Source organism: Camelus dromedarius, chromosome 25 (assembly GCF_036321535.1).
Source record: "Camelus dromedarius isolate mCamDro1 chromosome 25, mCamDro1.pat, whole genome shotgun sequence".
Lineage (NCBI taxonomy): Eukaryota > Metazoa > Chordata > Mammalia > Artiodactyla > Camelidae > Camelus > Camelus dromedarius.
This window is the reverse complement of record NC_087460.1, coordinates 24,056,563-24,128,651: the sequence shown is the minus strand read 5'-3', so window position 1 is coordinate 24,128,651 and position 72,089 is coordinate 24,056,563.

Genomic DNA, 72,089 nt, shown 5'->3' with positions numbered 1-72,089 from the left:
AACAAAGTTTCTTTTCAGTTGCAAACTACCCTCCATAAATTTATATGGGGAGGTACTAGCTCCAACTCGGTTTTACAGTGAAAACTGCAGGAACATCAAACCGGCCCTTGGAAACAGACTGAGAAACCACTGTAAAAGTTTCTCCTGAATCCCGTTCCATTTGTGCTAGCTGAACGAACGTCTCTCCACATGCTCAGTTCTGAGAGAAAAGTGTGTGTCAAAGCCGTCCTTCACCTAGCTTGTTGGGAACACAAAGTTTCTTTTCAATTGCAAACTACACTCCATAGATATATATATGGAGGTACTAGCTCCAACTCGGTTTCACAGTGAAAACTGCAGGAACTTCAAACCGGCACTAGGAAACACACTGAGAAACCAGAGTAAAAGTTTCTCCTGCAAACCGTTCCTTTTGCGCTAGCTGAACGAACGTCTCTCCACATGCTCAGTTCTGAGAGATAAATGAGTATGAAAGCCGTACTTCACCTAGCTTGTTTGGAAAACAAAGTTTCTTTTAAGTTGCAAACTGCACTCCATACATTTATATGGGGAGGTACTAGCTCCAACTCGGTTTTACTGTGAAAACTGCAGGAACTTCAAACCGGCAATAGGAAACAGACTGAGAAACCAGAGTAAAAATTTCTCCTGAATCCCGTTCCCTTTGTGCTAGCTGAACTAACGTCTCTCCACATGCTCATTTCTGAGAGATAAGTGTGTGTGAAAGCCGTCCTTCACCTAGCTTGTTGGGAAAACAAAGTTTCTTTTAAGTTGCAAACTGCACTCCATACATATATATAAGGAGGTACTAGCTCCAACCCCGTTTCACATAGAAAACTGCAGGTAATTCTAAACGGCACTAGGAAACACACTGAGAAACCAGAGTAAAAGTTTCTCCTGCAACCTGTTCTTTTGTGCTAGCTGAACGAACGTCTCTCCACATGCTCAGTTCAGAGAGATAAGTGTGTGTGAAAGCCGTCCTTCACCTAGCTTGTTGGGAACAGAAAGTTTCTTTTCAGGTGCAAACTGCACTCCATACATATATATGGGGTGGTACTAGTTCCAACTCGGTTTTACAGTGAAAAATGCAGAAATTTCAAACCGGCACTAAGAAACAGACTGAGAAACCAGTGTAAAAGTTTCTCCTGCATCCCGTTCCATTTGTGCCAGCTGAAAGAACGTCTCTCCACATGCTCAGTTCTGAGAGATAAGTGAGTGTGAAAGCCGTCCTTCACCTAGCTTGTTGGGAAAACAAAGTTTCTTTGCAGTTGCAAATTACACTCCATACATTTATATGGGAAGGTACAAGCTCCAACTCGGTTTTACAGTGAAAACTGCAGGAAGTTCAAACCGGCACTAGGAAACACACTGAGAAACCAGAGTAAAAGTTTCTCCTGCAACCCGTTCCTTTTGTGCTAGCTGAACGAACGTCTCTCCACATGCTCAGTTCTGAGAGATAAGTGTGTGTCAAAGCCGTCCTTCACCTAGCTTGTTGGGAACAGAAAGTTACTTTTCAGTTGCAAACTGCACTTCATACATATATATGGGGAGGTACTAGTTCCAACTCGGTTTTACAGTGAAAACTGCAGAAACTTCAAACCGGCACTAAGAAACAGACTGAGAAACCAGTGTAAAATTTTCTCCTGCAACCCGTTCCCTTTCTGCCAGCTGAAAGAAGGTCTCTCCACATGCTCAGTTCTGAGAAATAAGTGAGTGTGAAAGCCATTCTTCACCTAGCTTGTTGGGAGAACAAAGTTTCTTTTCAGTTGCAAACTACCCTCCATAAATTTATATGGGGAGGTACTAGCTCCAACTCGGTTTTACAGTGAAAACTGCAGGTATATCAAACCGGCCCTTGGAAACAGACTGAGAAACCACTGTAAAAGTTTCTCCTGAATCCCGTTCCATTTGTGCTAGCTGAACGAACGTCTCTCCACATGCTCAGTTCTGAGAGAAAAGTGTGTGTCAAAGCCGTCCTTCACCTAGCTTGTTGGGAACACAAAGTTTCTTTTCAATTGCAAACTACACTCCATAGATATATATATGGAGGTACTAGCTCCAACTCGGTTTCACAGTGAAAACTGCAGGAACTTCAAACCGGCACTAGGAAACACACTGAGAAACCAGAGTAAAAGTTTCTCCTGCAAACCGTTCCTTTTGCGGTAGCTGAACGAACGTCTTTCCACATGCTCAGTTCTGAGAGATAAATGAGTGTGAAAGCCGTACTTCACCTAGCTTGTTTGGAAAACAAACTTTCTTTTAAGTTGCAAACTGCACTCCATACATTTATATGGGGAGGTACTAGCTCCAACTCGGTTTTATTGTGAAAACTGCAGGAACTTCAAACCGGCAATAGGAAACAGACTGAGAAACCAGAGTAAAAATTTCTCCTGAATCCCGTTCCCTTTGTGCTAGCTGAACTAACGTCTCTCCACATGCTCATTTCTGAGAGATAAGTGTGTGTGAAAGCCGTCCTTCACCTAGCTTGTTGGGAAAACAAAGTTTCTTTTAAGTTGCAAACTGCACTCCATACATATATATAAGGAGGTACTAGCTCCAACCCCGTTTCACATAGAAAACTGCAGGTTATTCTAAACGGCACTAGGAAACACACTGAGAAACCAGAGTAAAAGTTTCTCCTGCAACCTGTTCTTTTGTGCTAGCTGAACGAACGTCTCTCCACATGCTCAGTTCAGAGAGATAAGTGTGTGTGAAAGCCGTCCTTCACCTAGCTTGTTGGGAACAGAAAGTTTCTTTTCAGGTGCAAACTGCACTCCATACATATATATGGGGAGGTACTAGTTCCAACTCGGTTTTACAGTGAAAAATGCAGAAATTTCAAACCGGCACTAAGAAACAGACTGAGAAACCAGTGTAAAAGTTTCTCCTGCATCCCGTTCCATTTGTGCCAGCTGAAAGAACGTCTCTCCACATGCTCAGTTCTGAGAGATAAGTGAGTGTGAAAGCCGTCCTTCACCTAGCTTGTTGGGAAAACAAAGTTTCTTTGCAGTTGCAAATTACACTCCATACATTTATATGGGAAGGTACAAGCTCCAACTCGGTTTTACAGTGAAAACTGCAGGAACTTCAAAACGGCCCTTGGAAACAGACTGAGAAACCACAGTAAAAGTTTCTCCTGAAACCCGTTCCCTTTGTGCTAGCTGAACGAACGTCTCTCCACATGCTCAGTTCTGAGAGATAAGTGTGTGTGAAAACCGTCCTTCACCTAGCTTGTTGGGAACACAAAGTTTCTTTTCAATGGCAAACTACACTCCATACATATATATATGGAGGTACAAACTCCAACTCCGTTTCACAGTGAAAACTGCAGGAACTTCAAACCGGCACTAGGAAACACACTGAGAAACCAGAGTAAAAGTTTCTCCTGCAACCCGTTCCTTTTATGCTAGCTGAACGAACGTCTCTCCACATACTCAGTTCTGAGAAATAAGTGTGTGTGAAAGCCGTCCTTCACCTAGCTTGTTGGGAACAGAAAGTTTCTTTTCAGTTGCAAACTGCACTTCATACATATATATGGGGAGGTACTAGTTCCAACTCGGTTTTACACTGAAAACTGCAGAAACTTCAAACCGGCACTAAGAAACAGACTGAGAAACCAGTGTAAAAATTTCTCCTGCAACCCGTTCCCTTTCTGCCAGCTGAAACAACGTCTCTCCACATGCTCAGTTTTGAGAGAAAAGTGAGTGTGAAAGCCGTCCTTCACCTAGCTTGTTGGGAACACAAAATTTCTTTTCAGTTGCAAACTACACTCCATACATATATATGGGGATGTAGTAGCACCAACTAGGTTTTACAGTGAAAACTGCAGGAACTTCAAACCGGCACTAGGAAACACACTGAGAAACCAGAGTAAAAGTTTCTCCTGCAACCCGTTCCTTTTGTGCTAGCTGAACGAACGTCTCTCCACATGCTCAGTTCTGAGAGATAAGTGTGTGTCAAAGCCGTCCTTCACCTAGCTTGTTGGGAACAGAAAGTTTCTTTTCAGTTGCAAACTGCACTCCATACATATATATGGGGAGGTACTAGCTCCAACTCGGTTTTACAGTGAAAACTGCAGTAACTTCAAACCGGCACTAAGAAACAGACTGAAAACCAGTGTAAAAGTTTCTCCTGCAACCCGTTCCCTTTCTGCCAGGTGAAAGAAGGTCTCTCCACATGCTCAGTTCTGAGAAATAAGTGAGTGTGAAAGCCATCCTTCACCTAGCTTGTTGGGAAAACAAAGTTTCTTTTCAGTTGCAAACTACACTCCATACATTTATATGGGGAGGTACTAGCTCCAACTCGGTTTTACAGTGAAAACTGCAGGAACATCAAACCGGCCCTTGGAAACAGACTGAGAAACCACTGTAAAAGTTTCTCCTGGATCCCGTTCAATTTGTGCTAGCTGATCGAACGTCTCTCCACATGCTCAGTTCTGAGAGAAAAGTGTGTGTCAAAGCCGTCCTTCACCTAGCTTGTTGGGAACACAAAGTTTCTTTTCAATTGCAAACTACACTCCATAGATATATATATGGAGGTACTAGCTCCAACTCGGTTTCACAGTGAAAACTGCAGGAACTTCAAACCGGCACTAGGAAACACACTGAGAAACCAGAGTAAAAGTTTCTCCTGCAAAACGTTCCTTTTGCGCTAGCTGAACGAACGTCTCTCCACATGCTCAGTTCTGAGAGATAAATGAGTGTGAAAGCCGTACTTCACCTAGCTTGTTTGGAAAACAAAGTTTCTTTTCAGTTGCAAACTACACTCCATACATTTATATGGGGAGGTATGAGCTCCAACTCGGTTTTACAGTGAAAACTGCAGGAACTACAAACCGGCCCTTGGAAACAGACTGAGAAACCACAGTAAAAGTTTCTCCTGGATCCCGTTCCCTTTGTGCTATCTGAACGAACGTCTCTCCACATGCTCATTTCTGAGAGATAAGTGTGTGTGAAAGCCGTCCTTCACCTAGCTTGTTGCGAACACAAAGTTTCTTTTCAATTGCAAAATACAATCCATACATATATATATGGAGGAACTAGCTCCAACTCCGTTTTACAGTGAAAACTGCAGGAACTTCAAACCGGCACTAGGAAACACACTGAGAAACCAGAGTAAAAGTTTCTCCTGCAACCCTTTCCTTTTTTGCTAGCTGAACGAACGTCTCTCCACATGCTCATTTCTGAGATAAGTGTGTGTGAAAGCCGTCCTTCACCTAGCTTGTTGGGAACACAAAGTTTCTTTTCAGTTGCAAACTACACTCCATACATATATATGGGGATGTACTAGCTCCAACTAGGATTTACAGTGAAAACTGCAGGAACTTCAAACCGGTACTAGGAAACACACTGAGAAACCAGAGTAAAAGTTTCTCCTGCAACCCGTTCCTTTTGTGCTAGCTGAACGAACGTCTCTCCACATGCTCAGTTCTGAGAGATAAGTGTGTGTCAAAGCCGTCCTTCACCTAGCTTGTTGGGAACAGAAAGTTTCTTTTCAGTTGCAAACTACACTCCATACATATATATGGGGATGTACTAGCTCCAACTAGGTTTTACAGTGAAAACTGCAGGAACTTCAAACCGGTACTAGGAAACACACTGAGAAACCAGAGTAAAAGTTTCTCCTGCAACCCGTTCCTTTTGTGCTAGCTGAACGAACGTCTCTCCACATGCTCAGTTCTGAGAGATAAGTGTGTGTCAAAGCCGTCCTTCACCTAGCTTGTTGGGAACAGAAAGTTTCTTTTCAGTTGCAAACTGCACTCCATACATATATATGGGGAGGTACTAGCTCCAACTCGGTTTTACAGTGAAAACTGCAGTAACTTCAAACCGGCACTAAGAAACAGACTGAAAACCAGTGTAAAAGTTTCTCCTGCAACCCGTTCTCTTTCTGCCAGCTGAAAGAAGGTCTCTCCACATGCTCAGTTCTGAGAAATAAGTGAGTGTGAAAGCCATCCTTCACCTAGCTTGTTGGAAAAACAAAGTTTCTTTTCAGTTGCAAACTACACTCCATACACTTATATGGGGAGGTACTAGCTCCAACTCGGTTTTACAGTGAAAACTGCAGGAACATCAAACCGGCCCTTGGAAACAGACTGAGAAACCACTGTAAAAGTTTCTCCTGAATCCCGTTCCATTTGTGCTAGCTGAACGAACGTCTCTCCACATGCTCAGTTCTGAGGTAAAAGAGTGTGTCAAAGCCGTCCTTCAACTAGCTTGTTGGGAACACAAAGTTTCTTTTCAATTGCAAACTACACTCCATAGATATATATATGGAGGTACTAGCTCCAACTCGGTATCACAGTGAAAACTGCAGGAACTTCAAACCGGCACTAGGAAACACACTGAGAAACCAGAGTAAAACTTTCTCCTGCAAACCGTTCTTTTGCGCTAGCTGAACGAACGTCTCTCCACATGCTCAGTTCTGAGAGATAAGTGTGTGTGAAAGCCGTCCTTCACATAGCTTGTTGGGAACAGAAAGTTTCTTTTCAGTTGCAAACTGCACTCCATACATATATATGGGGAGGTACTAGTTCCAACTCAGTTTTACAGTGAAAACTGCAGAAACTTCAAACCGGCACTAAGAAACAGACTGAGAAACCAGTGTAAAAGTTTCTCCTGCACCCCGTTCCCTTTTTGCCAGCTGAAAGAACGTCTCTCCACATGCTCAGTTCTGAGAGATAAGTGAGTGTGAAAGCCGACCTTCACCTAGCTTGTTGGGAAAACAAAGTTTCTTTTCAGTTGCAAACTACACTCCATACATTTATATGGGGATGTACGAGGTCCAACTCGGTTTTACAGTGAAAACTGCAGGAACTTCAAACCGGCACTAGGAAACACACTGAGAAACCAGAGTAAAAGTTTCTCCTGCAACCCGTTCCTTTTGTGCTAGCTGAACGAACGTCTCTCCACACGCTCAGTTCTGAGAGATAAGTGTGTGAAAGCCGTCCTTCACCTAGCTTGTTGGGAACAGAAAGTTTCTTTTCAGTTGCAAACTGCACTCCATATATATATATGGGGAGGTAATAGCTCCAAATCTGTTTTACAGTGAAAACTGCAGTAACTTCAAACCGGCACTAAGAAACAGACTGAAAACCAGTGTAAAAGTTTCTCCTGCAACCCGTTCCATTTGTGCCAGCTGAAAGAACGTCTCTCCACATGCTCAGTTCTGAGAGATAAGTGTGTGTCAAAGCCGTCCTTCACCTAGCTTGTTGGGAACAGAAAGTTTCTTTTCAGTTGCAAACTGCACTCCATACATATATATGGGGAGGTACTAGCTCCAACTCGGTTATACAGTGAAAACTGCAGTAACTTCAAACCGGCACTAAGAAACAGACTGAAAACCAGTGTAAAATTTCTCCTGCAACCAGTTCCCTTTCTGCCAGCTGAAAGAACGTCTCTCCACATGCTCAGTTGTGAGAAATAAGTGAGTGTGAAAGCCATCCTTCACCTAGCTTGTTGGGAAAACAAAGTTTCTTTTCAGTTGCAAACGACACTCCTTACATTTATATGGGTAGGTACTAGCTCCAAGTCGGTTTTACAGTGAAAACTGCAGGAACTTCAAACCGGCCCTTGGAAACAGACTGAGAAACCAAAGTAAATGTTTCTCCTGAATCCAATTCCCTTTGTGCTACCTGAACGAAGGTCTCTCCACATGCTCAGTTCAGAGAGATAATTGTGTGTCAAAGCCGTCCTTCACCTAGCTTGTTGGGAACACAAAGTTTCTTTTAAATTGCAAACTACACTCCATAGATATATATATGGAGGTACTAGCTCCAACACGTTTTCACAGTGAAAACTGCAGGAACTTCAAACCGGCACTAGGAAACACACTGAGAAATCAGAGTAAAAGTTTCTCCTGCAAACCGTTCTTTTTGCGCTAGCTGAACGAACGTCTCTCCACATGCTCAGTTCTGAGAGATAAATGAGTGTGAAAGCCGACCTTCACCTAGCTTGTTGGGAAAACAAAGTTTCTTTTCAGTTGCAAACTGCACTCCGTACTTATATATGGGGATGTACTAGCTCCAACTAGGTTTTACAGTGAAAACTGCAGGAACTTCAAACCGGTACTAGGAAACACACTGAGAAACCAGAGTAAAAGTTTCTCCTGCAACCCGTTCCTTTTGTGCTAGCTGAACGAACGTCTCTCCACATGCTCAGTTCTGAGAGATAAGTGTGTGTCAAAGCCGTCCTTCACCTAGCTTGTTGGGAACAGAAAGTTTCTTTTCAGTTGCAAACTGCACTCCATACATATATATGGGGAGGTATAGCTCCAAATCGGTTTTACAGTGAAAACTGCAGTAACTTCAAACCGGCACTAAGAAACAGACTGAAAACCAGTGTAAAAGTTTCTCCTGCAACCAGTTCCCTTTCTGCGAGCTGAAAGAACGTCTCTCCACATGCTCAGTTGTGAGAAATAAGTGAGTGTGAAAGCCATCCTTCACCTAGCTTGTTGGGAAAACAAAGTTTCTTTTCAGTTGCAAACTACACTCCATACATTTATATGGGGAGGTACTAGCTGCAACTCGGTTTTACAGTGAAAACTGCAGGAACATCAAAAAGGCCCTTGGAAACAGACTGAGAAACCACTGTAAAAGTTTCTCCTGAATCCCGTTCCATTTGTGCCAGCTGAACGAACGTCTCTCCACATGCTCAGTTCTGAGATAAAAGTGTGTGTCAAAGCCGTCCTTCACCTAGCTTGTTGGGAACACAAAGTTTCTTTTCAATTGCAAACTACACTCCATAGATATATATATGGAGGTACTAGCTCCAACACGTTTTCACAGTGAAAACTGCAGGAACTTCAAACCGGCACTAGGAAACACACTGAGAAACCAGAGTAAAAGTTTCACCTGCAACCTGTTCCCTTTGTACCAGCTGAAACAACGTCTCTCCACATGCTCAGTTGTGAGAGATAAATGAGTGTGAAAGCCGTCCTTCACCTAGCTTGTTTGGAAAACAAAGTTTCTTTTCAGTTGCAAACTACACTCCATACATTTATATGGGAAGGTATGACCTCCAACTCGGTTTTACAGTGAAAACTGCAGGAACTACAAACCGGCCCTTGGAAACAGACTGAGAAACCACAGTAAAAGTTTCTTCTGGATCCCGTTCCCTTTGTGCTAGCTGAACGAACGTCTCTCCACATGCTCAGTTCTGAGGTAAAAGTGTGTGTCAAAGCCGTCCTTCAACTAGCTTGTTGGGAACACAAAGTTTCTTTTCAATTGCATACTACACTCCATAGATATATATATGGAGGTACTAGCTCCAACTCGGTATCACAGTGAAAACTGCAGGAACTTCAAACCGGCACTAGGAAACACACTGAGAAACCAGAGTAAAAGTTTCTCCTGCAAATCGTTCTTTTGCGCTAGCTGAACGAACGTCTCTCCACATGCTCAGTTCTGAGAGATAAGTGTGTGTGAAAGCCGTCCTTCACATAGCTTGTTGGGAACAGAAAGTTTCTTTTCAGTTGCAAACTGCACTCCATACATATATATGGGGAGGTACTAGTTCCAACTCAGTTTTACAGTGAAAACTGCAGAAACTTCAAACCGGCACTAAGAAACAGACTGAGAAACCAGTGTAAAAGTTTCTCCTGCAACCCGTTCCCTTTTTGCCAGCTGAAAGAACGTCTCTCCACATGCTCAGTTCTGAGAGATAAGTGAGTGTGAAAGCCGACCTTCACCTAGCTTGTTGGAAAAACAAAGTTTCTTTTCAGTTGCAAACTACACTCCATACATTTATATGGGGATGTACGAGCTCCAACTCGGTTTTACAGTGAAAACTGCAGGAACTTCAAACCGGCACTAGGAAACACACTGAGAAACCCGAGTAAAAGTTTCTCCTGCAACCCGTTCCTTTTGTGCTAGCTGAACGAACGTCTCTCCACATGCTCAGTTCTGAGAGATAAGTGTGTGAAAGCCGTCCTTCACCTAGCTTGTTGGGAACAGAAAGATTCTTTTCAGTTGCAAACTGCACACCATACATATATATGGGGAGGTAATAGCTCCAAATCTGTTTTACAGTGAAAACTGCAGGAACTTCAAACCGGCACTAAGAAACAGACTGAAAACCAGTGTAAAAGTTTCTCCCGCAACCCGTTCCATTTGTGCCAGCTGAAAGAACGTCTCTCCACATGCTCAGTTCTGAGAGATAAGTGTGTGTCAAAGCCGTCCTTCACCTAGCTTGTTGGGAACAGAAAGTTTCTTTTCAGTTGCAAACTGCACTCCATACATATATATGGGGAGGTACTAGCTCCAACTCGGTTTTACAGTGAAAACTGCAGTAACTTCAAACCGGCACTAAGAAACAGACTGAAAACCAGTGTAAAAGTTTCTCCTGCAAACCGTTCCCTTTCTGCCAGCTGAAAGAACGTCTCTCCACATGCTCAGTTCTGAGAAATAAGTGTGTGTGAAAGCCGTCCTTCACCTAGCTTGTTGGGAACACAAAGTTTCTTTTCACTTGCAAACTGCACTCCATACATATATATGGGGAGGTGGTAGCTCCAACACGGTTTTACAGTGAAAATTGCAGGAACTTCAAACCGGCACTAGGAAACACACTGAGAATCCACAGTAAAAGTTTCTCCTGAATCCCGTTCCATTTGTGCTAGCTGAACGAACGTCTCTCCACATGCTCTGTTCTGAGAGATAAGTGTGTGTGAAAGCCGTCATTCACCTATCTTGTTGGGAACACATAGTTTCTTTTCAGTTGCAAACTGCACTCCATACATATATATGGGGAGGTACCAGCTCCAACTCTGTTTTACAGTGAAAACTGAAGGAACTTAAAAACAGCACTAGGAAACAGACTGAGAAACCAGTGTAAAAGTTTCTCCTGCAACACGTTCCTTTGTGCCAGCTGAAACAACGTCTCTCCACATGCTCAGTTCTGAGAGATAAGTGAGTGTGAAAGCAGTCCTTCACCTAGCTTGTTGGGAAAACAAAGTTTCTTTTCAGTTGCAAACTGCACTCCATACATATATATGGGGAGGTACTAGCTCCAACTCGGTTTTACAGTGAAAAATGCAGGAACTTCAAACAGGCACTAGGAAACAGACTGAGAAACCAGAGTAAAAGTTTCTCCTGCATCCCGTTCCGTTTGAGCTAGCTGAACGAACATCTCTCCACATGCTCAGTTCTGAGAGATAAGTGTGTGTGAAAGCCGTCCTTCACCTAGCTTGTTGGGAACACAAAGTTTCTTTTCAGTTGCAAACTGCACTCCATACATATATATAGGTAGGTACTAGTTCCAACTCGGTTTTACAGTGAAAACTGCAGGAACATCAAACCGGCACTAGGAAACACACTGAGAAACCAGAGTAAAAGTTTCTCCTGCAACCCTTTCCGTTTGAGCTAGCTGAACGAACGTCTCTCCACATACTCAATTCTGGGGGATAAGTGTGTGTGAAAGCCGTCCTTCACCTAGCTTGTTGGGAACACAAAGTTTCTTTTAAGTTGCAAACTGCACTCCATACATATATATGGGGAGGTACTAGCTCCAACTCGGTTTCACAGTGAAAACTGCAGGAACTTCAAACCGGCACTAAGAAACAGACTGAGAAACCAGAGTAAAAGTTTCTCCTGCAACCCGTTCCGTTTGAGCTAGCTGAACGAACATCTCTCCACATGCTCAGTTCTGAGAGATAAGTGTGTGTGAAAGCCGTCCTTCACCTAGCTTGTTGGGAACAGAAAGTTTCTTTTCAGTTGCAAACTGCACTCCATACATATATATGGGGAGGTAATAGCTCCAAATCTGTTTTACAGTGAAAACTGCAGGAACTTCAAACCGGCACTAAGAAACAGACTGAAAACCAGTGTAAAAGTTTCTCCTGCAACCCGTTCCATTTGTGCCAGCTGAAAGAACGTCTCTCCACATGCTCAGTTCTGAGAGATAAGTGTGTGTCAAAGCCGTACTTCACCTAGCTTGTTGGGAACAGAAAGTTTCTTTTCAGTTGCAAACTGCACTCCATACATATATATGGGGAGGTACTAGCTCCAACTCGGTTTTACAGTGAAAACTGCAGTAACTTCAAACCGGCACTAAGAAACAGACTGAAAACCAGTGTAAAATTTCTCCTGCAACCAGTTCCCTTTCTGCCAGCTGAAAGAACGTCTCTCCACATGCTCAGTTGTGAGAAATAAGTGAGTGTGAAAGCCATCCTTCACCTAGCTTGTTGGGAAAACAAAGTTTCTTTTCAGTTGCAAACGACACTCCTTACATTTATATGGGTAGGTACTAGCTCCAAGTCGGTTTTACAGTGAAAACTGCAGGAACTTCAAACCGGCACTAGGAAACACACTGAGTAACCAGAGTAAAAGTTTCTCCTGCAAACCGTTCCGTTTGAGATAGCTGAACGAACGTCTCTCCACATGCTCAGTTCTGAGAAATAAGTGTGTGTGAAAGCCGTCCTTCACCTAGCTTGTTGGGAACACAAAGTTTCTTTTCAATTGCAAACTGCACTCCATACATATATATGGGGAGGTGGCAGCTCCAAAACGGTTTTACAGTGAAAATTGCAGGAACTTCAAACCGGCACTAGGAAACAGACTGAGAATCCACAGTAAAAGTTTCTCCTGAATCCCGTTCCATTTGTGCTAGCTGAACGAACGTCTCTCCACATGCTCTGTTCTGAGAGATAAGTGTGTGTGAAAGCCGTCATTCACCTATCTTGTTGGGAACACATAGTTTCTTTTCAGTTGCAAACTGCACTCCATACATATATATGGGGAGGTACCAGCTCCAACTCGGTTTTACAGTGAAAACTGAAGGAACTTAAAAACAGCACTAGGAAACAGACTGAGAAACCAGTGTAAAAGTTTCTCCTGCAACACGTTCCCTTTGTGCCAGCTGAAACAACGTCTCTCCACATGCTCAGTTCTGAGAGATAAGTGAGTGTGAAAGCCGTCCTTCACCTAGCTTGTTGGGAAAACAAAGTTTCTTTTCAGTTGCAAACTGCACTCCATACATATATATGGGGAGGTACCAGCTCCAACTAGGTTTTACAGTGAAAACTGCAGGAACTTCAAACCGGCACTAGGAAACACACTGAGAAACCAGAGTAAAAGATTCTCCTGCAACACATTCTGTTTGAGCTAGCTGAACGAACGTCTATCCACACCTCAATTCTGGGGGATAAGTGTGTGTTAAAGCCGTCCTTCACCTAGCTTGTTGGGAACACAAAGTTTCTTTTCAGTTGCAAACTGCACTCCATACATATATATGGGGAGGTACTAGCTCCAACTCGGTTTTACAGTGAAAACTGCAGGAACTTCAAACAGGCACTAGGAAACAGACTGAGAAACCAGAGTAAAAGTTTCTCCTGCAACCCGTTCCGTTTGAGCTAGCTGAACGAACATCTCTCCACATGCTCAGTTCTGAGAGAAAAGTGTGTGTGAAAGCCGTCCTTCACCTAGCTTGTTGGGAACACAAAGTTTCTTTTCAATTGCAAACTACACTCCATACATATATATATGGAGGTACTAGCTCCAACTCCGTTTCACAGTGAAAACTGCAGGATCTTCAAACCGGCACTAGGAAACACACTGAGAAACCAGAGTAAAAGTTTCTCCTGCAACCCGTTCCTTTTGTGCTAGCTGAACGAACGTCTCTCCACATGCTTAGTTCAGAGAGATAAGTGGGTATGAAAGCCGTCCTTCACCTAGCTTGTTGGGAACACAAAGTTTCTTTTCAGTTGCAAACTACACTCCATAAATATATATGGGGATGTAATAGCTCCAACTAAGTTTTACAGTGAAAACTGCAGGAACATCAAAAAGGCCCTTGGAAACAGACTGAGAAACCACTGTAAAAGTTTCTCCTGAATCCCGTTCCATTTGTGCCAGCTGAACGAACGTCTCTCCACATGCTCAGTTCTGAGATAAAAGTGTGTGTCAAAGCCGTCCTTCACCTAGCTTGTTGGGAACACAAAGTTTCTTTTCAATTGCAAACTACACTCCATAGATATATATATGGAGGTACTAGCTCCAACACGTTTTCACAGTGAAAACTGCAGGAACTTCAAACCGGCACTAGGAAACACACTGAGAAACCAGAGTAAAAGTTTCTCCTGCAACCCGTTCCTTTTGTGCTAGCTGAACGAACGTCTCTCCACATAATCAGTTCTGAGAGATAAGTGTGTGTGTGAAAGCCGTCCTTCACCTAGCTTGTTGGGAACAGAAAGTTTCTTTTCAGTTGCAAACTGCACTCCATACATATATATGGGGAGGTACTAGTTCCAACTCGGTTTTACAGTGAAAACTGCAGAAACTTCAAACCGGCACTAAGAAACAGACTGAGAAACCAGTGTAAAAGTTTCTCCTGCAACCTGTTCCCTTTGTACCAGCTGAAACAACGTCTCTCCACATGCTCAGTTGTGAGAGATAAATGAGTGTGAAAGCCGTCCTTCACCTAGCTTGTTTGGAAAACAAAGTTTCTTTTCAGTTGCAAACTACACTCCATACATTTATATGGGAAGGTATGACCTCCAACTCGGTTTTACAGTGAAAACTGCAGGAACTACAAACCGGCCCTTGGAAACAGACTGAGAAACCACAGTAAAAGTTTCTTCTGGATCCCGTTCCCTTTGTGCTAGCTGAACGAACGTCTCTCAACATGCTCAGTTCTGAGGTAAAAGTGTGTGTCAAAGCCGTCCTTCAACTAGCTTGTTGGGAACACAAAGTTTCTTTTCAATTGCAAACTACACTCCATAGATATATATATGGAGGTACTAGCTCCAACTCGGTATCACAGTGAAAACTGCAGGAACTTCAAACCGGCACTAGGAAACACACTGAGAAACCAGAGTAAAAGTTTCTCCTGCAAATCGTTCTTTTGCGCTAGCTGAACGAACGTCTCTCCACATGCTCAGTTCTGAGAGATAAGTGTGTGTGAAAGCCGTCCTTCACATAGCTTGTTGGGAACAGAAAGTTTCTTTTCAGTTGCAAACTGCACTCCATACATATATATGGGGAGGTACTAGTTCCAACTCAGTTTTACAGTGAAAACTGCAGAAACTTCAAACCGGCACTAAGAAACAGACTGAGAAACCAGTGTAAAAGTTTCTCCTGCAACCCGTTCCCTTTTTGCCAGCTGAAAGAACGTCTCTCCACATGCTCAGTTCTGAGAGATAAGTGAGTGTGAAAGCCGACCTTCACCTAGCTTGTTGGAAAAACAAAGTTTCTTTTCAGTTGCAAACTACACTCCATATATTTATATGGGGATGTACGAGCTCCAACTCGGTTTTACAGTGAAAACTGCAGGAACTTCAAACCGGCACTAGGAAACACACTGAGAAACCCGAGTAAAAGTTTCTCCTGCAACCCATTCCTTTTGTGCTAGCTGAACGAACGTCTCTCCACATGCTCAGTTCTGAGAGATAAGTGTGTGAAAGCCGTCCTTCACCTAGCTTGTTGGGAACAGAAAGATTCTTTTCAGTTGCAAACTGCACTCCATACATATATATGGGGAGGTAATAGCTCCAAATCTGTTTTACAGTGAAAACTGCAGGAACTTCAAACCGGCACTAAGAAACAGACTGAAAACCAGTGTAAAAGTTTCTCCCGCAACCCGTTCCATTTGTGCCAGCTGAAAGAACGTCTCTCCACATGCTCAGTTCTGAGAGATAGGTGTGTGTCAAAGCCGTCCTTCACCTAGCTTGTTGGGAACAGAAAGTTTCTTTTCAGTTGCAAACTGCACTCCATACATATATATGGGGAGGTGCTAGCTCCAACTCGGTTTTACAGTGAAAACTGCAGTAACTTCAAACCGGCACTAAGAAACAGACTGAAAACCAGTGTAAAAGTTTCTCCTGCAAACCGTTCCCTTTCTGCCAGCTGAAAGAACGTCTCTCCACATGCTCAGTTCTGAGAAATAAGTGTGTGTGAAAGCCGTCCTTCACCTAGCTTGTTGGGAACACAAAGTTTCTTTTCACTTGCAAACTGCACTCCATACATATATATGGGGAGGTGGTAGCTCCAACTCTGTTTTACAGTGAAAATTGCAGGAACTTCAAACCGGCACTAGGAAACACACTGAGAATCCTCAGTAAAAGTTTCTCCTGAATCCCGTTCCATTTGTGCTAGCTGAACGAACGTCTCTCCACATGCTCTGTTCTGAGAGATAAGTGTGTGTGAAAGCCGTCATTCACCTATCTTGTTGGGAACACATAGTTTCTTTTCAGTTGCAAACTGCACTCCATACATATATATGGGGAGGTACCAGCTCCAACTCGGTTTTACAGTGAAAACTGAAGGAACTTAAAAACAGCACTAGGAAACAGACTGAGAAACCAGTGTAAAAGTTTCTCCTGCAACACGTTCCTTTGTGCCAGCTGAAACAACGTCTCTCCACATGCTCAGTTCTGAGAGATAAGTGAGTGTGAAAGCAGTCCTTCACCTAGCTTGTTGGGAAAACAAAGTTTCTTTTCAGTTGCAAACTGCACTCCATACATATATATGGGGAGGTACTAGCTCCAACTCGGTTTTACAGTGAAAAATGCAGGAACTTCAAACAGGCACTAGGAAACAGACTGAGAAACCAGAGTAAAAGTTTCTCCTGCATTCCGTTCCGTTTGAGCTAGCTGAACGAACATCTCTCCACATGCTCAGTTCTGAGAGATAAGTGTGTGTGAAAGCCGTCCTTCACCTAGCTTGTTGGGAACAAAAAGTTTCTTTTCAGTTGCAAACTGCACTCCATACATATATATAGGTAGGTACTAGCTCCAACTCGGTTTTACAGTGAAAACTGCAGGAACATCAAACCGGCACTAGGAAACACACTGAGAAACCAGAGTAAAAGTTTCTCCTGCAACCCTTTCCGTTTGAGCTAGCTGAACGAACGTCTCTCCACATGCTCAGTTCTGAGAGATAAGTGTTTGTGAAAGCCGTCCTTCACCTAGCTTGTTGGGAACACAAAGTTTCTTTTCAGTTGCAAACTGCACTCCATACATATATATGGGGAGGTACAAGCTCCAACTAGGTTTTACAGTGAAAACTGCAGGAACTTCAAACCGGCACTAGGAAACACACTGAGAATCCAGAGTAAAAGATTCTCCTGCAACACGTTCTGTTTGAGCTAGCTGAACGAACGTCTCTCCACATACTCAATTCTGGGGGATAAGTGTGTGTGAAAGCCGTCCTTCACATAGCTTGTTGGGAACACAAAGTTTCTTTTCAGTTGCAAACTGCACTCCATACATATATATGGGGAGGTACTAGCTCCAACTCGGTTTTACAGTGAAAACTGCAGGAACTTCAAACCGGCACTAGGAAACAGACTGAGAAACCAGAGAAAAAGTTTCTCCTGCAACCCGTTCCGTTTGAGCTAGCTGAACGAACATCTCTCCACATGCTCAGTTCTGAGAGATATGTGTGTGTGAAAGCCGTCCTTCACCTAGCTTGTTGGGAACACAAAGTTTCTTTTCAGTTGCAAACTGCACTCCATACATATATATGGGGAGGTACTAGCTCCAACTCGGTTTTACAGTGAAAACTGCAGGAACATCAAACCGGCACTAGGAAACACACTGAGAAACCAGAGTAAAAGTTTCTCCTGCAACCCTTTCCGTTTTAGCTAGCTGAACGAACGTCTCTCCACATGCTCAGTTCTGAGAGATAAGTGTTTGTGAAAGCCGTCCTTCACCTAGCTTGTTGGGAACACAAAGTTTCTTTTCAGTTGCAAACTGCACTCCATACATATATATGGGGAGGTACCAGCTCCAACTCGGTTTTACAGTGAAAACTGAAGGAACTTAAAAACAGCACTAGGAAACAGACTGAGAAACCAGTGTAAAAGTTTCTCCTGCAACCCGTTCCCTTTGTGCCAGCTGAAACAACGTCTCTCCACATGCTCAGTTCTGAGAGATATGTGAGTGTGAAAGCCGTCCTTCACCTAGCTGGTTGGGAAAACAAAGTTTCTTTTCAGTTGCAAACTGCACTCCATACATATATATGGGGAGTAACCAGCTCCAACTAGGTTTTACAGTGAAAACTGCAGGAACTTCAAACCGGCACTAGGAAACACACTGAGAATCCAGAGTAAAAGATTCTCCTGCAACCCGTTCCGTTTCAGCTAGCTGAACGAACATCTCTCCACATGCTCAGTTCTGAGAGATATGTGTGTGTGAAAGCCGTCCTTCACCTATCTTGTTGGGAACACAAAGTTTCTTTTCAGTTGCAAACTGCACTCCATACATATATATGGGGAGGTACTAGCTCCAACTCGGTTTTACAGTGAAAACTGCAGGAACATCAAACCGGCACTAGGAAACACACTGAGAAACCAGAGTAAAAGATTCTCCGGCAACCCTTTCCGTTTGAGCTAGCTGAACGAACGTCTCTCCACATGCTCAGTTCTGAGAGATAAATTTGTGTGAAAGCCATCCTTCACCTATCTTGTTGGGAACACAATGTTAATTTTTCGTTGCATATTCCACTCCATACTTATATATGTGTAGGTAAAAGCTCGAAATCGTTTTTACAATGAAAACTGCAGGAAATTCAATCCGGCACTAGAAACAGAATGAGATACCATAGTAAAAGTTTATCCTGCAACCCGCTCCATTGGTGCTAGATGAACGAACGTCTCTCCACATGCTCAGATCTGAGAGATAAGTGTGTGTGAAAGCCGTCCTTCACCTAGCTTGTTGGGAACACAAAGTTTCTTTTCAGTTGCAAACTGCACTCCATACATATATATGGGGAGGTATTAGCTCCAACTCGGTTTTACAGTGAAAACTGCAGGAACTTCAAACCGGCACTAGGAAACACACTGAGTATCCAGAGTAAAAGTTTCTCCTGCAACCCGTTCCGTTTGAGCTAGCTGAACGAACATCTCTCCACATGCTCAGTTCTGAGAGATATGTGTGTGTGAAAGCCGTCCTTCACCTAGCTTGTTGGGAACACAAAGTTTCTTTTCAGTTGCAAACTGCACTCCATACATATATATGGGGAGGTACCAGCTCCAACTCGGTTTTACAGTGAAAACTGAAGGAACTTAAAAACAGCACTAGGAAACAGACTGAGAAACCAGTGTAAAAGTTTCTCCTGCAACCCGTTCCCTTTGTGCCAGCTGAAACAACGTCTCTCCACATGCTCAGTTCTGAGAGATAAGTGAGTGTGAAAGCCGTCCTTCACCTAGCTGGTTGGGAAAACAAAGTTTCTTTTCAGTTGCAAACTGCACTCCATACATATATATGGGGAGGTACCAGCTCCAACTAGGTTTTACAGTGAAAACTGCAGGAACTTCAAACCGGCACTAGGAAACACACTGAGAATCCAGAGTAAAAGATTCTCCTGCAACCCGTTCCGTTTGAGCTAGCTGAACGAACATCTCTCCACATGCTCAGTTCTGAGAGATATGTGTGTGTGAAAGCCGTCCTTCACCTAGCTTGTTGGGAACACAATGTTAATTTTTCGTTGCATATTCCACTCCATACTTATATATGTGTAGGTAAAAGCTCGAAATCGTTTTTACAATGAAAACTGCAGGAAATTCAATCCGGCACTAGAAACAGAATGAGATACCATAGTAAAAGTTTATCCTGCAACCCGCTCCATTGGTGCTAGATGAACGAACGTCTCTCCACATGCTCAGATCTGAGAGATAAGTGTGTGTGAAAGCCGTCCTTCACCTAGCTTGTTGGGAACACAAAGTTTCTTTTCAGTTGCAAACTGCACTCCATACATATATATGGGGAGGTATTAGCTCCAACTCGGTTTTACAGTGAAAACTGCAGGAACTTCAAACCGGCACTAGGAAACACACTGAGTATCCAGAGTAAAATTTCTCCTGCAAACCGTTCCGTTTGAGCTAGCTGAACGAACGTCTCTCCACATACTCAATTCTGGGGGATAAGTGTGTGTGAAAGCCGTCCTTCACCTAGCTTGTTGGGAACACAAAGTTTCTTTTAAGTTGCAAACTGCACTCCATACATATATATGGGGAGGTACTAGCTCCAACTCGGTTTCACAGTGAAAACTGCAGGAACTTCAAACCGGCACTAAGAAACAGACTGAGAAACCAGAGTAAAAGTTTCTCCTGCAAACCGTTCCGTTTGAGCTAGCTGAACGAACATCTCTCCACATGCTCAGTTCTGAGAGATAATTGTGTGTGAAAGCCGTCCTTCACCTAGCTTGTTGGGAACACAAAGTTTCTTTTCAGTTGCAAACTGCACTAATTACATATATATGGGGAGGTACCAGCTCCAACTCTGTTTTACAGTGAAAACTGAAGGAACTTAAAAACAGCACTAGGAAACAGACTGAGAAACCAGTGTAAAAGTTTCTCCTGCAACCCGTTCCCTTTGTGCCAGCTGAAACAACGTCTCTCCACATGCTCAGTTCTGAGAGATAATTGAGTGTGAAAGCCGTCCTTCACCTAGCTTGTTGGGAAAACAAAGTTTCTTTTCAGTTGCAAACTGCACTCCATACATATATATGGGGAGGTACCAGCTCCAACTAGGTTTTACAGTGAAAACTGCAGGAACTTCAAACCGGCACTAGGAAACACACTGAGAATCCAGAGTAAAAGATTCTCCTGCAACACGTTCTGTTTGAGCTACCTGAACGAACGTCTCTCCACATACTCAATTCTGGGGGATAAGTTTGTGTGAAAGACGTCCTTCACCTAGCTTGTTGGGAACACAAAGTTTCTTTTCAGTTGCAAACTGCACTCCATACATATATATGGGGAGGTACCAGCTCCAACTAGGTTTTACAGTGAAAACTGCAGGAACTTCAAACCGGCACTAGGAAACACACTGAGAAACCAGAGTAAAAGATTCTCCTGAAAAACGTTCTGTTTGAGCTAGCTGAACGAAAGTCTCTCCACATACTCAATTCTGGGGGATAAGTGTGTGTGAAAGCCGTCCTTCACCTAGCTTGTTGGGAACACAAAGTTTCTTTTAAGTTGCAAACTGCACTCCATACATATATATGGGGAGGTACTAGCTCCAACTCGGTTTCACAGTGAAAACTGCAGGAACTTCAAACCGGCACTAAGAAACAGACTGAGAAACCAGAGTAAAAGTTTCTCCTGCAACCCGTTCCGTTTGAGCTAGCTGAACGAACTTCTCTCCACATGCTCAGTTCTGAGAGATAAGTGTGTGTGAAAGCCGTCCTTCACCTAGCTTGTTGGGAACACAAAGTTTCTTTTCAGTTGCAAACTGCACTAATTACATATATATGGGGAGGTACCAGCTCCAACTCGGTTTTACAGTGAAAACTGAAGGAACTTAAAAACAGCACTAGGAAACAGACTGAGAAACCAGTGTAAAAGTTTCTCCTGCAACCCGTTCCTTTTGTGCCAGCTGAAACAACGTCTCTCCACATGCTCAGTTCTGAGAGATAAGTGAGTGTGAAAGCCGTCCTTCACCTAGCTTGTTGGGAAAACAAAGTTTCTTTTCAGTTGCAAACTGCACTCCATACATATATATGGGGAGGTACCAGCTCCAACTAGGTTTTACAGTGAAAACTGCAGGAACTTCAAACCGGCACTAGGAAACACACTGAGAATCCAGAGTAAAAGATTCTCCTGCAACACGTTCTGTTTGAGCTAGCTGAACGAACGTCTCTCCACATACTCAATTCTGGGGGATAAGTTTGTGTGAAAGCCGTCCTTCACCTAGCTTGTTGGGAACACAAAGTTTCTTTTCAGTTGCAAACTGCACTCCATACATATATATGGGGAGGTACTAGCTCCAACTCGGTTTTACAGTGAAAACTGCAGGAACTTCAAACCGGCACTAGGAAACAGACTGAGAAACCAGAGTAAAAGTTTCTCCTGCAACCCGTTCCGTTTCAGCTAGCTGAACGAACATCTCTCCACTTGCTCAGTTCTGAGAGATAAGTGTGTGTGAAAGCCGTCCTTCACCTAGCTTGTTGGGAACACAAAGTTTCTTTTCAGTTGCAAGCTGCACTCCATACATATATATGGGGAGGTACTAGCTCCAACTCGGTTTTACAGTGAAAACTGCAGGAACATCAAACCGGCACTAGGAAACACACTGAGAAACCAGAGTAAAAGTTTCTCCTGCAACCCTTTCCGTTTGAGCTAGCTGAACGAACGTCTCTCCACATGCTCAGTTCTGAGAGATAAGTGTTTGTGAAAGCCGTCCTTCACCTAGCTTGTTGGGAACACAAAGTTTCTTTTCAGTTGCAAACTGCACTCCATACATATATATGGGGAGGTACCAGCTCCAACTAGGTTTTACAGTGAAAACTGCAGGAACTTCAAACCGGCACTAGGAAACACACTGAGAAACCAGAGTAAAAGATTCCCCTGCAACACGTTCTGTTTGAGCTAGCTGAACGAACGTCTCTCCACATACTCAATTCTGGGGGATAAGTGTGTGTGAAAGCCGTCCTTCACCTAGCTTGTTGGGAACACAAAGTTTCTTTTAAGTTGCAAACTGCACTCCATACATATATATGGGGAGGTACTAGCTTCAACTCGGTTTCACAGTGAAAACTGCAGGAACTTCAAACCGGCACTAAGAAACTGACTGAGAAACCAGAGTAATAGTTTCTCCTGCAACCCGTTCCGTTTGAGCTAGCTGAACGAACATCTCTCCACATGCTCAGTTCTGAGAGATAAGTGTGTGTGAAAGCCGTCCTTCACCTAGCTTGTTGGGAACACAAAGTTTCTTTTCAGTTGCAAACTGCACTAATTACATATATATGGGGAGGTACCAGCTCCAACTCGGTTTTACAGTGAAAACTGAAGGAACTTAAAAACAGCACTAGGAAACAGACTGAGAAACCAGTGTAAAAGTTTCTCCTGCAACCCGTTCCCTTTGTGCCAGCTGAAACAACGTCTCTCCACATGCTCAGTTCTGAGAGATAAGTGAGTGTGAAAGCCGTCCTTCACCTAGCTTGTTGGGAAAACAAAGTTTCTTTTCAGTTGCTAACTGCACTCCATACATATATATGGGGAGGTACCAGCTCCAACAAGGTTTTACAGTGAATACTGCAGGAACTTCAAACCGGCACTTGGAAACACACTGAGAATCCAGAGTAAAAGATTCTCCTGCAACACGTTCTGTTTGAGCTAGCTGGACGAACGTCTCTGAACATACTCAATTCTGGGGGATAAGTGTGTGTGAAAGCCGTACTTCAACTAGCTTGTTGGGAACACAAAGTTTCTTTTCTGTTGCAAACTGCACTCCATACATATATATGGGGAGGTACTAGCTCCAACTCGGTTTTACAGTGAAAACTGCAGGAACTTCAAACCGGCACTAGGAAACAGACTGAGAAACCAGAGAAAAAGTTTCTCCTGCAACCCGTTCCGTTTGAGCTAGCTGAACGAACATCTCTCCACATGCTCAGTTCTGAGAGATATGTGTGTGTGAAAGCCGTCCTTCACCTAGCTTGTTGGGAACACAAAGTTTCTTTTCAGTTGCAAACTGCACTCCATACATATATATGGGGAGGTACTAGCTCCAACTCGGTTTTACAGTGAAACCTGCAGGAACATCAAACAGGCACTAGGAAACACACTGAGAAACCAGAGTAAAAGTTTCTCCTGCAACCCTTTCCGTTTGAGCTAGCTGAACGAACGTCTCTCCACATGCTCAGTTCTGAGAGATAAGTGTTTGTGAAAGCCGTCCTTCACCTAGCTTGTTGGGAACACAAAGTTTCTTTTCAGTTGCAAACTGCACTCCATACATATATATGGGGAGGTACCAGCTCCAACTAGGTTTTACAGTGAAAACTGCAGGAACTTCAAACCGGCACTAGGAAACACACTGAGAATCCAGAGTAAAAGATTCTCCTGCAACAGGTTCTGTTTGAGCTAGCTGAACGAACGTCTCTCCACATACTCAGTTCTGGGGGATAAGTGTGTGTGAAAGCCGTCCTTCACCCAGCTTGTTGGGAACACAAAGTTTCTTTTCAGTTGCAAAATGCACTCCATACATATATATGGGGAGGTACTAGCTCCAACTCGGTTTTACAGTGAAAACTGCAGGAACTTCAAACCGGCACTAGGAAACAGACTGAGAAACCAGAGTAAAAGTTTCTCCAGCAACCCGTTCCGTTTGAGCTAGCTGAACGAACATCTCTCCACATGCTCAGTTCTGAGAGATATGTGTGTGTGAAAGCCGTCCTTCACCTAGCTTGTTGGGAACACAAAGTTTCTTTTCAGTTGCAAACTGCACTCCATACATATATATGGGGAGGTACTAGCTCCAACTCGGTTTTACAGTGAAAACTGCAGGAACATCAAACCGGCACTAGGAAACACACTGAGAAACCAGAGTAAAAGTTTCTCCTGCAACCCTTTCCGTTTGAGCTAGCTGAACGAACGTCTCTCCACATGCTCAGTTCTGAGAGATAAGTGTTTGTGAAAGCCGTCCTTCACCTAGCTTGTTGGGAACACAAAGTTTCTTTTCAGTTGCAAACTGCACTCCATACATATATATGGGGAGGTACCAGCTCCAACTAGGTTTTACAGTGAAAACTGCAGGAACTTCAAACCGGCACTAGGAAACACACTGAGAATCCAGAGTAAAAGATTCTCCTGCAACAGGTTCTGTTTGAGCTAGCTGAACGAACGTCTCTCCACATACTCAATTCTGGGGGATAAGTGTGTGTGAAAGCCGTCCTTCACCCAGCTTGTTGGGAACACAAAGTTTCTTTTCAGTTGCAAACTGCACTCCATACATATATATGGGGAGGTACTAGCTCCAACTCGGTTTTACAGTGAAAACTGCAGGAACTTCAAACCGGCACTAGGAAACAGACTGAGAAACCAGAGTAAAAGTTTCTCCAGCAACCCGTTCCGTTTGAGCTAGCTGAACGAACATCTCTCCACATGCTCAGTTCTGAGAGATATGTGTGTGTGAAAGCCGTCCTTCACCTAGCTTGTTGGGAACACAAAGTTTCTTTTCAGTTGCAAACTGCACTCCATACATATATATGGGGAGGTACTAGCTCCAACTCGGTTTTACAGTGAAAACTGCAGGAACATCAAACCGGCACTAGGAAACACACTGAGAAACCAGAGTAAAAGTTTCTCCTGCAACCCTTTCCGTTTGAGCTAGCTGAACGTACGTCTCTCCACATGCTCAGTTCTGAGAGATAAGTGTTTGTGAAAGCCGTCCTTCACCTAGCTTGTTGGGAACACAAAGTTTCTTTTCAGTTGCAAACTGCACTCCATACATATATATGGGGAGGTACCAGCTCCAACTAGGTTTTACAGTGAAAACTGCAGGAACTTCAAACCGGCACTAGGAAACACACTGAGAAACCAGAGTAAAAGATTCTCCTGCAACACGTTCTGTTTGAGCTAGCTGAACGAACGTCTCTCCACATACTCAATTCTGGGGGATATGTGTGTGTGAAAGCCGTCCTTCACCTAGCTTGTTGGGAACACAAAGTTTCTTTTCAGTTGCAAACTGCACTAATTACATATATATGGGGAGGTACCAGCTCCAACTCGGTTTTACAGTGAAAACTGAAGGAACTTAAAAACAGCACTAGGAAACAGACAGAGAAACCAGTGTAAAAGTTTCTCCTGCAACCCGTTCCTTTTGTGCCAGCTGAAACAACGTCTCTCCACATGCTCAGTTCTGAGAGATAAGTGAGTGTGAAAGCCGTCCTTCATCTAGCTTGTTGGGAAAACAAAGTTTCTTTTCAGTTGCAAACTGCACTCCATACATTTATATGGGGAGGTACCAGCTCCAACTAGGTTTTACAGTGAAAACTGCAGGAACTTCAAACCGGCACTAGGAAACACACTGAGAATCCAGAGTAAAAGATTCTCCTGCAACACGTTCTGTTTGAGCTAGCTGAACGAACGTCTCTCCACATACTCAATTCTGGGGGATAAGTTTGTGTGAAAGACGTCCTTCACCTAGCTTGTTGGGAACACAAAGTTTCTTTTCAGTTGCAAACTGCACTCCATACATATATATGGGGAGGTACTAGCTCCAACTCGGTTTTACAGTGAAAACTGCAGGAACTTCAAACCGGAACTAGGAAACAGACTGAGAAACCAGAGTAAAAGTTTCTCCTGCAACCCGTTCCGTTTCAGCTAGCTGAACGAACGTCTCTCCACATGCTCAGTTCTGAGAGATAAGTGTTTGTGAAAGCCGTCCTTCACCTAGCTTGTTGGGAACACAAAGTTTCTTTTCAGTTGCAAACTGCAATCCATACATATATATGGGGAGGTACCAGCTCCAACTAGGTTTTACAGTGAAAACTGCAGGAACTTCAAACCGGCACTAGGAAACACACTGAGAAACCAGAGTAAAAGATTCTCCTGCAACACGTTCTGTTTGAGCTAGCTGAACGAACGTCTCTCCACATACTCAATTCTGGGGGATAAGTGTGTGTGAAAGCCGTCCTTCACCTAGCTTGTTGGGAACACAAAGTTTCTTTTAAGTTGCAAACTGCACTCCATATATATATATGGGGAGGTACTAGCTCCAACTCGGTTTCACAGTGAAAACTGCAGGAACTTCAAACCGGCACTAAGAAACAGACTGAGAAACCAGAGTAAAAGTTTCTCCTGCAACCCGTTCCGTTTGAGCTAGCTGAACGAAAATCTCTCCACATGCTCAGTTCTGAGAGATAATTGTGTGTGAAAGCCGTCCTTCACCTAGCTTGTTGGGAACACAAAGTTTCTTTTCAGTTGCAAACTGCACTAATTACATATATATGGGGAGGTACCAGCTCCAACTCGGTTTTACAGTGAAAACTGAAGGAACTTAAAAACAGCACTAGGAAACAGACTGAGAAACCAGTGTAAAAGTTTCTCCTGCAACCCGTTCCCTTTGTGCCAGCTGAAACAACGTCTCTCCACATGCTCAGTTCTGAGAGATAAGTGAGTGTGAAAGCCGTCCTTCACCTAGCTTGTTGGGAAAACAAAGTTTCTTTTCAGTTGCAAACTGCACTCCATACATATATATGGGGAGGTACTAGCTCCAACTAGGTTTTACAGTGAAAACTGCAGGAACTTCAAACCGGCACTAGGAAACACACTGAGAATCCAGAGTAAAAGATTCTCCTGCAACACGTTCTGTTTGAGCTAGCTGAACGAACGTCTCTCCACATACTCAATTCTGGGGGATAATTGTGTGTGAAAGCCATCCTTCACCTAGCTTGTTGGGAACACAAAGTTTCTTTTCAGTTGCAAACTGCACTCCATACATATATATGGGGAGGTACTAGCTCCAACTCGGTTTTACAGTGAAAACTGCAGGAACTTCAAACCGGCACTAGGAAACAGACTGAGAAACCAGAATAAAAGTTTCTCCTGCAACCCGTTCCGTTTGAGCTAGCTGAACGAACATCTCTCCACATGCTCAGTTCTGAGAGATATGTGTGTGTGAAAGCCGTCCTTCACCTAGCTTGTTGGGAACACAAAGTTTCTTTTCAGTTGCAAACTGCACTCCATACATATATATGGGGAGGTACTAGCTCCAACTCGGTTTTACAGTGAAAACTGCAGGAACATCAAACCGGCACTAGGAAACACACTGAGAAACCAGAGTAAAAGTTTCTCCTGCAACCCTTTCCGTTTGAGCTAGCTGAACGAACGTCTCTCCACATGCTCAGTTCTGAGAGATAAGTGTTTGTGAAAGCCGTCCTTCACCTAGCTTGTTGGGAACACAAAGTTTCTTTTCAGTTGCAAACTGCACTCCATACATATATATGGGGAGGTACCAGCTCCAACTAGGTTTTACAGTGAAAACTGCAGGAACTTCAAACCGGCACTAGGAAACACACTGAGAAACCAGAGTAAAAGATTCTCCTGCAACACGTTCTGTTTCAGCTAGCTGAACGAACGTCTATCCACATACTCAATTCTGGGGGATAAGTGTGTGTGAAAGCCGTCCTTCACCTAGCTTGTTGGGAACACAAAGTTTCTTTTAAGTTGCAAACTGCACTCCAAACATATATATGGGGAGGTACTAGCTCCAACTCGGTTTCACAGTGAAAACTGCAGGAACTTCAAACCGGCACTAAGAAACAGACTGAGAAACCAGAGTAAAAGTTTCTCCTGCAACCCGTTCCGTTTGAGCTAGCTGAACGAACATCTCTCCACATGCTCAGTTCTGAGAGATAAGTGTGTGTGAAAGCCGTCCTTCACCTAGCTTGTTGGGAACACAAAGTTTCTTTTCAGTTGAAAACTGCACTAAATACATATATATGGGGAGGTACCAGCTCCAACTCGGTTTTACAGTGAAAACTGAAGGAACTTAAAAACAGCACTAGGAAACAGACTGAGAAACCAGTGTAAAAGTTTCTCCTGCAACCCGTTCCCTTTGTGCCAGCTGAAACAACGTCTCTCCACATGCTCAGTTCTGAGAAATAAGTGAGTGTGAAAGCCGTCCTTCACCTAGCTTATTGGGAAAACAAAGTTTCTTTTCAGTTGCAAACTGCACTCCATACATATATATGGGGAGGTACCAGCTCCAACTAGATTTTACAGTGAAAACTGCAGGAACTTCAAACCGGCACTAGGAAACACACTGAGAATCCAGAGTAAAAGATTCTCCTGAAACAGGTTCTGTTTGAGCTAGCTGAACGAACGTCTCTCCACATACTCAATTCTGGGGGATAAGTGTGTGTGAAAGCCGTCCTTCACCTAGCTTGTTGGGAACACAAAGTTTCTTTTCAGTTGCAAACTGCACTCCATACATATATATGGGGAGGTACTAGCTCCAACTCGGTTTTACAGTGAAAACTGCAGGAACTTCAAACCGGCACTAGGAAACAGACTGAGAAACCAGAGTAAAAGTTTCTCCAGCAACCCTTTCCGTTTGAGCTAGCTGAACGAACATCTCTCCACATGCTCAGTTCTGAGAGATATGTGTGTGTGAAAGACGTCCTTCACCTAGCTTGTTGGGAACACAAAGTTTCTTTTCAGTTGCAAACTGCACTCCATACATATATATGGGGAGGTACTAGCTCCAACTCGGTTTTACAGTGAAAACTGCAGGAACATCAAACCGGCACTAGGAAACACACTGAGAAACCAGAGTAAAAGTTTCTCCTGCAACCCTTTCCGTTTGAGCTAGCTGAACGTACGACTCTCCACATGCTCAGTTCTGAGAGATAAGTGTTTGTGAAAGCCGTCCTTCACCTAGCTTGTTGGGAACACAAAGTTTCTTTTCAGTTGCAAACTGCACTCCATACATATATATGGGGAGGTACCAGGTCCAACTAGGTTTTACAGTGAAAACTGCAGGAACTTCAAACCGGCACTAGGAAACACACTGAGAAACCAGAGTAAAAGATTCTCCTGCAACACGTTCTGTTTGAGCTAGCTGAACGAACGTCTCTCCACATACTCAATTCTGGGGGATATGTGTGTGTGAAAGCCGTCCTTTACATAGCTTGTTGGGAACACAAAGTTTCTTTTAAGTTGCAAACTGCACTCCATACATACATATGGGGAGGTACTAGCTCCAACTCGGTTTCACAGTGAAAACTGCAGGAACTTCAAACCGGCACTAAGAAACAGACTGAGAAACCAGAGTAAAAGTTTCTCCTGCAACCCGTTCCGTTTGAGCTAGCTGAACGAACATCTCTCCACATGCTCAGTTCTGAGAGATAAGTGTGTGTGAAAGCCGTCCTTCACCTAGCTTGTTGGGAAAACAAAGTTTCTTTTCAGTTGCAAACTGCACTCCATACATATATATGGGGAGGTACCAGCTCCAACTAGGTTTTACAGTGAAAACTGCAGGAACTTCAAACCGGCACTAGGAAACATACTGAGAATCCAGAGTAAAAAATTCTCCTGCAACACGTTCTGTTTGAGCTAGCTGAACGAACTTCTCTCCACATACTCAATTCTGGGGGATAAGTGTGTGTGAAAGCCGTCCTTCACCTAGCTTGTTGGGAACACAAAGTTTCTTTTCAGTTGCAAACTGCACTCCATACATATATATGGGGAGGTACTAGCTCCAACTCGGTTTTACAGTGAAAACTGCAGGAACTTCAAACCGGCACTAGGAAACAGACTGAGAAACCAGAGTAAAAGATTCTCCTGCAACCCTTTCCGTTTGAGCTAGCTGAACGAACATCTCTCCACATGCTCAGGTCTGAGAGATATGTGTGTGTGAAAGCCGTCCTTCACCTAGCTTGTTGGGAACACAAAGTTTCTTTTCAGTTGCAAACTGCACTCCATACATATATATGGGGAGGTACTAGCTCCAACTCGGTTTTACAGTGAAAACTGCAGGAACATCAAACCGGCACTAGGAAACACACTGAGAAACCAGAGTAAAAGATGCTCCTGCAACCCTTTCCGTTTGAGCTAGCTGAACGAACGTCTCTCCACATGCTCAGTTCTGAGAGATAAGTGTGTGTGAAAGCCGTCCTTCACCTAGCTTGTTGGGAACACAATGTTAATTTTTCGTTGCATATTCCACTCCATACTTATATATGTGTAGGTAAAATCTCGAAATCGTTTTTGCAATGAAAACTGCAGGAAATTCAATCCGGCACTAGAAACAGAATGAGATACCAGAGTAAAAGTTTATCCTGCAACCCGCTCCATTGGTGCCAAATGAACGAACGTCTCTCCACATGCTCAGTTCTGAGAGATAAGTGTGTGTGAAAGCCGTCCTTCACCTATGTTGTTGGGAACACAAAGTTTCTTTTCAGTTGCAAACTGCACTCCATACATATATATGGGGAGGTACTAGCTCCAACTCGGTTTTACAGTGAAAACTGCAGGAACATCAAACCGGCACTAGGAAACACACTGAGAAACCAGAGTAAAAGTTTCTCCTGCAACCCGTTCCCTTTGTGCCAGCTGAAACAACGTCTCTCCACATGCTCAGTTCTGAGAGATAAGTGAGTGTGAAAGCCGTCCTTCACCTAGCTTGTTGGGAAAACAAAGTTTCTTTTCAGTTGCAAACTGCACTCCATACATATATATGGGGAGGTACTAGCTCCAACTAGGTTTTACAGTGAAAACTGCAGGAACTTCAAACCGGCACTAGGAAACACACTGAGAATCCAGAGTAAAAGATTCTCCTGCAACACGTTCTGTTTGAGCTAGCTGAACGAACGTCTCTCCACATACTCAATTCTGGGGGATAAGTGTGTGTGAAAGCCGTCCTTCACCTAGCTTGTTGGGAACACAAAGTTTCTTTTCAGTTGCAAACTGCACTCCATACATATATATGGGGAGGTACTAGCTCCAACTCGGTTTTACAGTGAAAACTGCAGGAACTTCAAACCGGCACTAGGAAACAGACTGAGAAACCAGAATAAAAGTTTCTCCTGCAACCCGTTCCGTTTGAGCTAGCTGAACGAACATCTCTCCACATGCTCAGTTCTGAGAGATATGTGTGTGTGAAAGCCGTCCTTCACCTAGCTTGTTGGGAACACAAAGTTTCTTTTCAGTTGCAAACTGCACTCCATACATATATATGGGGAGGTACTAGCTCCAACTCGGTTTTACAGTGAAAACTGCAGGAACATCAAACCGGCACTAGGAAACACACTGAGAAACCAGAGTAAAAGTTTCTCCTGCAACCCTTTCCGTTTGAGCTAGCTGAACGAACGTCTCTCCACATGCTCAGTTCTGAGAGATAAGTGTTTGTGAAAGCCGTCCTTCACCTAGCTTGTTGGGAACACAAAGTTTCTTTTCAGTTGCAAACTGCACTCCATACATATATATGGGGAGGTACCAGCTCCAACTAGGTTTTACAGTGAAAACTGCAGGAACTTCAAACCGGCACTAGGAAACACACTGAGAAACCAGAGTAAAAGATTCTCCTGCAACACGTTCTGTTTCAGCTAGCTGAACGAACGTCTATCCACATACTCAATTCTGGGGGATAAGTGTGTGTGAAAGCCGTCCTTCACCTAGCTTGTTGGGAACACAAAGTTTCTTTTCAGTTGCAAACTGCACTCCATACATATATATGGGGAGGTACTAGCTCCAACTCGGTTTCACAGTGAAAACTGCAGGAACTTCAAACCGGCACTAAGAAACAGACTGAGAAACCAGAGTAAAAGTTTCTCCTGCAACCCGTTCCGTTTGAGCTAGCTGAACGAACATCTCTCCACATGCTCAGTTCTGAGAGATAAGTGTGTGTGAAAGCCGTCCTTCACCTAGCTTGTTGGGAACACAAAGTTTCTTTTCAGTTGAAAACTGCACTAAATACATATATATGGGGAGGTACCAGCTCCAACTCGGTTTTACAGTGAAAACTGAAGGAACTTAAAAACAGCACTAGGAAACAGACTGAGAAACCAGTGTAAAAGTTTCTCCTGCAACCCGTTCCCTTTGTGCCAGCTGAAACAACGTCTCTCCACATGCTCAGTTCTGAGAAATAAGTGAGTGTGAAAGCCGTCCTTCACCTAGCTTATTGGGAAAACAAAGTTTCTTTTCAGTTGCAAACTGCACTCCATACATATATATGGGGAGGTACCAGCTCCAACTAGATTTTACAGTGAAAACTGCAGGAACTTCAAACCGGCACTAGGAAACACACTGAGAATCCAGAGTAAAAGATTCTCCTGCAACAGGTTCTGTTTGAGCTAGCTGAACGAACGTCTCTCCACATACTCAATTCTGGGGGATAAGTGTTTGTGAAAGCCGTCCTTCACCTAGCTTGTTGGGAACACAAAGTTTCTTTTCAGTTGCAAACTGCACTCCATACATATATATGGGGAGGTACTAGCTCCAACTCGGTTTTACAGTGAAAACTGCAGGAACTTCAAACCGGCACTAGGAAACAGACTGAGAAACCAGAGTAAAAGTTTCTCCAGCAACACTTTCCGTTTGAGCTAGCTGAACGAACATCTCTCCACATGCTCAGTTCTGAGAGATATGTGTGTGTGAAAGCCGTCCTTCACCTAGCTTGTTGGGAACACAAAGTTTCTTTTCAGTTGCAAACTGCACTCCATACATATATATGGGGAGGTACTAGCTCCAACTCGGTTTTACAGTGAAAACTGCAGGAACATCAAACCGGCACTAGGAAACACACTGAGAAACCAGAGTAAAAGTTTCTCCTGCAACCCTTTCCGTTTGAGCTAGCTGAACGTACGACTCTCCACATGCTCAGTTCTGAGAGATAAGTGTTTGTGAAAGCCGTCCTTCACCTAGCTTGTTGGGAACACAAAGTTTCTTTTCAGTTGCAAACTGCACTCCATACATATATATGGGGAGGTACCAGGTCCAACTAGGTTTTACAGTGAAAACTGCAGGAACTTCAAACCGGCACTAGGAAACACACTGAGAAACCAGAGTAAAAGATTCTCCTGCAACACGTTCTGTTTGAGCTAGCTGAACGAACGTCTCTCCACATACTCAATTCTGGGGGATATGTGTGTGTGAAAGCCGTCCTTCACATAGCTTGTTGGGAACACAAAGTTTCTTTTAAGTTGCAAACTGCACTCCATACATACATATGGGGAGGTACTAGCTCCAACTCGGTTTCACAGTGAAAACTGCAGGAACTTCAAACCGGCACTAAGAAACAGACTGAGAAACCAGAGTAAAAGTTTCTCCTGCAACCCGTTCCGTTTGAGCTAGCTGAACGAACATCTCTCCACATGCTCAGTTCTGAGAGATAAGTGTGTGTGAAAGCCGTCCTTCACCTAGCTTGTTGGGAAAACAAAGTTTCTTTTCAGTTGCAAACTGCACTCCATACATATATATGGGGAGGTACCAGCTCCAACTAGGTTTTACAGTGAAAACTGCAGGAACTTCAAACCGGCACTAGGAAACATACTGAGAATCCAGAGTAAAAGATTCTCCTGCAACACGTTCTGTTTGAGCTAGCTGAACGAACTTCTCTCCACATACTCAATTCTGGGGGATAAGTGTGTGTGAAAGCCGTCCTTCACCTAGCTTGTTGGGAACACAAAGTTTCTTTTCAGTTGCAAACTGCACTCCATACATATATATGGGGAGGTACTAGCTCCAACTCGGTTTTACAGTGAAAACTGCAGGAACTTCAAACCGGCACTAGGAAACAGACTGAGAAACCAGAGTAAAAGATTCTCCTGCAACCCTTTCCGTTTGAGCTAGCTGAACGAACATCTCTCCACATGCTCAGGTCTGAGAGATATGTGTGTGTGAAAGCCGTCCTTCACCTAGCTTGTTGGGAACACAAAGTTTCTTTTCAGTTGCAAACTGCACTCCATACATATATATGGGGAGGTACTAGCTCCAACTAGGTTTTACAGTGAAAACTGCAGGAACTTCAAACCGGCACTAGGAAACACACTGAGAATCCAGAGTAAAAGATTCTCCTGCAACACGTTCTGTTTGAGCTAGCTGAACGAACGTCTCTCCACATACTCAATTCTGGGGGATAAGTGTGTGTGAAAGCCGTCCTTCACCTAGCTTGTTGGGAACACAAAGATTCTTTTCAGTTGCAAACTGCACTCCATACATATATATGGGGAGGTACTAGCTCCAACTCGGTTTTACAGTGAAAACTGCAGGAACTTCAAACCGGCACTAGGAAACAGACTGAGAAACCAGAATAAAAGTTTCTCCTGCAACCCGTTCCGTTTGAGCTAGCTGAACGAACATCTCTCCACATGCTCAGTTCTGAGAGATATGTGTGTGTGAAAGCCGTCCTTCACCTAGCTTGTTGGGAACACAAAGTTTCTTTTCAGTTGCAAACTGCACTCCATACATATATATGGGGAGGTACTAGCTCCAACTCGGTTTTACAGTGAAAACTGCAGGAACATCAAACCGGCACTAGGAAACACACTGAGAAACCAGAGTAAAAGTTTCTCCTGCAACCCTTTCCGTTTGAGCTAGCTGAACGAACGTCTCTCCACATGCTCAGTTCTGAGAGATAAGTGTTTGTGAAAGCCGTCCTTCACCTAGCTTGTTGGGAACACAAAGTTTCTTTTCAGTTGCAAACTGCACTCCATACATATATATGGGGAGGTACCAGCTCCAACTAGGTTTTACAGTGAAAACTGCAGGAACTTCAAACCGGCACTAGGAAACACACTGAGAAACCAGAGTAAAAGATTCTCCTGCAACACGTTCTGTTTCAGCTAGCTGAACGAACGTCTATCCACATACTCAATTCTGGGGGATAAGTGTGTGTGAAAGCCGTCCTTCACCTAGCTTGTTGGGAACACAAAGTTTCTTTTAAGTTGCAAACTGCACTCCATACATATATATGGGGAGGTACTAGCTCCAACTCGGTTTCACAGTGAAAACTGCAGGAACTTCAAACCGACACTAAGAAACAGACTGAGAAACCAGAGTAAAAGTTTCTCCTGCAACCCGTTCCGTTTGAGCTAGCTGAACGAACATCTCTCCACATGCTCAGTTCTGAGAGATAAGTGTGTGTGAAAGCCGTCCTTCACCTAGCTTGTTGGGAACACAAAGTTTCTTTTCAGTTGAAAACTGCACTAAATACATATATATGGGGAGGTACCAGCTCCAACTCGGTTTTACAGTGAAAACTGAAGGAACTTAAAAACAGCACTAGGAAACAGACTGAGAAACCAGTGTAAAAGTTTCTCCTGCAACCCGTTCCCTTTGTGCCAGCTGAAACAACGTCTCTCCACATGCTCAGTTCTGAGAAATAAGTGAGTGTGAAAGCCGTCCTTCACCTAGCTTATTGGGAAAACAAAGTTTCTTTTCAGTTGCAAACTGCACTCCATACATATATATGGGGAGGTACCAGCTCCAACTAGATTTTACAGTGAAAACTGCAGGAACTTCAAACCGGCACTAGGAAACACACTGAGAATCCAGAGTAAAAGATTCTCCTGCAACAGGTTCTGTTTGAGCTAGCTGAACGAACGTCTCTCCACATACTCAATTCTGGGGGATAAGTGTTTGTGAAAGCCGTCCTTCACCTAGCTTGTTGGGAACACAAAGTTTCTTTTCAGTTGCAAACTGCACTCCATACATATATATGGGGAGGTACTAGCTCCAACTCGGTTTTACAGTGAAAACTGCAGGAACTTCAAACCGGCACTAGGAAACAGACTGAGAAACCAGAGTAAAAGTTTCTCCAGCAACCCTTTCCGTTTGAGCTAGCTGAACGAACATCTCTCCACATGCTCAGTTCTGAGAGATATGTGTGTGTGAAAGCCGTCCTTCACCTAGCTTGTTGGGAACACAAAGTTTCTTTTCAGTTGCAAACTGCACTCCATACATATATATGGGGAGGTACTAGCTCCAACTCGGTTTTACAGTGAAAACTGCAGGAACATCAAACCGGCACTAGGAAACACACTGAGAAACCAGAGTAAAAGTTTCTCCTGCAACCCTTTCCGTTTGAGCTAGCTGAACGTACGACTCTCCACATGCTCAGTTCTGAGAGATAAGTGTTTGTGAAAGCCGTCCTTCACCTAGCTTGTTGGGAACACAAAGTTTCTTTTCAGTTGCAAACTGCACTCCATACATATATATGGGGAGGTACCAGGTCCAACTAGGTTTTACAGTGAAAACTGCAGGAACTTCAAACCGGCACTAGGAAACACACTGAGAAACCAGAGTAAAAGATTCTCCTGCAACACGTTCTGTTTGAGCTAGCTGAACGAACGTCTCTCCACATACTCAATTCTGGGGGATATGTGTGTGTGAAAGCCGTCCTTCACATAGCTTGTTGGGAACACAAAGTTTCTTTTAAGTTGCAAACTGCACTCCATACATACATATGGGGAGGTACTAGCTCCAACTCGGTTTCACAGTGAAAACTGCAGGAACTTCAAACCGGCACTAAGAAACAGACTGAGAAACCAGAGTAAAAGTTTCTCCTGCAACCCGTTCCGTTTGAGCTAGCTGAACGAACATCTCTCCACATGCTCAGTTCTGAGAGATAAGTGTGTGTGAAAGCCGTCCTTCACCTAGCTTGTTGGGAAAACAAAGTTTCTTTTCAGTTGCAAACTGCACTCCATACATATATATGGGGAGGTACCAGCTCCAACTAGGTTTTACAGTGAAAACTGCAGGAACTTCAAACCGGCACTAGGAAACATACTGAGAATCCAGAGTAAAAGATTCTCCTGCAACACGTTCTGTTTGAGCTAGCTGAACGAACTTCTCTCCACATACTCAATTCTGGGGGATAAGTGTGTGTGAAAGCCGTCCTTCACCTAGCTTGTTGGGAACACAAAGTTTCTTTTCAGTTGCAAACTGCACTCCATACATATATATGGGGAGGTACTAGCTCCAACTCGGTTTTACAGTGAAAACTGCAGGAACTTCAAACCGGCACTAGGAAACAGACTGAGAAACCAGAGTAAAAGATTCTCCTGCAACCCTTTCCGTTTGAGCTAGCTGAACGAACATCTCTCCACATGCTCAGGTCTGAGAGATATGTGTGTGTGAAAGCCGTCCTTCACCTAGCTTGTTGGGAACACAAAGTTTCTTTTCAGTTGCAAACTGCACTCCATACATATATATGGGGAGGTACTAGCTCCAACTCGGTTTTACAGTGAAAACTGCAGGAACATCAAACCGGCACTAGGAAACACACTGAGAAACCAGAGTAAAAGATGCTCCTGCAACCCTTTCCGTTTGAGCTAGCTGAACGAACGTCTCTCCACATGCTCAGTTCTGAGAGATAAGTGTGTGTGAAAGCCGTCCTTCACCTAGCTTGTTGGGAACACAATGTTAATTTTTCGTTGCATATTCCACTCCATACTTATATATGTGTAGGTAAAATCTCGAAATCGTTTTTGCAATGAAAACTGCAGGAAATTCAATCCGGCACTAGAAACAGAATGAGATACCAGAGTAAAAGTTTATCCTGCAACCCGCTCCATTGGTGCCAAATGAACGAACGTCTCTCCACATGCTCAGTTCTGAGAGATAAGTGTGTGTGAAAGCCGTCCTTCACCTAGCTTGTTGGGAACACAAAGTTTCTTTTCAGTTGCAAACTGCACTCCATACATATATATGTGGAGGTACTAGCTCCAACTCGGTTTTACAGTAAAAACTGCAGGAACTTCATACCGGCACTAGGAAACAGACTGAGAAACCAGAGAAAATGTTTCTCCTGCAACCCGTTCCGTTTGAGCTAGCTGAACGAACATCTCTCCACATGCTCAGTTCTGAGAAATATGTGTGTGTGAAAGCCGTCCTTCACCTATGTTGTTGGGAACACAAAGTTTCTTTTCAGTTGCAAACTGCACTCCATACATATATATGGGGAGGTACTAGCTCCAACTCGGTTTTACAGTGAAAACTGCAGGAACATCAAACCGGCACTAGGAAACACACTGAGAAACCAGAGTAAAAGTTTCTCCTGCAACCCTTTCAGTTTGAGCTAGCTGAACGAACATCTCTCCACATGCTCAGTTCTGAGAAATAAGTGTGTGTGAAAGCCGTCCTTCACCTAGCTTGTTGGGAATACAAAGTTTCTTTTCAGTTGCAAACTGCACTCCATACATATATATGGGGAGGTACTAGCTCCAACTCGGTTTCACAGTGAAAACTGCAGGAACATCAAACCGGCACTAGGAAACACACTGAGAAACCACAGTAAAAGTTTCTCCTGCAACCCGTTCCGTTTGAGCTAGCTGAACGAACGTCTCTCAACATGCTCAGTTCTGAGAGATAATTTTGTGTGAAAGCCGTCCTTCACCTAGCTTTTTGGGAACACAAAGTTTCTTTTCAGTTGCAAACTGCACTCCATACATATATATGGGGAGGTACCAGCTCCAACTCGGTTTTACAGTGAAAACTGCAGGAACTTCAAACCGGCACTAGGAATCACACTGAGAATCCAGAGTAAAAGATTCTCCTGCAACCAGTTCTGTTTGAGCTAGCTGAACGAACGTCTCTCCACATACTCAGTTCTGAGAGATATGTGTGTGTGAAAGCCGTCCTTCACCTAGCTTGTTGGGAACACAAAGTTTCTTTTCAGTTCCAAACTGCACTCCATACATATATATGGGGAGGTACTAGCTCCAACTCGGTTTTACAGTGAAAACTGCAGGAACTTCAAACCGGCACTAGGAAACACACTGAGAAACCAGAGTAATAGTTTCTCCTGCAACCCGTTCAGTTTTGGCTAGCTGAACGAACGTCTCTCCACATGTTCAGTTCTGAGAGATAAGTGTGTGTGAAAGCCGTCCTTCACTTAGCTTGTTGGGAAAACAAAGTTTCTTTTCAGTTGCAAACTGCACTCCATACATTTATATGGGGAGGTACTAGCTCCAACTCGGTTTTACAGTGAAAACTGCAGGAACTTCAAACCGGCACTAGGAAACACACTGAGAAACCAGAGAATAATATTATCCTGCAAACCGTTCCTTTTTTGCTAGCTGAACGAACGTCTCTCCACATGCTCAGTTCTGAGAGATAAATGTGTCTGAAAGCCGTCCTTCACCTAGCTTTTTGGGAACACAAATTTTCTTTTCAGTTGCAAACTTCAATCCATACATATATATGGGGAGGTACTAGCTCCAACTCGGTTTTACAGTGAAAACTGCAGGAACTTCAAACCGGCACTAGGAAACACAATGAGAAACCAGAGTAAATATTTCTCCTTAATCCCGTTCCCTTTGTGCTAGCTGACCGAACGTCTCTCCACATACTTAGTTCTGAGAGATAAGTGTGTTTGAAAGCCGTACTTCACCTAGCTTGTTGGGAACACAAATATTCTTTTCAGTTGCCAACTACAATCCGTACATATATATGGCTAGGTACTAGCTCCAACTCGATTTTACAGTGAAACAGCAGGAATTTCAAACCGGCACTAGGAAACAGAATGAGAATCCAGAGTAAAAGTTTCTCCTGAATCCCGTTCCCTTTGTGCCAGCTGAAAGAACGTCTCTCCATATGCTCAGTTCTGAGAGATAAGTGTGTGTGAAAGCCGTCCTTCAACTAGCTTGTTGGGAACACAAAGTTTGTTTTCAGTTGCAAACTGCACTCCATACATATATATGGGGAGGTACTAGCTCCAACTCGGTTTTACAGTGAAAACTGCAAGAATTTCTAACCTGCACTAGGAAACACACTGAGAAACCAGAGTAAAAGTTTCTCCTGCAACCCTTTCCGTTTGAGCTAGCTGAACGAACGTCTCTCCACATACTCAGTTCTGAGAGATAAGTGTGTGTGAAAGCCGTCCTTCACCTAACTTGTTGGGAACACAAAGTTTCTTTTCAGTTCCAAACTGCACTCCATACATATATATGGGGAGGTACTAGCTCCAACTCGGTTTTACAGTGAAAACTGCAGGAACTTCAAACCGGCACTAGGAAACACACTGAGAAACCAGAGTAATAGTTTCTCCTGCAACCCGTTCAGTTTTGGCTAGCTGAACGAACGTCTCTCCACATGTTCAGTTCTGAGAGATAAATGTGTCTGAAAGCCGTCCTTCACCTAGCTTTTTGGGAACACAAAGTTTCTTTTCAGTTGCAAACTTCAATCCATACATATATATGGGGAGGTACTAGCTCCAACTCGGTTTTACAGTGAAAACTGCAGGAACTTCAAACCGGCACTAGGAAACACAATGAGAAACCAGAGTAAATATTTCTCCTTAATCCCGTTCCCTTTGTGCTAGCTGACCGAACGTCTCTCCACATACTTAATTCTGAGAGATAAGTGTGTTTGCAAGCCGTACTTCACCTAGCTTGTTGGGAACACAAATATTCTTTTCAGTTGCCAACTACAATCCGTACATATATATGGCTAGGTACTAGCTCCAACTCGATTTTACAGTGAAACAGCAGGAATTTCAAACCGGCACTAGGAAACAGAATGAGAAACCAGAGTAAAAGTTTCTCCTGCTACCCGTTCCCTTTGTGCTAACTGAACGAACGTCTCTCCACATGCTCAGTTCTGAGAGATAAGTGTGTGTGAAAGCCGTCCTTCACCTAGCTTGTTGGGAACACAAAGTTTCTTTTCAGTTGCCAACTGCACTACATACATGTATATGGGGAGGTACTAGCTCCAAGTCGGTTTTACAGTGAAAACTGCAGTAACTTCAAACCGGCACTAGGAAACACACTGAGAAACCAGAGTAAAAGTTTCTTCTGCAACCCGTTCCTTTGGAGCTAGCTGAACGAAAGTCTCTCCACATGCTCAGTTCTGAGAGATAAGTGTGTCTGAAAGCCGTCCTTCACCTAGCTTGTTGGGAACACAAAGTTTCTTTTCAGTTGCAAACTACACTCCATATATATATATATGGGGATGTACTAGCTCCTACTCGGTTTTACAGTGAAAACTGCAGGAACTTCAAACCGGCACTAGGAAACACACTGAGAACCCAGAGTAAATGTTTCTCCTGCTACCCGTTCCCTTTTTTGCTAACTGAACGAACGTCTCTCCACATGCTCATGTGTGAGAGATAAGTGTGTGTGAATGCCGTCCTTCACCTAGCTTGTTGGGAACACAAAGTTTCTTTTCAGCTGCAAACTGCACTCCATACATATATATGGGGAGGTACTAGCTCCAACTCGGTTTTACAGTGAAAACTGCAGGAATTTCAAACCGGCACTAGGAAACACACTGAGAAACCAGAGTAAAAGTTTCTCCTGAATCCCGTTCCCTTTGTGCCAGCTGAAAGAACGTCTCTCCATATGCTCAGTTCTGAGAGATAAGTGTGTGTGAAAGCCGTCCTTCAACTAGCTTGTTGGGAACACAAAGTTTGTTTTCAGTTGCAAACTGCACTCCATACATATATATGGGGAGGTACTAGCTCCAACTCGGTTTTACAGTGAAAACTGCAAGAATTTCTAACCTGCACTAGGAAACACACTGAGAAACCAGAGTAAAAGTTTCTCCTGCAACCCTTTCCGTTTGAGCTAGCTGAACGAACGTCTCTCCACATACTCAGTTCTGAGAGATAAGTGTGTGTGAAAGCCGTCCTTCACCTAGCTTGTTGGGAACACAAAGTTTCTTTTCAGTTCCAAACTGCACTCCATACATACATATGGGGAGGTACTAGCTCCAACTCGGTTTTACAGTGAAAACTGCAGGAACTTCAAACCGGCACTAGGAAACACACTGAGAAACCAGAGTAATAGTTTCTCCTGCAACCCGTTCAGTTTTGGCTAGCTGAACGAAAGTCTCTCCACATGTTCAGTTCTGAGAGATAAATGTGTCTGAAAGCCGTCCTTCACCTAGCTTTTTGGGAACACAAAGTTTCTTTTCAGTTGCAAACTTCAATCCATACATATATATGGGGAGGTACTAGCTCCAACTCGGTTTTACAGTGAAAACTGCAGGAACTTCAAACCGGCACTAGGAAACACAATGAGAAACCAGAGTAAATATTTCTCCTTAATCCCGTTCCCTTTGTGCTAGCTGACCGAACGTCTCTCCACATACTTAATTCTGAGAGATAAGTGTGTTTGAAAGCCGTACTTCACCTAGCTTGTTGGGAACACAAATATTCTTTTCAGTTGCCAACTACAATCCGTACATATATATGGCTAGGTACTAGCTCCAACTCGATTTTACAGTGAAACAGCAGGAATTTCAAACCGGCACTAGGAAACAGAATGAGAAACCAGAGTAAAAGTTTCTCCTGCTACCCGTTCCCTTTGTGCTAACTGAACGAACGTCTCTCCACATGCTCAGTTCTGAGAGATAAGTGTGTGTGAAAGCCGTCCTTCACCTATCTTGTTGGGAACACAAAGTTTCTTTTCAGTTGCAAACTGCACTCCATACATATATATGGGGAGTTACTAGCTCCAAGTCGGTTTTACAGTGAAAACTGCAGTAACTTCAAACCGGCACTAGGAAACACACTGAGAAACCAGAGTAAAAGTTTCACCTGCAACCCGTTCCTTTTGTGCTTGCTGAACGAACGTCTCTCCACATGCTCAGTTCAGAAAGATAAGTGTGTGTGAAAGCCATCCTTCACCTAGCTTGTTGGGAACACAAAGTTTCTTTTCAGTTGCCAACTGCACTCCATACATATATATGGGGAGGTACTAGCTCCAAGTCGGTTTTACAGTGAAAACTGCAGTAACTTCAAACCGGCACTAGGAAACACACTGAGAAACCAGAGTAAAAGTTTCTTCTGCAACCCGGTCCTTTTGAGCTAGCTGAACGAAAGTCTCTCCACATGCTCAGTTCTGAGAGATAAGTGTGTCTGAAAGCCGTCCTTCACCTAGCTTGTTGGGAACACAAAGTTTCTTTTCAGTTGCAAACTACACTCAATATATATATATATGGGGATGTACTACCTCCTACTCGGTTTTACAGTGAAAACTGCAGGAACTTCAAACCGGCACTAGGAAACACACTGAGAACCCAGAGTAAAAGTTTCTCCTGCTAACCGTTCCCTTTTTTGCTAACTGAACGAACGTCTCTCCACATGCTCAGGTCTGACAGATAAGTGTGTGTGAATGCCGTCCTTCACCTAGCTTGTTGGGAACACAAAGTTTCTTTTCAGCTGCAAACTGCACTCCATACATATATATGGGGAGGTACTAGCTCCAACTCGGTTTTACAGTGAAAACTGCAGGAATTTCAAACCGGCACTAGGAAACACACTGAGAAACCAGAGTAAAAGTTTCTCCTGAATCCCGTTCCCTTTGTGCCAGCTGAAAGAACGTCTCTCCATATGCTCAGTTCTGAGAGATAAGTGTGTGTGAAAGCCGTCCTTCAACTAGCTTGTTGGGAACACAAAGTTTGTTTTCAGTTGCAAACTGCACTCCATACATATATATGGGGAGGTACTAGCTCCAACTCGGTTTTACAGTGAAAACTGCAAGAATTTCTAACCTGCACTAGGAAACACACTGAGAAACCAGAGTAAAAGTTTCTCCTGCAACCCTTTCCGTTTGAGCTAGCTGAAGGAACATCTCTCCACATACTCAGTTCTGAGAGATAAGTGTGTGTGAAAGCCGTCCTTCACCTAGCTTGTTGGGAACACAAGTTTCTTTTCAGTTCCAAACTGCACTCCATACATATATATGGGGAGGTACTAGCTCCAACTCGGTTTTACAGTGAAAACTGCAGGAACTTCAAACCGGCACTAGGAAACACACTGAGAAACCAGAGTAAAAGTTTCTTCTGCAACCCGTTCCTTTTGAGCTAGCTGAACGAAAGTCTCTCCACATGCTCAGTTCTGAGAGATAAGTGTGTCTGAAAGCCGTCCTTCACCTAGCTTGTTGGGAACACAAAGTTTCTTTTCAGTTGCAAACTACACTCCATATATATATATATTGGGATGTACTAGCTCCAACTCGGTTTTACAGTGAAAACTGCAGGAACTTCAAACCGTCACTAGGAAACACACTGAGAAACCAGAGTAAAAGTTTCTCCTGCTAACCGTTCCCTTTTTTGCTAACTGAACGAACGTCTCTCCACATGCTCATGTCTGAGAGATAAGTGTGTGTGAAAGCCGTCCTTCACCTAGCTTGTAGGGAACACAAAGTTTCTTTTCAGTTGCAAACTGCACTCCATACATATATATGGGGAGGTACTAGCTCCACCTCGGTTTTACAGTGAAAACTGCAGGAACTTCAAACCGGCACTAGGAAACACACTGAGAAACCAGAGTAAAGTTTCTCCTGCAAACCGTTCCTTTTGTGCTAGCTGAACGAACGTCTCTCCACATGCTCAGTTCTGAGAGATAATTGTGTGTGAAAGCCGTCCTTCACCTAGCTTGTTGGGAACACAAAGTTTCTTTTCAGCAGCAAACTACAGTCCATACATATATATGGGGAGGTAATAGCTCCAACTCGGTTTTACAGTGAAAACTGCAGGAATTTCAAACCGGCACTAGGAAACACACTGAGAAACCAGAGTAAATGTTTCTCCTGAATACCGTTCCCTTTGTGCTAGCTGACCGAACGTCTCTCCACATGCTTAGTTCTGAGAGATAAGTGTGTGTGAAAGCCGTCTTTCACCTAGGTTTTTGGGAACACAAAGTTTCTTTTCAGTTTCAAACTACACTCCAAACATATATATGGGGAAGTACTAGCTCCAACTCGGTTTTACAGTGAAAACTGCAGTAACTTCAAACCGGCACTAGGAAACACACTGAGAAACCAGAGTAAAAGTTTCTCCTGCAAACCGTTCCTTTTGTGCTTGCTGAACGAACGTCTCTCCACATGCTCAGTTCAGAAAGATAAGTGTGTGTGAAAGCCGTCCTTCACCTAGCTTGTTGGGAACACAAAGATTCTTTTCAGTTGCCAACTGCACTCCATACATATATATGGGGAGGTACTAGCTCCAACTCGGTTTTACAGTGAAAACTGCAGGAACTTCAAACCGGCAATAGGAAACACACTGAGAAACCAGAGTAAAGTTTCTCCTGCAAACCGTTCCTTTTGTGTTAGCTGAACGAACGTCTCTCCTCATGCTCATTTCTGAGATATAATTGTGTGTGAAAGCCGTCCTTCACCTAGCTTGTTGGGAACACAAAGTTTCTTTTCAGTTGCAAACTACACTCCATACATATATATGGAGAGGTACAAGCTCCAACTCGGTTTTACAGTGAAAACTGCAGGAACTTCAAACCGGCAATAGGAAACACACTGAGAAACCAGAGTAAAAGTTTCTCCTGCTACCCGTTCCCTTTGTGCTAACTGAACGAACGTCTCTCCACATGCTCAGTTCTGAGAGATAAGTGTGTGTGAAAGCCGTCCTTCACCTAGCTTGTTGGGAATAAAAAGATTCTTTTCATTTGCAAACTACACTCCATACATATATATGGGGAGGTACTAGTTCCAACTCTGTTTTACAGTGAAAACTGCAGGAATTTCAAACCGGGACTAGGAAACACACTGAGAAACCAGAGTAAAAGTTTCTCCTGAATCCCGTTCCCTTTGTGCTAACTGAACGAACGTCTCTCCACATGCTCAGTTCTGAGGGATATGTGTGTTTGAAAGCCGTCCTTCATTTAGCTTGTTGGGAACACAAATTTTCTTTTCAGTTGCAAACTGCACTCCATACATATATATGGGGAGGTACTAGCTCCAACTCGGTTTTACAGTGAAAACTGCAGGAACTTCAAACCGGCACTAGGAAACACACTGAGAAACCAGAGTAAAAGATTCTCCTGCAACCCGTTCCTTTTTTGCTAGCTGAACGAACGTCTCTCCACATGCTGAGTTCAGAGAGATAAGTGTGTGTGAAAGCCGTACTTCACCTAGCTTGTTGGGAACACATAGTTTCTTTTCAGTTCCCAACTACACTCCATACATATATATGGGGAGGTAGTAGCTCCAACTCGGTTTTACAGTGAAAACTGCAGGAACTTCAAACCGGCACTAGGAAAAACACTGAGAAAGCAGAGTAAATATTTCTCCTGCAACCCGTTCCATTTTTGCTAGCTGAACGAACGTCTCTTCACATGCTCAGTTCTGAGAGATAAGTGTGTGTGAAAGCCGTCCTTCACCTAGCTTGTTGGGAACACAAAGTTTCTTTTCAGTTGCAAACTACAATCCCTACATATATATGGGGAGGTACTAGCTCCAACTCGGTTTTACAGTGAAAACTGTAGGAACATCAAACCGGCACTAGGAAACACACTGAGAAACCAGAGTAAAAGTTTCTCCTGAATCCCGTTCCATTTGTGCTAGCTGACCGAACGTCTCTCCACATGCTTATTTCTGAGAGATAAGTGTGTGTGAAAGCCGTCCTTCACCTAGGTTTTTGGGAACACAAAGTTTCTTTTCTGTTGCAAACTACACTCCAAAAATATATATGGGGAGGTACTAGCTCCAACTCGGCTTTACAGTGAAATCTGTTGGAATTTCAAACCGGCACTAGGAAACACACTGAGAAACCAGAGTAAAAGTTTCCCCTGAATCCCGTTCCCTTTGTGCTAGCTGACCGAACGTCTCTCCACATGCTTAGATCTAAGAGTATGTGTGTGTGAAAGCCTTCCTTCACCTAGCTTGTTGGGAACTCAAAGTTTATTTTCAGTTGCAAACTGCACTCCGTACATATATATGGGTAGGTACTACCTCCAACTCGGTTTTACAGTGAAAACTGCAGGAACTTCAAACCGGCACTAGGAAACACACTGGGAAACCAGAGTAAAAGTTTGTTCTGCAACCCATTTCGTTTGAGCTAGCTGAACGAACGTCTCTCCACATGCTCAGTTCTGAGAGATAAGTGTGTGTGAAAGCCGTCCTTCACCTAGCTTGTTGGGAACACATAGTTTCTTTTCAGTTGCAAAATGCACTCCATACATATATATGGGGAGGTACTAGCTCCAACTCGGTTTTACAGTGAAAACTGCAGGGACTTCAAACCGGCACTAGGAAACACACTGAGAAACCAGAATAAAAGTTTCTCCTGCAACCCGTTCCTTTTGTGCTAGCTGAAAGAACGTCTCTCCACATGCTCAGTTCAGAGAGATAAGTGTGTGTGAAAGCCGTCCTTCACCTAGCTTGTTGGGAACATAAAGTTTCTATTCAGTGGCAAACTACACTCCATAAATATATATGGGGAGGTACAAGCTCCAACTCGGTTTTACAGTGAAAACTGCAGGAACTTCAAACCGGCAGTAGGAAACACACTGAGAAACCAGAGTAAAAGTTTCTCCTGAAACCCGTTCCCTATGTGCTAGCTGAACGAACGTCTCTCCACATGCTCAGTTCTGAGAGATATGTGTCTGTGAAACCCGTCCTTCACCTAGATTGTTGGGAACACAAAGTTTCTTTTCAGTTGCAAACTACACTCCATACATATATATGGGGAGGTACTAGCTCCAACACGGTTTTACAGTGAAAACTGCAGGAACTTCAAACCGGCACTAGGAAACACACTGAGAAACCTGAGTAAAACTTTCTCCTGCAACCCGTTCCTTTTGTGCTAGCTGAACGAACGTCTCTCCATATGCTCAGTTCTGAGAGATAATTGTGTTTGAAAGCCGTCCTTCACCTAGCTTGTTGGGAACACAAAGTTTCTTTTTAGTTGCAAACTACACTCCATACATGTATATGGGGAGGTACAAGCTCCAACTCGGTTTTACTGTGAAAACTGCAGGAACTTCAAACCGGCACTAGGAAACACACTGAGAAACCAGAGTAAAAGTTTCTACTGCTACCCGTTCCCTTTGTGCTAACTGAACGAACGTCTCTCCACATGCTCAGTTCTGAGAGATAAGTGTGTGTGAAAGCCTTCCTTCACCTAGCTTGTTGGGAAAACAAAGTTTCTTTTTAGTTGCAAACTGCACTCCATACAAATATATGGGGAGGTACTAGCTCCAACTCGGTTTTACAGTGAAAACTGCAGGAACTTCAACCCGGCACTAGGAAACACACTGAGAAACCAGAGTAAAAGTTTCTCCTGCAACCCGTTCCTTTTTTGCTAGCTGAACGAACGTCTATCCACATGCTCAGTTCTGAGAGATAATTGTGTGTGAAAGCCGTCCTTCAACTAGCTTGTTGGGAATACAAAGTTTCTTTTCAGTTGCAAACTACACTCCATACATATACATGGGGAGGTACTAGTTCCAACTCTGTTTTACAGTGAAAACTGCAGGAATTTCAAACCGGCACCAGGAAACACACTGAGAAATCAGAGTAAAACTTTCTCCTGAATCCCGTTCCCTTTGTGCTAACTGAACGAACGTCTCTCCACATGCTCAGTTCTGAGGGACAAGTGTGTTTGAAAGATGCCCTTCACTTAGCTTGTTTGGAACCCAAAGTTTCTTTTCAGTTGCAAACTGCAATCCATACATATATATGGGGAGGTACTAGCTCCAACTCGGTTTTACAGTGAAAACTGCAGGAACTTCAAACCGGCACTAGGAAACACACTGAGAAACCAGAGTAAAAGATTCTCCTGCAACCCGTTCCTTTTTTGCTAGCTGAACGAACGTCTCTCCACATGCTCAGTTCAGAGAGATAAGTGTGTGTGAAAGCCGTACTTCACATAGCTTGTTGGGAACACAAAGTTTCTTTTCAGTTCCCAACTACACTCCATACATATATATGGGGAGGTACTAGCTCAAACTCGGTTTTACAGTGAAAACTGCAGGAACTTCAAACCGGCACTAGGAAAAACACTGAGAAACCAGAGTAAAAGTTTCTCCTGCAAAACGTTCCTTTTTTGCTAGCTGAACGAACGTCTCTCCACATGCTCAGTTCTGAGGGATAATTGTGTGTGAAAGCCGTCCTTCAACTAGCTTGTTGGGAACACAAAGTTCTTTTCAGTTGCAAACTACAATCCATACATATATATGGGGAGGTACTAGCTCCAACTCGGTTTTACAGTGAAAACTGTAGGAACTTCAAACCGGCACTAGGAAACACACTGAGAAACCAGAGTAAAAGTTTCTCCTGAAACCCGTTCCCTATGTGCTATCTGAACGAACGTCTCTCCACATGCTCAGTTCTGAGAGATAAGTGTCTGTGAAAGCAGTCCTTCACCTAGCTTGTTGGGAACACAAAGTTTCTTTTCAGTTGCAAACTACACTCCATATATATATATGGGGAGGTACTAGCTCCAACACGGTTTTACAGTGAAAACTGCAGGAACTTCAAACTGGCACTAGGAAACAGACTGAGAAAGAAGAGTAAAATTTCTACTGCAACCCGTTCCCTTTGTGCCAGCTGAAAGAACGACTCTCCACATGCTCAGTTCTGAGAGATAAGTGTGTGTGAAAGCCGTCCTTCACCTAGCTTGTTGGGAACACAAAGTTTCTTTTCAGTTGCAAACTACACTCCATACATTTATATGGGGAAGTACTAGCTCCAAATCGGTTTTACAGTGAAAACTGCAGGAACTTCAAACCGGCACTAGGAAACACACTGAGAAACCAGAGTAAAAGTTTCTCCTGCAAACAGTTCCGTTCGTGCTAGCTGAACGAACGTCTCTCCACATGCTCAGTTCTGAGAGATAATTGTGTGTGAAAGCCGTCCTTCACCTAGCTTGTTGGGAACACAAAGTTTCTTTTCAGTTGCAAACTACACTCCATACATATATATGGGGAGGTACTAGCTCCAACTCGGTTTTACAGTGAAAACTGCAGGAACTTCAAACCGGCACTAGGAAACACACTGAGAAACCAGAGTAAAAGTTTATCATGAATCCCGTTCCCTTTGTGCTAGCTGACCGAACGTCTCTCCACATGCTCACTTCTGAGAGATCAGTGTGTTTGAAAGCCGTACTTCACCTAGCTTGTCGGGAACACAAAGTTTCTTTTCAGTTGCAAACTGCACTCCATACATATATATGGGTAGGTACTAGCTCCAACTCTGTTTTACAGTGAAAACTGCAGGAACTTCAAACCGGCACTAGGAAACACACTGAGAAACCAGAGTAAAAGTTTCTCCTGAAACCCGTTCCCTATGTGATAGCTGAACGAACGTCTCTCCACATGCTCAGTTCTGAGAGATATGTGTCTGTGAAACCCGTCCTTCACCTAGCTTGTTGGGAAAACAAAGTTTCTTTTCAGTTGCAAACTACACTCCATACATATATATGGGGAGGTACTAGCTCCAACACGGTTTTACAGTGAAAACTGCAGGAACTTCAAACCGGCACTAGGAAACACACTGAGAAACCAGAGTAAAACATTCTCCTGCAACCCGTTCCTTTTGTGCTAGCTGAACGAACGTCTCTCCACATGCTCAGTTCTGAGAGATAATTGTGTTTGAAAGCCGTCCTTCACCTAGCTTGTTGGGAACACAAAGTTTCTTTTTAGTTGCAAACTACACTCCATACATTTATATGGGGAGTTACAAGCTCCAACTCGGTTTTACAGTGAAAACTGCGGGAACTTCAAACCGGCACTAGGAAACACACGGAGAAACCAGAGTAAAAGTTTCTACTGCTACCCGTTCCCTTTGTGCTAACTGAACGAACGTCTCTCCACATGCTCAGTTCTGAGAGATAAGTGTGTGTGAAAGCCGTCCTTCACCTAGCTTGTTGGGAACACAAAGTTTCTTTTTAGTTGCAAACTGCACTCCATACAAATATATGGGGAGGTACTAGCTCCAATTCGGTTTTACAGTGAAAACTGCAGGAACTTCAAACCGGCACCAGGAAACACACTGAGAAATCAGAGTAAAAGTTTCTCCTGAATCCCGTTCCCTTTGTGCTAACTGAACGAACGTCTCTCCACATGCTCAGTTCTGAGGGACAAGTGTGTTTGAAAGATGTCCTTCACTTAGCTTGTTGGGAACACAAAGTTTCTTTTCAGTTGCAAACTGCACTCCATACATATATATGGGGAGGTACTAGCTCCAACTCGGTTTTACAGTGAAAACTGCAGGAACTTCAAACCGGCACTAGGAAAAACACTGAGAAACCAGAGTAAAAGTTTCTCCTGCAACACGTTCCTTTTTTGCTAGCTGAACGAACGTCTCTCCACATGCTCAGTTTTGAGAGATAATTGTGTGTGAAAGCCGTCCTTTAACTAGCTTGTTGGGAACACAAAGTTTCTTTTCAGTTGCAAACTACACTCCATATATATATATGGGGAGGTACTAGCTCCAACTCGGTTTTACAGTGAAAACTGTAGGAACTTCAAACCGGCACTAGGAAACACACTGAGAAACCAGAGTAAAAGTTTCTCCTGAAACCCGTTCCCTATGTGCTATCTGAACGAATGTCTCTCCACATGCTCAGTTCTGAGAGATAAGTGTCTGTGAAAGCAGTCCTTCACCTAGCTTGTTGGGAACACAAAGATTCTTTTCAGTTGCAAACTGCACTAAATACATATATATGGGGAGGTACCAGCTCCAACTCTGTTTTACAGTGTAAACTGCGGGAACTTCAAACCGGCACTAGGAAACACACTGAGAAACCAGAGTAAAAGTTTCTACTGCTACCCGTTCCCTTTGTGCTAACTGAACGAACGTCTCTCCACATGCTCAGTTCTGAGAGATAAGTGTGTGTGAAAGCCGTCCTTCACCTAGGTTTTTGGGAACACAAAGTTTCTTTTCTGTTGCAAACTACACTCCATAAATATATATGGGGAGGTACTAGCTCCAACTCGGCTTTACAGTGAAAACTGCTGGAATTTCAAACCGGCACTAGGAAACAAACTGAGAAACCAGAGTAAAAGTTTCCCCTGAATCCCGTTCCCTTTGTGCTAGCTGACCGAACGTCTGTCCACATGCTTAGTTCTGAGAGATATGTGTGTGTGAAAGCCGTCCTTCACCTAGCTTGTTGGGAACATAAAGTTTCTTTTCAGTTGCAAACTGCACTCCGTACATATATATGGGGAGGTACTAGCTCCAACTCGGTTTTACAGTGAAAACTGCAGGAACTTCAAACCGGCACTAGGAAACACACTGGGAATCCAGAGTAAAAGTTTGTTCTGCAACCCATTCCGTTTGAGCTAGCTGAACGAACGTCTCTCCATATGCTCAGTTCTGAGAGATAAATGTGTGTGAAATCCGTCCTTCACCTAGCTTGTTGGGAACACATAGTTTCTTTTCAGTTGCAAACTGCACTCCATACATATATATGGGGATTTACTAGCTCCAACTCGGTTTTACAGTGAAAACTGCAGGGACTTCAAACCGGCACTAGGAAACACGCTGAGAAACCAGAGTAAAAGTTTCTCCTGCAACCCGTTCCTTTTTTGCTAGCTGAACGAACGTCTCTCCACATGCTCAGTTCAGAGAGATAAGTGTGTGTGAAAGCCGTCTTTCACCTAGCTTGTTGGGAACACAAAGTCTCTTTTCAGTTGCAAACTACACTGCATATATATATATATGGGGAGGTACTAGCTCCAACTCGGTTTTACAGTGAAAACTGCAGGAACTTCAAACCGGTACTAGGAAACACACTGAGAAACCAGAGTAAAAGTTTCTCCTGAAACCCGTTCCCTATGGGCTATCTGAACGAACGTCTCTCCACATGCTCAGTTCTGAGAGATAAGTGTCTGTGAAAGCCGTCCTTCACCTAGCTTGTTGGGAACACAAAGTTTCTTTTCAGTTGCAAACTACACTCCATACATATATATGGGGAGGTACTAGCTCCAACACGGTTTTACAGTGAAAACTGCAGGAACTTCAAACTGGCACTAGGAAACAGACTGAGAAAGAAGAGTAAAATTTCTCCTGCAACACGTTCCCTTTGTGCCAGCTGAAAGAACGTCTCTCCACATGCTCAGTTCTGAGAGATAAGTGTGTGTGAAAGCCGTCCTTCACTTAGCTTGTTGGGAACACAAAGTTTCTTTTCAGTTGCAAACTACACTCATATATTTATATGGGGAGGTACTAGCTCCAAATCGGTTTTACAGTGAAAACTGCAGGAACTTCAAACCGGCACTAGGAAACACACTGAGAAACCAGAGTAAAAGTTTCTCCTGCAAACCGTTCCGTTCGTGCTAGCTGAACGAACGTCTCTCCACATGCTCAGTTCTGAGAGATAATTGTGTGTGAAAGCCGTCCTTCACCTAGCTTGTTGGGAACACAAAGTTTCTTTTCAGTTGCAAACTACACTCCATACATATATATGGGGAGGTACAAGCTCCAACTCGGTTTTACAGTGAAAACTGCAGGAACTTCAAACCGGCACTAGGAAACACACTGAGAAACCAGAGTAAAAGTTTCTCCTGAATCCCGTTCCCTTTGTGCTAGCTGACCGAACGTCTCTCCACATGCTCAGTTCTGAGAGATAAGTGTGTGTGAAAGCCGTACTTCACCTAGCTTGTTGGGAACACATAGTTTCTTTTCAGTTGCAAACTGCACTCCATACATATATATGGGGAGATACTAGCTCCAACTCGGTTTTACAGTGAAAACTGCAGGAACTTCAAACAGGCACTAGGAAACACACTGAGAAACCAGAGTAAAAGTTTCTCCTGAATCCCGTTCCCTATGTGCTAGCTGAACGAACTTCTCTCCACATGCTCAGTTCTGAGAGATAAGTGTGTGTGAAAGCCGTCCTTCACCTAGCTTGTTGGGAACACAAAGTTTCTTTTCAGTTGCAAACTACACTCCATACATATATATGGGGAGGTACTAGCTCCAACACTGTTTTACAGTGAAAACTGCAGGAACTTCAAACTGGCACTAGGAAACAGACTGAGATAGAATAGTAAAATTTCTCCTGCAAACCGTTCCCTTTGTGCCAGCTGAAAGAACGTCTCTCCACATGCTCAGTTCTGAGAGATAAGTGTGTGTCAAAGCCGTCCTTCACCTAGCCTGTTGGGAACACAAAGTTTCTTTTCAGTTGCAAACTACACTCCATACATATATATGGGGAGGTACTAGCCCCAAAACCGTTTTACAGTGAAAACTGCAGGAACTTCAAACCGGCACTAGGAAACACACTGAGAAACCAGAGTAAAAGTTTCTCCTGCAACCCGTTCCCTTTGTGCTAACTGAACGAACGTCTCTCCACATGCTCAGTTCTGAGAGATAAGTGTGTGTGAAAGCCGTACTTCACCTAGCTTGTTGGGAACACAAAGTTTCTTTTCAGTTGCAAACTGCACTCCGTACATATATATGGGGAGGTACTAGCTCCAACTCGGTTTTACAGTGAAAACTGCAGGAACTTCAAACCGGCACTAGGAAACACACTGGGAATCCAGAGTAAAAGTTTGTTCTGCAACCCATTCCGTTTGAGCTAGCTGAACGAACCTCTCTCCACATGCTCAGTTCTGAGAGATAAATGTGTGTGAAATCCGTCCTTCACCTAGCTTGTTGGGAACACATAGTTTCTTTTAAGTTGCAAACTGCACTCCATACATATATATGGGGAGGTACTAGCTCCAACTCGGTTTTACAGTGAAAACTGCAGGGACTTCAAACCGGCACTAGGAAACACGCTGAGAAACCAGAGTAAAAGTTTCTCCTGCAACCCGTTTCTTTTTTGCTAGCTGAACGAACGTCTCTCCACATGCTCAGTTCAGAGAGATAAGTGTGTGTGAAAGCCGTCTTTCACCTAGCTTGTTGGGAACACAAAGTCTCTTTTCAGTTGCAAACTACACTGCATATATATATATATGGGGAGGTACTAGCTCCAACTCGGTTTTACAGTGAAAACTGCAGGAACTTCAAACCGGTACTAGGAAACACACTGAGAAACCAGAGTAAAAGTTTATCCTGAAACCCGTTCCCTATGGGCTATCTGAACGAACGTCTCTCCACATGCTCAGTTCTGAGAGATAAGTGTCTGTGAAAGCCGTCCTTCAACTAGCTTGTTGGGAACACAAAGTTTCTTTTCAGTTGCAAACTACACTCCATACATATATATGGGGAGGTACTAGCTCCAACACGGTTTTACAGTGAAAACTGCAGGAACTTCAAACTGGCACTAGGAAACAGACTGAGAAAGAAGAGTAAAATTTCTCCTGCAACACGTTCCCTTTGTGCCAGCTGAAAGAACGTCTCTCCACATGCTCAGTTCTGAGAGATAAGTGTGTGTGAAAGCCGTCCTTCACTTAGCTTGTTGGGAACACAAAGTTTCTTTTCAGTTGCAAACTACACTCATATATTTATATGGGGAGGTACTAGCTCCAAATCGGTTTTACAGTGAAAACTGCAGGAACTTCAAACCGGCACTAGGAAACACACTGAGAAACCAGAGTAAAAGTTTCTCCTGCAAACCGTTCCGTTCGTGCTAGCTGAACGAACGTCTCTCCACATGCTCAGTTCTGAGAGATAATTGTGTGTGAAAGCCGTCCTTCACCTAGCTTGTTGGGAACACAAAGTTTCTTTTCAGTTGCAAACTACACTCCATACATATATATGGGGAGGTACAAGCTCCAACTCGGTTTTACAGTGAAAACTGCAGGAACTTCAAACCGGCACTAGGAAACACACTGAGAAACCAGAGTAAAAGTTTCTCCTGAATCCCGTTCCCTTTCTGCTAGCTGACCGAACGTCTCTCCACATGCTCAGTTCTGAGAGATAAGTGTGTGTGAAAGCCGTACTTCACCTAGCTTGTTGGGAACACATAGTTTCTTTTCAGTTGCAAACTGCACTCCATACATATATATGGGGAGATACTAGCTCCAACTCGGTTTTACAGTGAAAACTGCAGGAACTTCAAACAGGCACTAGGAAACACACTGAGAAACCAGAGTAAAATTTCTCCTGAATCCCGTTCCCTATGTGCTAGCTGAACGAACTTCTCTCCACATGCTCAGTTCTGAGAGATAAGTGTGTGTGAAAGCCGTCCTTCACCTAGCTTGTTGGGAACACAAAGTTTCTTTTCAGTTGCAAACTACACTCCATACATATATATGGGGAGGTACTAGCTCCAACACTGTTTTACAGTGAAAACTGCAGGAACTTCAAACTGGCACTAGGAAACAGACTGAGATAGAATAGTAAAATTTCTCCTGCAAACCGTTCCCTTTGTGCCAGCTGAAAGAACGTCTCTCCACATGCTCAGTTCTGAGAGATAAGTGTGTGTCAAAGCCGTCCTTCACCTAGCCTGTTGGGAACACAAAGTTTCTTTTCAGTTGCAAACTACACTCCATACATATATATGGGGAGGTACTAGCCCCAAAACCGTTTTACAGTGAAAACTGCAGGAACTTCAAACCGGCACTAGGAAACACACTGAGAAACCAGAGTAAAAGTTTCTCCTGCAACCCGTTCCCTTTGTGCTAACTGAACGAAAGTCTCTCCACATGCTCAGTTCTGAGAGATAAGTGTGTGTGAAAGCCGTACTTCACCTAGCTTGTTGGGAACACATAGTTTCTTTTCAGTTGCAAACTACACTAAATACATATATATGGGGAGGTAGTAGTTCCAACACGGTTTTACAGTGAAAACTGCAGGAACTTCAAACTGGCACTAGGAAACAGACTGAGATAGAAGAGTAAAATTTCTCCTGCAACCCGTTCCCTTTGTGCCAACTGAAAGAACGTCTCTCCACATGCTCAGTTCTGAGAGATAATTGTGTGTCAAAGCCGTCCTTCACCTTGCCTGTTGGGAACACAAAGTTTCTTTTCAGTTGCAAACTACCCTCCATACATATATATGGGGAGGTACTAGCCCCAAAACCGTTTTACAGTGAAAACTGCAGGAACTTCAAACCGGCACTAGGAAACACACTGAGAAACCAGAGTAAAAGTTTCTCCTGCAACCCGTTCCCTTTGTGCCAACTGAACGAACGTCTCTCCACATGCTCAGTTCTGAGAGATAAGTGTGTGTGAAAGCCGTACTTCACCTAGCTTGTTGGGAACACATAGTTTCTTTTCAGTTGCAAACTACACTCCATACATATATATGGGGAGGTAGTAGCTCCAACACGGTTTTACAGTGAAAACTGCAGGAACTTCAAACTGGCACTAGGAAACAGACTGAGATAGAAGAGTAAAATTTCTCCTGCAACCCGTTCCCTTTGTGCCAGCTGAAAGAACGTCTCTCCACATGCTCAGTTCTGAGAGATAATTGTGTGTCAAAGCCGTCCTTCACCTTGCCTGTTGGGAACACAAAGTTTCTTTTCAGTTGCAAACTACCCTCCATACATATATATGGGGAGGTACTAGCTCCAAAACCGTTTTACAGTGAAAACTGCAGGAACTTCAAACCGACACTAGGAAACACACTGAGAAACAAGAGTAAAAGTTTCTCCTGCAACGCGTTCCTTTTGTGCTAGCTGAACGAACGTCTCTCCACATGCTCAGTTCAGAGAGATAAGTGTGTGTGAAAGCCGTCCTTCACCTAGCTTGTTGGGAACATAAAGTTTCTTTTCAGTTGCAAACTACACTCCATACATATATATGGGGAGGTACTAGCTCCAACTCGGTTTTACAGTGAAAACTGCAGGAACTTAAAACCGGCACTAGGAAACACACTGAGAAACCAGAGTAAAAGTTTCTCCTGAAACCCGTTCTCTATGTGCTAGCTGAACGAACGTCTCTCCACATGCTCAGTTCTGAGAGATAAGTGTCTGTGAAAGCCGCCCTTCACCTAGCTTGTTGAGAACACAAAGTTTCTTTTCAGTTGCAAACTACACTCCATACATGTATATGGGGAAGTACTAGCTCCAACACTGTTTTACAGTGAAAACTGCAGGAACTTCAAACCGGCACTAGGAAACACACTGAGAAACCAGAGTAAAACTTTCTCCTGCAACCCGTTCCTTTTGTGCTAGCTGAACGAACGTCTCTCCACATGCTCAGTTCTGAGAGATAATTGTGTTTGAAAGCCGTCCTTCACCTAGCTTGTTGGGAACACAAAGTTTCTTTTCAGTTGCAAACTACACTCCATACATATATATGGGGAGGTACTAGCTCCAACTCGGTTTTACAGTGAAAACTGCAGGAATTTCAAACCGGCACTAGGAAACACACTGAGAAACCAGAGTAAAAGTTTCTCCTGAATCCCGTTCCCTTTGTGCTAGCTGACCGAACGTCTCTCCACATGCTAGGTTCTGAGAGATATGTGTGTGTGAAAGCCGTCCTTCACCTAGCTTGTTGGGAACACAAAGTTTCTTTTCAGTTGCAAACTGCACTCCGTACATATATATGGGGAGGTACTAGCTCCAACTCGGTTTTACAGTGAAAACTGCAGGAACTTCAAACCGGCACTAGGAAACACACTGGGAAACCAGAGTAAAAGTTTGTTCTGCAACCCATTCCGTTTGAGCTAGCTGAACGAACGTCTCTCCACATGCTCAGTTCTGAGAGATAAGTGTGTGTGAAAGCCGTCTTTCACCTAGCTTGTTGGGAACACAAAGTCTCTTTTCATTTGCAAACTACACTGCATACATATATACTTGGAGGTACTAGCCCCAACTCGGTTTTACAGTGAAAAATTTAGGAACTTCAAACCGGCACTAGGAAACACACTGAGAAACCAGAGTAAAAGTTTCTCCTGAAACCCGTTCCCTATGTGCTATCTGAACGAACGTCTCTCCACATGCTCAGTTCTGAGAGATAAGTGTCTGTGAAAGCCGTCCTTCACCTAGCTTGTTGGGAACACAAAGTTTCTTTTCAGTTGCAAACTACACTCCATACATATATATGGGGAGGTACTAGCTCCAACACGATTTTACAGTGAAAACTGCAGGAACTTCAAACTGGCACTAGGAAACAGACTGAGAAAGAAGAGTAAAATTTCTCCTGCAACCCGTTCCCTTTGTGCCAGCTGAAAGAACGTCTCTCCACATGCTCAGTTCTGAGAGATAAGTGTGTGTGAAAGCCGTCCTTCATCTAGCTTGTTGGGAACACAAAGTTTCTTTTCAGTTGCAAACTGCACTCCATACATATATATGGGGAGGTACTAGCTCCAACTCGGTTTTACAGTGAAAACTGCAGGAACTTCAAACCGGCACTAGGAAACACACTGAGAAACCAGAGTAATACTTTCTCCTGAATCCCGTTCCCTTTGTGCTAGCTGACCGAACCTCTCTCCACATGCTCATTTCTGAGAGATATGTGTGTGTGAAAGCCGTACTTCACCTAGCTTGTTGGGAACACATAGTTTCTTTTCAGTTGCAAACTGCACTCCATACATATATATGGGGAGGTACTAGCTCCAACTCGGTTTTACAGTGAAAACTGCAGGAACTTCAAACCGGCACTAGGAAACACACTGAGAAACCAGAGTAAAAGTTTCTCCTGAATCCCGTTCCCTATGTGCTAGCTGAACGAAATTCTCTCCACATGCTCAGTTCTGAGAGATAAGTGTCTGTGAAAGCCGTCCTTCACCTAGCTTGTTGGGAACACAAAGTTTCTTTTCAGTTGCAAACTACACTCCTTACATATATATGGGGAGGTACTAGCTCCAACACGGTTTTACAGTGAAAACTGCAGGAACTTCAAACTGGCACTAGGAAACAGACTGAGATAGAAGAGTAAAATTTCTCCTGCAACCCGTTCCCTTTGTGCCAGCTGAAAGAACGTCTCTCCACATGCTCAGTTCTGAGAGATAAGTGTGTGTCAAAGCCGTCCTTCACCTAGCCTGTTGGGAACACAAAGTTTTTTTTCAGTTGCAAACTACACTCCATACATATATATGGGGAGGTACTAGCTCCAAAACCGTTTTACAGTGAAAACTGCAGGAACTTCAAACCGGCACTAGGAAATACACTGAGAAACCAGAGTAAAAGTTTCTCCTGCAACCCGTTCCCTTTGTGCTAACTGAACGAACTTCTCTCCACATGCTCAGTTCTGAGAGATAAGTGTGTGTGAAAGCCATACTTCACCTAGCTTGTTGGGAACACATAGTTTCTTTTCTGTTGCAAACTACACTCCATACATATATATGGGGAGGTACTAGCTCCAACTCGGTTTTACAGTGAAAACTGCAGGAACTTAAAAACGGCACTAGGAAACACACTGAGAAACCAGAGTAAAAGTTTCTCCTGAAACCCGTTCCCTATGTGCTAGCTGAACGAACGTCTCTCCACATGCTCAGTTCTGAGAGATAAGTGTCTGTGAAAGCCGTCCTTCACCTAGCTTGTTGGGAACACAAAGTTTCTTTTCAGTTGCAAACTACACTCCATACATATATATGGGGAAGTACTAGCTCCAACACTGTTTTATAGTGAAAACTGCAGGAACTTCAAACCGGCACTAGGAAACACACTGAGAAACCAGAGTAAAACTTTCTCCTGCAACCCGTTCCTTTTGTGCTAGCTGAACGAACGTCTCTCCACATGCTCAGTTCTGAGAGATAATTGTGTTTGAAAGCCGTCCTTCACCTAGCTTGTTGGGAACACAAAGTTTCTTTTCAGTTGCAAACTACACTCCATACATATATATGGGGAGGTACTAGCTCCAACTCGGTTTTATAGTGAAAACTGCAGGAATTTCAAACCGGCACTAGGAAACACACTGAGAAACCAGAGTAAAAGTTTCCCCTGAAACCCGTTCCCTTTGTGCTTGCTGACCGAACGTCTCTCCACATGCTTAGTTCTGAGAGATAATTGTGTGTGAAAGCCGTCCTTCACCTAACTTGTTGGGAACACAAAGTTTCTTTTCAGTTGCAAACTACACTCCATCCATATATATGGGGAGGTATAGCTCCAACTCTGTTTTACAGTGAAACCTGCAGGAACTTCAAACCGGCACTAAGAAACACACTGAGAAACCAGAGTAAAAGTTTGTCCTATAACCCGTTCCGTTTGAGCTAGCTGAACGAAAGTCTCTCCACATGCTCAGTTCTGACAGATAAGTGTGAGTGAAAGCCGTCCTTCTCCTAGCTTGCTGGGAACACAAAGTTACTTTTCAGTTGCCAACTGCACTCCATACATATATATGGGTAGGTAATAGCTCCAACTCGCTTTTACAGTAAAAACTGCAGGAACTTCAAACCGGCACTAGGAAACAGACAGAGAAAGAAGAGTAAAATTTCTCCTGCAACCCGTTCCCTTTGTGCCAGCTGAGAGAACGTCTCTCCACATGTTCAGTTCTGAGAGATAAGTGTGTGTGAAAGCCGTCCTTCAACTAGCTTGTTGGGAACACAAAGTTTCTTTTCAGTTGCAAACAACACTCCATACATATATATAGGGAGGTACTAGCTCCAACTCGATTTTACAGTGAAAACTGCAGGAACTTCACACCGGCACTAGGAAACACAATGAGAAACCAGAGTAAAAGTTTGTCCTGCAACCCGTTCCGTTTGAGCTAGCTGAACGAATGTCTCTCCACATGCTCAGTTCTGACAGATAAGTGTGTGTGAAAGCCGTCCTTCACCTAGCTTGTTGGGAACACAAAGTTTCTTTTCAGTTGCCAACTGCACTCCATACATATATATGGGTAGGTAATAGCTCCAACTCGGTTTTACAGTATAAACTGCAGGAACTTCCAACCGGCACTAGGAAACAGACTGAGAAAGAAGAGTAAAACTTTCTACTGCAACCCTTTCCCTTTGTGCCAGCTGAAAAAACGTCTCTCCACATGCTCAGTTCAGAGAGATAAGTGTGTGTGAAAGCCGTACTTCACTTAGCTTGTTGGGAACACAAAGTTTCTTTTCAGTTGCCAAATACACTCCATACATATATATGGGGAGGTACTAGCTCCAACTCGGTTTTACAGTGAAAACTGCAGGAACTTCAAACCGGCACTAGGAAACACACTGAGAAACCAGAGTAAAACTCTCTCCTGCAACCCGTTCCTTTTGTGCTAGCTGAACGAACGTCTATCCACATGCTCAGTTCTGAGAGATAAGTGTGTCTGAAAACTTTCCTTCACCTAGCTTGTTGGGAACACAAAGTTTCTTTTCAGTTACAAACTGCACTCCATACCTTTATATGGGGAGGTACTAGCTCCAACTCTGTTTTACAGTGAAAACTGCAGGAACTTCAAACCGGCACTAGGAAACACACTGAGAAACCAGAGTAAAAGTTTCTCCTGCAAACCTTTCCGTTTGTGCTAGCTGAACGAACGTCTCTCCACATGCTCAGTTCTGAGAGATAAGTGTGTCTGAAAACTTTCCTTCACCTAGCTTGTTGGAAACACAAAGTTTCTTTACAGTTGCAAACTACACTCCATAGATATATATGGGGAGGTACTAGCTCCAACTCGGTTTTACAGTGAAAACTGCAGGAACTTCAAACCGGCACTAGGAAACAAACTGAGAAACCAGAGTAAAATTTTCTCCTGAATCCCGTTCCATTTGTGCTAGCTGACCGAACGTCTCTCCACATGCTTAGTTCTGAGAGATAAGTGTGTGTGAAAGCCGTCCTTCACCTAGCTTGTTGGGAACACAAAGTTTCTTTTCAGTTGCAAACTGCACTCCATACATATATATGGGGAGGTACTAGCTCCAACTGGATTTTACAGTGAAAACTGCAGGAACTTCCAACCGGCACTAGGAAACACACTGAGAAACCAGAGTAAAAGTTTCTCCTGCAAACCGTTCCTTTTGTTCTAGCTGAACGAACGTCTCTCCACATGCTCATTTCTTAGAGATAAGTGTGTCTGAAAACATTCCTTCACCTAGCTTGTTGGGAACACAAAGTTTCTTTTCAGTTGCAAACTGCACTCCATACCTTTATATGGGGAGGTACTAGCTCCAACTCTGTTTTACAGTGAAAACTGCAGGAACTTCAAACCGGCACTAGGAAACACACTGAGAAACCAGAGTAAAAGTTTCTCCTGCAACCCGTTCCGTTTGTGCTAGCTGAACGAACGTCTCTCCACATGCACATTTCTGAGAGATAATTGTGTGTGAAAGCCGTCCTTCACCTAGCTTGTTGGGAACACAAAGTTTCTTTTCAGTTGCAAACTACACTCCATAGATATATATGGGGAGGTACTAGCTCCAACTCGGTTTTACAGTGAAAACTGCAGGAACTTCAAACCGGCACTAGGAAACACACTGAGAAACCAGAGTAAAATTTTCTCCTGAATCCCGTTCCATTTGTGCTAGCTGACCGAACGTCTCTCCACATGCTTTGTTCTGAGAGATAAGTGTGTGTGAAAGCCGTCCTTCACCTAGCTTGTTGGGAACACAAAGTTTCTTTTCAGTTGCAAACTGCACTCCATACATATATATGGGGAGGTACTAGCTCCAACTGGATTTTACAGTGAAAACTGCAGGAACTTCCAACAGGCACTAGGAAACAGACTGAGAAAGAAGAGTAAAACTTTCTACTGCAACCCTTTCCCTTTGTGCCAGCTGAAAAAACGTATCTCCACATGCTCAGTTCTGAGAGATAAGTGTGTGTGAAAGCCGTCCTTCACCTAGATTGTTGGGAACACGAAGTTTCTTTTCAGTTGCAAACTGCACTCCATACATATATATGGGGAGGTACTAGCTCCAACTCGGTTTTACAGTGAAAACTGCAGGAACTTCAAACCGGGTCTAGGAAACACACTGAGAAACCAGAGTAAAAGTTTCTCCTGCAACCCATTCCTTTTGTGCTTGCTGAACGAACGTCTCTCCACATGCTCAGTTCAGAGAGATAAGTGTGTGTGAAAGCCGTACTTCACTAAGCTTGTTGGGAACACAAAGTTTCTTTTCAGTTGCCAAATACACTCCATACATATATATGGGGAGGTACTAGCTCCAACTCGGTTTTACAGTGAAAACTGCAGGAACTTCAAACCGGCACTAGGAAACACACTGAGAAACCAGAGTAAAAGTTTCTCCTGCAAACCGTTCCTTTTGTGCTAGCTGAACGAACGTCTCTCCACATGCTCAGTTCTGAGAGATAAGTTTGTCTGAAAACCTTCCTTCACCTAGCTTGTTGGGAACACAAAGTTTCTTTTCAGTTGCAAACTGCACTCCATACATATATATGGGGAGGTACTAGCTCCAACTCTGTTTTACAGTGAAAACTGCAGGAACTTCAAACCGGCACTAGGAAACACACTGAGAAACCAGAGTAAAAGTTTCTCCTGCAACCCGTTCCGTTTGTGCTAGCTGAACGAACGTCTCTCCACATGCACAGTTCTGAGAGATAATTGTGTGTGAAAGCCGTCCTTCACCTAGCTTGTTGGGAACACAAAGTTTCTTTTCAGTTGCAAACTACACTCCATAGATATATATGGGGAGGTACTAGCTCCAACTCGGTTTTACAGTGAAAACTGCAGGAACTTCAAACCGGCACTAGGAAACACACTGAGAAACCAGACTAAAAGTTTCTCCTGAATCCCGTTCCATTTGTCCTAGCTGACCGAACGTCTCTCCACATGCTTAGTTCTGAGAGATAAGTGTGTGTGAAAGCCGTCCTTCACCTAGCTTGTTGGGAACACAAAGTTTCTTTTCAGTTGCAAACTGCACTCCATACATATATATGGGGAGGTACTAGCTCCAACTGGATTTTACAGTGAAAACTGCAGGAAGATCAAACCGGCACTAGGAAACACACTGAGAAACCAGAGTAAAAGTTTCTCCTGCTACCCGTTCCCTTTGTGCTAACTGAACGAACGTCTCTCCACATGCTCAGTTCTGAGAGTTAAGTGTGTGTGAAAGTCGTCCTTCACCTAGCTTGTTGGGAACACATAGTTTCTTTTCAGTTGCAAACTGCACACCATACATATATATGGGGAGGTACTAGCTCCAACTCGGTTTTACAGTGAAAACTGCAGGAACTTTAAACCGGCACTAGGAAACACACTGAGAAAACAGAGTAAATTTTCTCCTGCAACCCGTTTCTTTTATGCTAGCTGAACGAACGTCTCTCCACATGCTCAGTTCAGAGAGATAAGTGTGTGTGAAAGCCGTCCTTCACCTAGATTGTTGGGAACACAAAGTTTCTTTTCAGTTGCCAACTGCACTCTATACATATATATGGGTAGGTAATAGCTCCAACTCGGTTTTACAGTAAAAACTGCAGGAACTTCAAACCGGCACTAGGAAACAGACTGAGAAAGAAGAGTAAAACTTTCTACTGCATCCCTTTCCCTTTGTGCCAGCTGAAAAAACGTATCTCCACATGCTCAGTTCTGAGAGATAAGTGTGTGTGAAAGCCGTCTTTCACGTAGATTGTTGGGAACACGAAGTTTCTTTTCAGTTGCAAACTGCACTCCATACATATATATGGGGAGGTACAAGCTCCAACTCGGTTTTACAGTGAAAACTGCAGGAACTTCAAACCGGCTCTAGGAAACACACTGAGAAACCAGAGTAAAAGTTTCTCCTGCAACCCATTCCTTTTGTGCTTGCTGAACGAACGTCTCTCCACATGCTCAGTTCAGAGAGATAAGTGTGTGTGAAAGCCGTACTTCACTTAGCTTGTTGGGAACACAAAGTTTCTTTTCAGTTGCCAAATACACTCCATACCTTTATATGGGGAGGTACTAGCTCCAACTCGGTTTTACAGTGAAAACTGCAGGAACTTCAAACCGGCACTAGGAAACACACTGAGAAACCAGAGTAAAACTTTCTCCTGCAACCCGTTCCTTTTGTGCTAGCTGAACGAACGTCTCTCCACATGCTCAGTTCTGAGAGAAAAGTGTGTCTGAAAACCTTCCTTCACCTAGCTTGTTGGGAACACAAAGTTTCTTTTCAGTTACAAACTGCACTCCATACCTTTATATGGGGAGGTACTAGCTCCAACTCTGTTTTACAGTGAAAACTGCAGGAACTTCAAACCGGCACTAGGAAACACCCTGAGATACCAGAGTAAAAGTTTCTCCTGCAAACCGTTCCGTTTGTGCTAGCTGAACGAACGTCTCTCCACATGCACTTTTCTGAGAGGTAATTGTGTGTGAAAGCCGTCCTTCACCTAGCTTGTTGGAAACACAAAGTTTCTTTACAGTTGCAAACTACACTCCATAGATATATATGGGGAGGTACTAGCTCCAACTCGGTTTTACACTGAAAACTGCAGGAACTTCAAACCGGCACTAGGAAACACACTGAGAAACCAGAGTAAAATTTTCTCCTGAATCCCGTTCCATTTGTGCTAGCTGACCGAACGTCTCTCCACATGCTTAGTTCTGAGAGATAAGTGTGTGTGAAAGCCGTCCTTCACCTAGCTTGTTGGGAACACAAAGTTTCTTTTCAGTTGCAAACTGCACTCCATACATATATATGGGGAGGTACTAGCTCCAACTGGATTTTACAGTGAAAACTGCAGGAACTTCCAACCGGCACTAGGAAACACACTGAGAAACCAGAGTAAAAGTTTCTCCTGCAAACCGTTCCTTTTCTGCTAGCTGAACGAACGTCTCTCCACATGCTCAGTTCTTAGAGATAAGTGTGTCTGAAAACCTTCCTTCACCTAGCTTGTTGGGAACACAAAGTTTCTTTTCAGTTGCAAACTGCACTCCATACCTTTATATGGGGAGGTACTAGCTCCAACTCTGTTTTACAGTGAAAACTGCAGGAACTTCAAACCGGCACTAGGAAAGACACTGAGAAACCAGAGTAAAAGTTTCTCCTGCAACCCGTTCCGTTTGTGCTAGCTGAACGAACGTCTCTCCACATGCACATTTCTGAGAGATAATTGTGTGTGAAAGCCGTCCTTCACCTAGCTTGTTGGGAACACAAAGTTTCTTTTCAGTTGCAAACTACACTCCATAGATATATATGGGGAGGTACTAGCTCCAACTCGGTTTTACAGTGAAAACTGCAGGAACTTCAAACCGGCACTAGGAAACACACTGAGAAACCAGAGTAAAATTTTCTCCTGAATCCCGTTCCATTTGTGCTAGCTGACCGAACGTCTCTCCACATGCTTTGTTCTGAGAGATAAGTGTGTGTGAAAGCCGTCCTTCACCTAGCTTGTTGGGAACACAAAGTTTCTTTTCAGTTGCAAACTGCACTCCATACATATATATGGGGAGGTACTAGCTCCAACTGGATTTTACAGTGAAAACTGCAGGAACTTCCAACCGGCACTAGGAAACAGACTGAGCAAGAAGAGTAAAACTTTCTACTGCAACCATTTCCCTTTGTGCCAGCTGAAAAAACGTATCTCCACATGCTCAGTTCTGAGAGATAAGTGTGTGTGAAAGCCGTCCTTCACCTAGATTGTTGGGAACACGAAGTTTCTTTTCAGGTGCAAACTGCACTCCATACATATATATGGGGAGGTACTAGCTCCAACTCGGTTTTACAGTGAAAACTGCAGGAACTTCAAACCGGGTCTAGGAAACACACTGAGAAACCAGAGTAAAAGTTTCTCCTGCAACCCATTCCTTTTGTGCTTGCTGAACGTACGTCTCTCCACATGCTCAGTTCAGAGAGATAAGTGTGTGTGAAAGCCGTACTTCACTTAGCTTGTTGGGAACACAAAGTTTCTTTTCAGTTGCCAAATACACTCCATACATATATATGGGGAGGTACTAGCTCCAAATCGGTTTTACAGTGAAAACTGCAGGAACTTCAAACCGGCACTAGGAAACACACTGAGAAACCAGAGAAAAATTTCTCCTGCAACCCGTTCCTTTTGTGCTAGCTGAACGAACGTCTCTCCACATGCTCAGTTCTGAGAGATAAGTTTGTCTGAAAACCTTCCTTCACCTAGCTTGTTGGGAACACAAAGTTTCTTTTCAGTTGCAAACTGCACTCCATACCTTTATATGGGGAGGTACTAGCTCCAACTCTGTTTTACAGTGAAAACTGCAGGAACTTCAAACCGGCACTAGGAAACACACTGAGAAACCAGAGTAAAAGTTTCTCCTGCAACCCGTTCCGTTTGTGCTAGCTGAACGAACGTCTCTCCACATGCACAGTTCTGAGAGATAATTGTGTGTGAAAGCCGTCCTTCACCTAGCTTGTTGGGAACACAAAGTTTCTTTTCAGTTGCAAACTACACTCCATAGATATATATGGGGAGGTACTAGCTCCAACTCGGTTTTACAGTGAAAACTGCAGGAACTTCAAACCGGCACTAGGAAACACACTGAGAAAACAGAGTAAATTTTCTCCTGCAACCCGTTCCTTTTGTGCTAGCTGAACGAACGTCTCTCCACATGCTCAGTTCAGAGAGATAAGTGTGTGTGAAAGCCGTCCTTCACCTAGCTTGTTGGGAACACAAAGTTTCTTTTCAGTTGCAAACTACACTCCATCCATATATATGGGGAGGTACTAGCTCCAACTCGGTTTTACAGTGAAACCTGCAGGAACTTCAAACCGGCACTAAGAAACACACTGAGAAATCAGAGTAAAAGTTTGTCCTTCAACCCGTTCCGTTTGAGCTAGCTGAACGAAAGTCTCTCCACATGCTCTGTTCTGACAGATAAGTGTGAGTGAAAGCCGTATTCACCTAGCTTGTTGGGAACACAAAGTTACTTTTCAGTTGCCAACTGCACTCCATACATATATATGGGTAGGTAATAGCTCCAACTCGCTTTTACAGTGAAAACTGCAGGAACTTCAAACCGGCACTAGGAAACACACTGAGAAACCAGAGAAAAGGTTCTCCTGAATCCCGTTCCCTTTGTGCCAGCTGAAAAATCGTATCTCCACATGCTCAGTTCTGAGAGATAAGTGTGGGTGAAAGCCGTCCTTCACCTAGATTGTTGGGAACACGAAGTTTCTTTTCAGTTGCAAACTGCACTCCATACATATATATGGGGAGGTACTAGCTCCAATTCGGTTTTACAGTGAAAACTGCAGGAACTTGAAACCGGCTCTAGGAAACACACTGAGAAACCAGAGTAAAAGTTTCTCCTGCAACCCATTCCTTTTGTGCTTGCTGAACGAACGTCTCTACGCATGCTTAGTTCTGAGAGATAATTGTGTGTGAAAGCCGTCCTTCACCTAACTTGTTGGGAACACAAAGTTTCCTTTCAGTTGCAAACTACACTCCATCCATATATATGGGGAGGTACTAGCTTCAACTCGGTTTTACAGTGAAACCTGCAGGAACTTCAAACCGGCAATAAGAAACACACTGAGAAACCAGAGTAAAAGTTTGTCCTGCAACCCATTCCGTTTGAGCTAGCTGAACGAAAGTCTCTCCACATGCTCAGTTCTGAGAGAAAAGTGTGTGTGAAAGCCGTCCTTCACTTAGCTTGTTGGGAACACATAGTTTCTTTTCAGTTGCCAACTGAAATCCATACATATATATGGGTAGGTAATAACTCCAACTCGGTTTTACAGTAAAAACTGCAGGAACTTCAAACCGGCACTAGGAAACAGACTGAGAAAGAAGAGTAAAACTTTCTACTGCAACCCGTTCCCTTTGTGCCATCTGAAAGGACGTATCTCCACATGCTCAGTTCTGAGAGATAAGTGTGTGTGAAAGCCGTCCTTCACCTAGCTTGTTGGGAACACAAAGTTTCTTTTCAGTTGCAAACTGCACTCCATACATATATATGGGGAGGTACTAGCTCCAACTCGGTTTTACAGTGAAAACTGCAGGAACTTCAAACCGGCTCTAGGAAACACACTGAGAAACCAGAGTAAAAGTTTCTCCTGCAACCCGTTCCGTTTGTGCTTGCTGAACGAAAGTCTCTCCACATGCTCAGTTCACAGAGATAAGTGTGTGTGAAAGCCGTACTTCACCTAGCTTGTTGGGAACACAAAGTTCCTTTTCAGTTGCAAACTACACTCCATACATTATTATGGGGAGGTACTAGCTCCAACTCGGTTTTACAGTGAAAACTGCAGGAACTTCAAACCGGCACTAGGAAACACACTGAGAAACCAGAGTAAAAGTTTCTCCTGCAGCCCGTTCCTTTTGTGCTAGGTGAACGAACGTCCCTCCACATGATCAGTTCAGAGAGATAATTGTGTGTGAAAGCCGTACTTCACCTAGCTTGTTGAGAACACAAAGTTTCTTTTCAGTTGCAAACTGCACTCCATACATATATATGGGGAGGTACTAGCTCCAACTCGATTTTAAAGTGAAAAATGCAGGAACTTCAAACCGGCACTAGGAAACACACTGAGAAACCAGAGTAAAAATTTTTCCTGGAACCCGTTCCGTTTGAGCTAGCTGAACGAACGTCTCTCCACATACTCAGTTCTGGGAGATAATTGTGTGTGAAAGCCGTCCTTCACCTAGCTTGTTGGGAACACAAAGTTTCTTTTCATTTGCCAACTGCACTCCATACATATATATGGGTAGGTAATAGCTCCAACTTGGTTTTACAGTAAAAACTGCAGGAACTTCAAATCGGCACTAGGAAACAGACTGAGAAAGAAGAGTAAAACTTTCTCCTGCAACCCGTTCCATTTGTGCCAGCTGAAAGAACGTCTCTCCACATGCTCAGTTCTGAGAGATAAGTGTGTGTGAAAGCCGTAATTCACATAGCTTGTTGGGAACACAAGGTTTCTTTTCAGTTGCCAACTACACTCCATACATATATATGGGGAGGTACTACCTCCAACTCGGTTTTACAGTGAAAACTGCAGGAACTTCAAATCGGCACTAGGAAACACACTGAGAATCCAGAGTAAAAGTTTCTCCTGAATCCCGTTCCCTTTGTGCTAGCTGACCGAACGTCTCTCCACATGCTCAGTTCAGACAGATAAGTGTGAGTGAAAGCCGTACTTCACCTAGCTTGTTGGGAACACAAAGTTTCTTTTCAGTTGCAAACTGCACTCCATACATATATATGGGGAAGTACTAGCTCCAACACTGTTTTACAGTGAAAACTGCAGGAACTTCAAACCGGTACTAGGAAACACACTGAGAAACCAGAGTAAAACTTTCTCCTGCAACCCGTTCCTTTTTTGCTAGCTGAACGATCGTCTCTCCACATGCTCAGTTCTGAGAGATAATTGTGTTTGAAAGCCGTCCTTCACCTAGCTTGTTGGGAACACAAAGTTTCTTTTCCGTTGCAAACTACACTCCATACATGTATATGGGGAGGTACTAGCTCCAACGCGGTTTTACAGTGAAAACTGCAGGAATTTCAAACCGGCACTAGGAAACACACTGAGAAACCAGAGTAAAAGTTTCTCCTGAATCCCGATCCCTTTGTGCTAGCTGACCGAACGTCTCTCCAAATGCTTAGTTCTGATAGATAATTGTGTCTGAAAACCTTCCTTCACCTAGCTTGTTGGGAACACAAAGTTTCTTTTCAGTTGCAAACTGCACTCCATATCTTTATATGGGGATGTACAAGCTCCAACTCTGTTTTACAGTGAAAACTGCAGGAACTTCAAACCGGCACTAGGAAACACACTGAGAAACCAGAGTAAAAGTTTCTCCTGCAACCCGTTCCGTTTGTGCTAGCTGAACGAACGTATCTCCACATGCACAGTTCTGAGAGATAATTGTGTGTGAAAGCCGTCCTTCACCTAGCTTGTTGGGAACACAAAGATTCTTTTCAGTTGCAAACTACACTCCATAGATATATATGGGGAGGTACTAGCTCCAACTCGGTTTTACAGTGAAAACTGCAGGAACTTCAAACCGGCACTAGGAAACACACTGAGAAACCAGAGTAAAAGTTTCTCCTGAATCCCGTTCCATTTGTGCTAGCTGACCGAACGTCTCTCCACATGCTTAGTTCTGAGAGATAAGTGTGTGTGAAAGCCGTACTTCAACTAACTTGTTGGGAACACAAAGTTTCTTTTCAGTTGCAAACTGCACTCCATACATATATATGGGGAGGTACTAGCTCCAACTGGATTTTACAGTGAAAACTGCAGGAACTTCAAACCGGCACTAGGAAACACACTGAGAAACCGGAGTAAAATTTCTCCTGCTACCCGTTCCTTTTGTGCTAACTGAACGAACGTCTCTCCACATGCTCAGTTCTGCGAGATAAGTGTGTGTTAAAGCCGTACTTCACCTAGCTTGTTGGGAACACAAAGTTTCTTTTCAGTTGCAAACTGCACTCCATACATATATATGGGGAGGTACTAGCTCCAACTCTGTTTTACCGTGAAAACTGCAGGAACTTCAAACCGTCAGTAGGAAACACACTGAGAAACCAGAGTAAAAGTTTCTCCTGAATACCGTTCCCTTTGTGCTAGCTGACCG